General features: G+C 33.6%; 5 protein-coding genes across 7 annotated transcripts; 2 read left to right on the top strand and 3 right to left on the bottom strand.

The window, feature by feature from the left end:
• Nucleotides 1–12,703: 12,703 nt before the first annotated feature.
• On the bottom strand, nucleotides 12,704–16,852 carry LOC21390358 (DEAD-box ATP-dependent RNA helicase 18). Of its 2 annotated transcripts, XM_010089236.2 has the most exons (11): nucleotides 16,453–16,852; nucleotides 16,119–16,355; nucleotides 15,654–15,914; nucleotides 15,476–15,555; nucleotides 15,249–15,354; nucleotides 15,035–15,148; nucleotides 14,790–14,888; nucleotides 14,548–14,637; nucleotides 14,045–14,151; nucleotides 13,810–13,953; nucleotides 12,704–13,387 (listed from the first exon to the last, which is right to left on the bottom strand). In XM_010089236.2, exons 1-11 carry the CDS (start codon nucleotides 16,723–16,725, stop codon nucleotides 13,117–13,119), a joined length of 1,782 nt encoding a protein of 593 aa, XP_010087538.1. In that variant the 5' UTR covers nucleotides 16,726–16,852; the 3' UTR covers nucleotides 12,704–13,116. The 2 variants fall into 2 exon arrangements, 1 of the variants encoding a protein (XP_010087538.1); XR_002902230.1 differs by lacking the exons at nucleotides 12,704–13,387; nucleotides 13,810–13,953 and having other exon boundaries at nucleotides 14,138–14,151; nucleotides 14,422–14,637.
• A 995-nt stretch (nucleotides 16,853–17,847) lies between these two features.
• On the top strand, nucleotides 17,848–27,339 carry LOC21390359. 2 transcript variants are annotated; one of them, XM_024165745.1, is made up of 11 exons: nucleotides 17,848–18,171; nucleotides 18,957–18,999; nucleotides 19,350–19,403; nucleotides 19,684–19,747; nucleotides 20,068–20,124; nucleotides 20,287–20,393; nucleotides 20,483–20,521; nucleotides 21,110–21,198; nucleotides 21,289–21,367; nucleotides 26,742–26,789; nucleotides 26,898–27,339. In XM_024165745.1, the coding sequence occupies exons 1-11, from the start codon at nucleotides 17,975–17,977 to the stop codon at nucleotides 26,976–26,978; spliced, it is 858 nt and encodes a 285-aa protein (XP_024021513.1). In that variant the 5' UTR covers nucleotides 17,848–17,974; the 3' UTR covers nucleotides 26,979–27,339. The 2 variants fall into 2 exon arrangements, with proteins under 2 accessions (XP_024021513.1, XP_024021517.1); XM_024165749.1 differs by having other exon boundaries at nucleotides 18,129–18,171; nucleotides 18,957–19,013.
• Nucleotides 27,340–29,749: 2,410 nt separating this feature from the next.
• Nucleotides 29,750–34,544, top strand: LOC21390360 (protein trichome birefringence-like 33). Its single transcript, XM_010089238.2, has 6 exons — nucleotides 29,750–30,085; nucleotides 30,197–30,437; nucleotides 32,587–32,758; nucleotides 32,880–33,079; nucleotides 33,190–33,348; nucleotides 33,906–34,544. The coding sequence occupies exons 1-6, from the start codon at nucleotides 29,902–29,904 to the stop codon at nucleotides 34,243–34,245; spliced, it is 1,296 nt and encodes a 431-aa protein (XP_010087540.1). The 5' UTR covers nucleotides 29,750–29,901; the 3' UTR covers nucleotides 34,246–34,544.
• Nucleotides 34,545–38,940: 4,396 nt separating this feature from the next.
• LOC21390361 (abscisic acid receptor PYL4) lies at nucleotides 38,941–40,164 on the bottom strand. Its single transcript, XM_010089239.2, has one exon. It carries the CDS (start codon nucleotides 39,909–39,911, stop codon nucleotides 39,264–39,266), a length of 648 nt encoding a protein of 215 aa, XP_010087541.1. The 5' UTR covers nucleotides 39,912–40,164; the 3' UTR covers nucleotides 38,941–39,263.
• Nucleotides 40,165–51,988: 11,824 nt separating this feature from the next.
• Nucleotides 51,989–57,769, bottom strand: LOC21390362 (SNF2 domain-containing protein CLASSY 1). The gene is made up of 5 exons (XM_010089240.2): nucleotides 57,669–57,769; nucleotides 57,298–57,548; nucleotides 55,326–56,735; nucleotides 54,964–55,107; nucleotides 51,989–54,655 (listed from the first exon to the last, which is right to left on the bottom strand). The coding sequence occupies exons 1-5, from the start codon at nucleotides 57,718–57,720 to the stop codon at nucleotides 52,721–52,723; spliced, it is 3,792 nt and encodes a 1,263-aa protein (XP_010087542.1). The 5' UTR covers nucleotides 57,721–57,769; the 3' UTR covers nucleotides 51,989–52,720.
• Nucleotides 57,770–62,353: the final 4,584 nt, after the last annotated feature.

A 62,353-nucleotide genomic window follows, 5' to 3' on the forward strand; every position in this document is an offset into this window, starting at 1 on the left:
ACTGAGAAATGTAATGGCTTTGACAGCAAATTTGTATTAAAAGTGAACAAAAAAAACTTTGAAATAGGAGTCCTACTTGGGTTAAGCTTACAGTTTTGTGTAGGATTACTGCCATAATGCTGACTTTTTTACTAGACAAGAAGTTCAGTATATATGGGATTTGTATATTACGTTTAAGAGCTAAAAGTTTATGGTTCTAAAGCTTAAATTCATTTGCTTTATTTTCTCTTCTTCTACAAATATCGAAGTACAATGTATCCTTTTCGTCTTTCTTCATTTATACTTACTGTGAAAGTAGCTTAAAATGAACACAAAAACAACCAAGCAAATCAACAAACCAAAACAAACTAGAGGTCCATTGTACTCTCTTGCATATGAAGTTCCAGTAGGCATATTGGCTAGTAATCGGAGGCTCGAAAAACTTCCCAAGTGACACCATGTTTTTATGAGTTCAGGAGACGACCCTTATAAGCTCATCAAGAATTCTATCAAGTATGGTTTTACTCTCTACACTTTTTTCCAGTAACTAATAACTTTCATCTCAATAATTCTTTTAGACAAAATACCGAGAATTTGTAGAGTATTTACTACATATTGACTATGGATGTTAAATCACACAATATCACAATACATATGAAATTAATCAAATGATTTGGTTCTATGCTTACCGAATTTGAGCCCACGGAGGAGGAAATTTGATCCCCGTAGAGATTCCCAAAACGTGAGGAAGGGTTAGAGTGTTTGAGGTACAGGCGACGACAATGGCAAGGGAAGGATGTTTGACGTTGCAAATGGAGAGCAGTACGCCGTGAGCTCTTGCTTCTACATCAGATAATGATGTTTGCCCACCGAGGTCGCCGAACTGATGGGTTTTCTACAAATTTCCCCATTTTGAAGGGGAAACAAAAAGGATGCAGATCAAGGTGCAATATTTGGGGGCTAGGGTTTCTAAATTGCAAGCTTGGGGGAAAATAGATCTGCAATGAATTTTGGACAGGGGAGGAAGGGTTATAACGTTGAAGTAGCAGACGGTGGTATGGTCAAAAGAGATCTGAAACCTGGAATTCTCGAGTAGAGGAGAAACACGTGAACGGTATGGTGTGGAAGGAAGACCTCAAAGAGAGAAAGTTTCGGCATGCATAAGTCTCAGTGACGAATCTCACTATGTGCTCAAGGGAGGGTCAGGAATCCACACTGTAGAAGTTCATAAGAGTTATTCGAGTAGGGGGGAGACCATTAACTCGAGAATGGGTGGGACACTCGAGTTCATTTTCGAGTTTGGTCTCGAGTAAGCATACGTCGAACATTAACTTGCGCCAAGTTTCTTCACTCGAGTGGGCTTTCTCGAGTAAATACATGCAACCGAATAAGGCCTTACTAAACAAACACAATTTGCAGACATTTTTCATTTTCATGCATCAAAAGACGTGCATACACGTTTTCAAAAACAAGCAAAAATCAATTCTAAACGCATCCTTAGGTTGCCCAACTTTTTATTTGGACTCAGAAAAAGGAGCATATTTACGTAAATGCCATCATTGAAAGTTTGTTTTAGGCATTTTTAGCTATTGAAATTCATGGATTAGGATAGATTTGTAGTCCAATTCAAAACTATCAAGAAAAAATCTTAATATATGTTCAATTCAAAACTTTTTCTAATCTAATCTAAAACCTATTAGATTTTGCAGATTAAAAGATTAAAACTTTAAATAAAACACAAAATAAAGTCTTCATCACTTATCAATATTATTTTTAAAATTCAAAATTTACACCTATACTCTAAATAAACATAGCATAATATAAAACAGTTCAATGTTCTCAATCCAATATTAAATATATATACAGATTTTTTATTCAAAAAATATAAAATCAATTTGTTACCCCGTGTTATTCAATAATATTAACCTTAAAGTTTTACAAAACATCTTATAAGTATTTCAAAGTTATTTTTTGAGTTAGGGTGACTTGAGTTCATATTTTGATTTGAGTTAAGATATATTTGAGTTGGTAATCTAATTTGACTTGTGTTTAGATATGCACATTTAAGTTATGGTTTAAATTGAGAATCTATTTGAGTTTGCGTTTGGGTGAGTCAAAACTTGAGTTTATATTTGAATAGTATTTTAATAAAAACTCAATGCTGATGAAAATTTTTAATATGGTATATGAATTGAGTTTTATTCGTCTCTAACTCAAATTTTAATCTCAAACTCAAACTCAAATTTTGTAAAAAAAAAAAAACAAAACTTGAAGTTGTAACTTAATTCAATTTTTTTTTTTTTTTTTTAGTTTAAGCACAAAAAACACAATGTCCCGACTACCCTTTTTATTAATCAATCAAAATTCAAAACTAATAATTTTAAAATTATTTTCTAAAATACATTGATTAATTTCAACCGTTGATCAAAGTCTATTCAATATTAGTCAATATCAGCCATTGATCGTGTTCTTTCTAGACTTCAAGAAAGCCGCCGCCTCCTTCACCATTTGAGCCCCATGAGCTCGCCGCCGTTTCTCAGAGGTCGCCGCCCCCTTCTCCACCTTAGGTACACCTAATGCCTCTTCACAGATAAACTAAGGAAACGATTTTCTTGTAAATTTTTTGTGCAAAGAAGAGTAGGGTGTATGCATGTGGATGATTATTACTTATGTTCACCATGGAATGGAAAGGTTTTCGCTGCAAAAAGACAAAAATCTCGTTCACCAGTTTCAATTCCTCTTGCACTCTCTTTGGTGTGCTTCTCTGGCTTTTGACTATTTTCTTTCTGTGTAGTGTGGTATGAGTATTGAGTACATGACCATTTCATTTTGGGATGGGGATTCAGGCGGGGCGGCTACGACGTTGGGCTAGGGATCTGGGCCGGCCGTGACAGAGCCGAGCCCGAGGTGGTCAAAGGCCTGGGGCGAAGCCGGGTGCGCAGGGAGAGTCAAGATAGATCCTTGATTTCAAATATTTTGGGCTGATTTCATTTTAATCCGATTTCGTTGTTTTTTATGGATAAAATTGTAAAATTTATTCTTAATAATGAATTTTTATTTTTATTTTTAATAAATATTGTTTATTAGTGTTATTATTTAATTAAAAAAATTATAAATAAAGAATAAAGAATAAAAATATTGATTCATGTTATATTATAAATAAAGAATAAAAATATTGATTATATTTTTAAAAGATATTTATTAAAATTATCTCAGAAAGGTTGATTTGATATCAATTGTGGTATTAAGAACATATCTGATTTGTTTGTGTTTATTTTTGTTTTTAGGGGCTTTTTTAAAAATAAAATAAACGTTTTAACATATTTTTAGAAATTTTTAAAATTGATATTTTTAATTAATTAAATAAAAAAGTAGAAATAATATGTTACGCTCTAAAAACAGATTTTAATGTACTCATAAGATTTTTTTTTAAACTTGAAGGTGCCTATCTAATTTATCTAACAATACATAAAAGAGTTAAAAACTCTTATAATAGTACTTTTCCTACATCGCACTTCTCCTCTTTTTTTTCTTTTCTTTTTTCACATCTTTATTTTTTTATCTTTTTTATTTTCATCTTTTAAACTTTTTGCTTTTTATTTTTTTTGTTTTGTGATTCTTTTTTATAGTTCAATTTTATGTGAAATATTTAAAAATAATTTTTGCTCACTTTACTCGTATGAAAGTAATTCCTTTTGTATATGTTTTTATTTAATTTTATTTTTATCAATAGTTAAAATAATTTTCTTCAAATACGTCCTTACTTAATTAATTTTCGTGTAATTCTTGTTATATCAAAAGTTATTTTTACACATATTATTTTGTCTATAGTGCTCCCAAAAAGCACTTTCTAAATTGTCATGTGCTAACCCTTCCCACCCTCTCCCCCTCTCCTCATTTTTTTCAATTTTACTTTTACTTTTTTTATTATTTTTCTATGTTTTCAATATTGTGGTGTTTTATTATTATTTTAAAATATTTTTTTTCTCTTACTCGAATTAATAGACATAAGGCCCGTTCACTTCGCTGATTCGAGTTTGTAATTCGAGTTGAGATGTGATTTTATGTAAGAGTTTTTTACTGTAGTAAAAAAGTTAGATGTGACTGTTTCTGAGAACTTTTTACTGTAGCAAAACTCGAATCGGTGAAGTGAATAGAGCCTTAACTTCTAAGGAGACACTTGTTTTGGCTCGGTATCACATTTACAAGGTTATTTCTGACGTGCAAAGCCGACTCAACTAGTACATACTTAAAAGAGGCAAGGACTTGACTTCTAAGGAGGCCGTGTGTTGGCCTCTATAAAAGCCACATATTGGCCTCTTCTTTTTTATTTTTTTAAATTTTTTTGACTTTCTCTCTTTTTTTCATTTTTTCATTTTTTTTTTTGCCTTTTTTTTTTCATTTTTTTCTCTATACATCTAATCTAACAATACATAAAAGAGCCAAAACTTTCTTCTACTTACTTCTTTTTTTGTGATTTTTTTTATATTTTAATTTTTTGTGTTTTTTTTTTAATATATTGTTTCTCACTTTACTTCTATAAAAGTAACTTTTTTTTGCATGTGTTCCTATTTATTTTTAGTTGTTTAGAATAATTTTTTTTTAAATATGTCCTTAATTTTTTTTGTCAGTTACTATCTTTACATATATTTCTTTTAAAATAAACATTAAAAAACCTTAAATAGTTGTATAAATGAATTTCTCATTATTCAGTAAACAATAAATTCTTCAGATGACTCAAACACAGCAATACGTGCAGAGCACTTTACAAAACTAATATTATTAAAAAGACAGGGTACCAAGAGTATATTTCGATATAATACAAGGTAAAAAAAATGATTTTATCCAAAAACAATTAAAAAAAAATTAAACCTTGACTTTAAGCATTATACGTATATAATTATATATTTTGGATTCAGAAATTTTACAGGTTTAGAAATGTGCAATCTGCAAATCAATTTAAAACATTTAGATTGAGATTTTTTCAATTCAGGACCAATTCAAAACCCCTATCAATACAATCTAATTTGCCGGATTGAATTGAATTGCCGGATTGAAGTTTTTTCATTTCATGACGTATTCAAAACCCCATATTAATACAATCTAATTTGTTGGATTGAAAACTTTTATTTTGAGATTTTGTTAATTCAGGACAATTCAAAACCCCTGTTAATACAATTTACTTTACCAGATTGAATTGGATTGGGCAGAATAATCAACTTTACGGGTATCGTGAACACCCCTAGTTTGTTTTAATATCTAGTTTTCTCTCCTTTTTTATTTATTTAAAATTCTGATGTGTTAATCAAAATTACTCTTTTACTCTTTCTATTTAATCAAATTTTTAGAGAAAATTCAAAGAGTAACTCCTGAATTTTAGCTAAATCATACACTTATCCTTGAGTTTTTTATAATCCAAAAAGTGTTATGCATTTTTCATATTATCACAAAATTATCTCTTACGATTTCCAAAAAAGTAAAAATAACTCCTTAACTAATCAAAGTTTTTAAAATATAAAAAATAACCTCAATAATTAGTATTTAAATATTATTGGAGTCATTAATTATGTAAAATTTCTAAAACATAAATTTCAAAACTAAAAAAATTAAAAAAATAAAAGAGCTAACGTGTTTAGATGATCGCCCAAGCGGGATTTAATGTAGGACTAATTAGACAAGTCTATCAACCGTGTATCAATAGTGGGGACAAGGAATCCAGGCCAGTTTATCCGTTTAGTTTTGGATTATTTTTCAAAAAAATATAATATATTTTATTGAAAATATTACCTTTTCACTAAATTTAGCTTTTTTGTTATTAATATTTAAGATAATGTTTTAATATTGATCATGAAGAGTATTTATGTCATTTTTAAAACATTTGACCACAAATGAGTTATATTTTTACTTCTTTTGAAACATTTGGGGTGTAATTTTAAGATAGATTAAAAACAAGAGGCATACTTTTTGAATAAAAGTTGGAGGCAAATGTAACATTTTCCTAAAACTGAGGATTCTTTCTAGATTTTTTCAAATTTTTAATGGCAGTTGGGTAAAAAAAGAATTTATATTTTTACATTTCTCAGTTCCTCTTTTCTCACGACGAATAGTCGGTCACAACCGCTCTCTACCACCGTCCTGCCCAGCATCGCCCAGCACCGCAGTGCTCAGTCCTGCCGATCTACGAGACACCAGTACCCCTACAAAGTGGCCGAGTTTCACGTTCAAATGAGCTGTTTTTTCTTTTTTTTTTCATGGAATTCATTGAAGTGTGAGGAGCTTTTCTAGTTTGTTTTTTCTTTGTTGAGTATTTTTTGTTGGCTTTGGCATATGATATCACTCATAATTCTTGGTGTATTTATGTTTCTGTTTTTACTTTTACTTTTCTTTTTATTTGGTTAATTCTTATCCTTCTATCTAGTTTTAGTCTTTGTGGTAGTTTCTAGATGAGCTTCAACCTAGGAAACCCCGTGAAATCATTTAACTAACTCATCAGAATGTTTATAAATAAGACTGTTAACACGTATTTTTTCTTATTGTGAACTGAATATATGCAGCTAAATTTCCCAAAACGAATGTTTTATGTATTTTCATGATAAGTGAATAATTCTTTTTACTTTTCATTGAATTTCTCCATAGTTTATTTGTTTGATTCTTGAAGTTTTAGAGTTTTTAGTATTTTGTATTTTGTATTTTGTAGGTACTTGTAATCAAGAGAATAGAGATATTTTTTTATCAATGATTTAAACATATTTTGGAGACTCTCTGGATTCAACATGGACGCTAAAATGAAGAAAATACGAAGAAAACAGTGTTGAGAAGAAGAAAAAACGAAAAAAAGAAATAAAAATAAATATGATGGCTGCTAGGCGCGTGCCAACGCACCACGAGAGGCGCAGTTGCGCTTGGCAGATTGCAGCAGGCCATACAGGCTGAATGAGGCGCGCAACCACGCAAAGAAGGAGGGAGCCTGCGCAGGCAGGCGTGCAATCAGGCTTGTTGGCCGAGATGAAGGCGCCCCCGCGCCATCAGAGGGGCGCCCCGACCATGCTTTGCGCCCACGCTGTGTAAACACGTCCCCGCGCGTGTCCATGCAAGTTGATCCAATTTTGACGCTAATTTTCGACTTGTTGACCAAGAAAAGTGCCATTTGACTCTGAATCGTTTAAATGATTTGATATAATTTTTTCAAGTTCTCAGTAGAAATCATTTGTCCTTCCAAATTAATTGTTTATGATTATTTTCTTATTTTATTTGGGTGCACAACCATTTAAGATTTGAAAATTATCCATTGCTAGTTAGGAATTCTCAATCCGTAATTGTCTTGATTTTCTAATATTAAGTAACGAATTGTGATCAATAATTGCAGGTGGTTTTTATTCGATTGCATGAAGAGCATAACCTAAGTTGAATATTCTGAGTTTGTGTGTTTATTATCTAGATCAACCTATCTTCTTGTCTTAATGCTTCCTTTGGATTGAATCTAGAGAGTTTGTTATAGGTTATTTGAGGGAAAGCGATTAAATGAAGAGTTTGTTTTGCTTAACGATAAACTAATGAAAGATTTAGTAGAGTTTATTGTTATATAAGGTTGGTGGTTTTGATAGAAAATTAAAAGTTATATTACTCGTTCATCGATTTCATTGTCTAGTGGTGAAGATTGATCCTTTAACCGGCTTTTTATTATTGATTGTTCCCTTATTTATTTTCAAGAATTGTTTCTTTTAAATTCTCTCTTTAATTTTTTGTTAAATTAGTTAATCATCCAAACTCTCCCCTTTTATTTATTTTGCTGCTTCGCAAAATTTTTAACCTGCGGGAATAACCCTTACTCACTGCTAAATACAAATCATATAAATAAAGTTTTAAATTTGATAGATCTATCAAATTTAAAACCCTTTGAAACACATCTTTACATTTACTATTTTTTCTCTAATTTAGTATTTAAACATGGAAATGCCTTATTATGGTAACCTTGAAGTTTGAACCATGTATTAGTGGTGAGTAAAGGTCTTTCATGGTTAAGATCGCTTTAAGTAAATCACAACATCTCTCATATGTTGGTTAAGATGGCTGATCTGGCACAAAATTAAACAATAAAAAATAAATTTTAAGTTAAAAACCATTACTATTAACCAAACTTTCCCCAATACTAAATAAAATTTTTTTAAGAAAGAAAAGAAATTAAAATGCCCAGCCATCAAGACCCACCGGTTTTTCTCCTCCAATGCACACCATCGAGAGAGAACCAGCTTCTCTCTTCTGCTCCTGTGCTAAAAGGATGATTTTGTAAACAAAAGAAACCCGAAGTCCTAAATCTCCTTAAAAACACCAAGGCCAAGAATGCGAAAACAAAGAATCAATGAGGGAAACTTGGGTCTCCATTGGATCAATGCCAACTGTGGATATTTAATTGAAAAAAAAAAAAAAAAAAAAACCCAGAAATAAAGAGCCAACAAAGCGTAAATCAGAAATAAAAATAAAATAAAGATAGAAAAAAAAAAAGAATAAAGATTTAATATGATTCAGTAATTTACTTACATTTACAGATTAAGAATACACTCACTCTTTCATTATAAATTTTACATTGAGTACATGCATCATTATATAGAGTCTAATTGACAACCATATGCTTAATTGACTATTCAATCACCCCTAATTGACCGTCATTGATTGCTAACTCTAAAATCAATAAAATCTCTACTGATGGAAAGGATCACAAAGATAATTGCGAGAATAACAAAAACATAACAAATCTCAACACTCTCTCTTTATGCTATGTTTGGTAGGAAAGAAAGAAAATAGGATAAAAAAAAAATGTGGAAGTGATAGAAAATAATAATGATAGAAAGAAAATTGATTTTCTTTTATGTTGTTTGGTATGAGAAGATGGAAAGAATATGAGTTTACTTTAACTTGTTTGGTATTAGAAGTTAAATTGAGAGGAAAGAAAAAATCTTACTCGTAAATTATTTTTATACCCTTAAATTTTTTGCTTGGATGTTAATGGAGAAAATGGTAGTTTAGTAACTTTACTCACTTTAATGAGTTGTCCTTATTTTTCATCTCATTTTCTGCCCACTTGTAGAAAGAAAAAAATAGTGGGACCTACATGTATTATTTTCTACTATATTTTCTTTTCCTTTCTCTTTTCTCTCCTACCAAACAACCTATATTTTTATTTTCTCTCTCAAAATTCCCCCACCTTTTTCCTTCCTTCTACTTTTCTTCCCTACCAAACATACTGTTAAATTGGTACATACTAACTTAGAAAAATGAAAGTGTTGGCAGCGGATCTTCGATAGCACTTCAACAAGATCAAAGGGATTATGCCGTTCTCTCAATGACGCTCTTAAAAAAAGAATAAGGATCAATTAAATCAAGGATGAGATCAAGAAATTAATGAATCAATGAGATCGATGGGATCAAATATCAAGGATCAAAGATAACAAAAGGATCAACAGATCAAATGGATCAACATGTCAGACTCAAGTTCACATGAGCCTCACAGCATAGTTTTAAAAAATGGATTTTGCTTCAGTTAAGACTCTTCAACGGAGGCTTCATTGAGGCAAAAAAATTCTTCTTTTTTATTTTTTTTTCAATCAACTAATTTTTTTTTTCTCTTTTTTTCTTATTCCTTTTTTCACCTTCCACCCAACCTCACGTTCTCTCTCATACTTCTTTCCCTTTCTTTTTTTTTTTTTTTTTTTCACTTTCACTTACTCTCTATCTCTTACAGATACAGATGATCTGCTTCTTGGCAAACCATTTCCAACTTTTTTTTTTCAAATTCCCCTTATTTTCTTTTTTTTTTCCTACCACTTCTCGTCTCCTTGCTAGCATGATATATATGTACATTATATATATATATATATATATATATATAGCTTTCATTTGCTTTTGAGCATAAATCAGAAAAATTGAAGACCCAAGGAGAATCACTTCGTATTTTCAGAATGGCTAGACCTCTTCTTCTTCTTGGTAATCCAGAAGAGGCGGCACAAATCAGTTTCAGCGACTCGCCAACATAATAGAGCTGCCAAGCGGGAACAATGGATTTTGATGCAAACCAGCGGCAGATGAGGTAGTGATTTTTAGAAATAGGAAGTTTAAAAAGACGTGTGTTTGATATGATTCAATTTGCAGGACGGTCTTCTTTCATCGGCGGAATTAGGGGTGTAAATCAGCCGAGTAAGGTAGGGTTGAACCGAAAAATTGAGTCTATCCGATCAGTGTGGGTTGAGAAAATTTTAGACCGCAACACTCTCTTAAGTCTAGAAACTCGCAACCTTTCGGGTGACCTCGGGTAGGGTCAGGTTACTTGGGTTGGTGATCTCAAGGACCACATGATCACTTTTTAGTCAATTAATCTGTGCTTGTTACAGAAGAAATCATTATCAAACAGAACATGTCTTTCCTTCAAGAGGGGGTCTAAATGCAAGGTGAACAATTAAAACACTCACTTTAAAATCAAACACTTCCAATATAAATAAAGAATGCCCTAATTCAACAACTATGGCATACAAATATCTTTTACACAAACCGTGAATCCAAAACATAAATAAGTTAACAGTTTAAATGCATAAAGTCCATAAACTTATGAAAGTAAGAATTTGAAGTGTTGGACATTGTTTTACCTACTTTGAACATGTTCGGCCGGATAAGGTTACCTCGGGTTCATGTAACCCCACCCTGCGCAGTGCGGATTATGCATAATTATAACCAAAAATTAAATAAAAAATTAAAAACCCGTGATTTTCGAGTAGGGTCAGCTCGGCTCAACCGGGTTCGTCGGGTTCAGGGTAATTTCTTACAGCCCTAGGCGGAATGATGAATATTTCAGAAATGATTTTTAAAATAGAGCATGGTTGGCTCTGAATGCCATCTTGTAAATCAGAAATAAAAATGAAATAAAGATAAAAAAGAAAGAAGAATAAAGATTTAACGTCATTTGACAATTTGTCTACGTCTAGAGATTATGTCCCGTTCATTTCGCTGATTCGAGTTTAGAATTTGAGTTTTACTACAGTAAAAAGCTCTCACAAACAATCACATCTAACTTTTTTACTACAGTAAAAAGTTCTCACATAAAATTATATCTCAACTCGAATTAAAAACTTGAATTATCGAAATGAACGGATTTAAGAATACGTTCACTCTTTCTGATAAATTTTACAATGAGTACATACATCATTATATAGAGTCTGATCGACAACTAATTGACAATCCAATCACTCCTTATTAACAGCCCTTGATTCACAACTATAAAATCAACAAAATCTCTAAAGATAAAAAGGATCACAAATATAACAAACACAGCTCTCTGTGATAATTGTAAGAATAACAAAAACATAACAAACCTCAACACAAACAACAAAGCAAAGCAATCTTAACTAAAACATGCCGACGAAGCAAACTTAGAGAAATATATCTCAAAATCTGAAGAGCAATTTCAATGAAAAAGACCAATTATTTGTTCAAGATGGTGATCAACGAATTTTTCAAAATCACAGCTCTTTGTTCAATTTTCTCTTAAGGAGTTGAGTTTGGATTCACACGAAAATTGGAGGTCGGCAACGATGGAGGTCAGAACACTCCCCTCCTAAAGGCGCCGCCCCTTCAACTCGCCGGCGTCGAGGTTCGATCGGCTTCAATGAGAATTGGGTAAAGAAAGGGTTCGTCTCTTCAGACCTTTTTGTTTCTTTTGTGATGGGGTTTTTCATTTCATGTTAGTAATAACAAGTTTTTATTATTAATGTATCTACCCGTTCATTTCACCGATTTGAGTTTAAAATTTGAGTTTTATTACAGTAAAAGGCTCTTAAAAATAATCATATTTAACTTTTTTACTACAGTGAAAAACTCTCACGTAAAGTCACATTTGAACTCGAATTAAAAACTTAAATCAACGAACTAAACGGGCCATAATAATTTTTTTTGGAAAATAGTAAAAAATATGCCAATATGAAAAGCTTAAGAAAGTATATAGGCCAATTTTTAGTTATAGAAATTAATAGGCCATAACTTGTTAAGTTATGGTTCATAACCAGATAAGTTATGGACAAACTTGTTAAGTTATGATTCATAACCAGACAAGTTATGGACAATAACTTGTCAAGTTATGGTTCATAATCATACAAGTTATGGACGAAAACAGTAATTTGACATATTTATTAACTTATGTAAACTATTGACCTATTAATTTTAATTCATCTCAAGTCTTGGCTTATTTCTCTCTTTCTCCCTTACTTTTTTAACTTAAAGTAGGTTTTTTAGATTTTAAATTTATGCCACGTCAGCTTAAAACAAAACGGAGAGTAATAGAAAGAGTATTCTTACTAACGTTATAAAATTCAAAAGAGTAGATCACTTTTTAAAGTTTAAGGGATAAAGTGAATAAGAACTATAGTTTAAGGGGTAAAAATAAAATTTATCCTCATCGTAAGGATAAGCTGAATGATTAATGTTGAATAAAATTTTTCTCCAACAATTACTGTAGAAGATTTCAAGCCCAGAAAAAGTACAAAGCTTAGCTGTAAGATTATCCTGAATGATGTAGAAATACTGTGCAAATCGTGCTGGATGACATCGGGAGCACAGATTTAAATTACTTTTTTCTTTCATTTCCACAAAAAAAAAAAAAAAAAAAAAAAAACCCCAACAGCAAATGATGGGAACGGGAAAAAGTGAACGGGAAAAGACCAACACAATTTACCAATGGCTGTACTCATGTATTACTAATATTAGAATACATTCTTTGTTGTTAATACAACTCTATTTTGCTTCTTTTCTTGCAGTCCATTCAGCATTAATCTAACCGGGACATAAATTATGAAACTAAACAAAAAAAAAAATTCAAAATGAAATAAAAAAAAAAAGGTTTCAGAGCCAATGCACTATCAATCACAACCAAAATTTCCAAAATTTGTCGGGGCAATATCAAACGATCTTTACAAGTCACCTGCAAAGTTGCCCCAATAAAATCTGCGGGTTCATTTCTCGCTGCGAGTCTTCAAAAACTCTGCACTTTTATCAAAATCACTCCCTTGCCGTAGGTTAAGATTAGCTTCAATGTTGTAACTTTGAAATTCTCAGAACTTCATCTCAACTATAAATCACCTGTCTGTATCATGAACTTCATAGTAAGTCTTCAGTTCCTGTTAATTTTGCATATTCATTTTCATCAATAGCCCCCTTTTTCAGCTTCTTCAGTAGACGGTATTCCCGTGCCAACTCTTCTTCTTCTTCAATTGACTGAGCAGCACGTCTCTGTTTAGCTGTTTTCTTTCGCATCAAAGTAGGTGCAGCATTTGAACTTCTGCCAGCCTTTTCAGGTTTTGGCTGTTGCTGTTGCGCTTCTTTCTTCGCTTGCAAATTTTTCCTTCTTTGCTTCTCACGAGATTTATCCCTAAATAACCAATTAAGTTTACTTTTTCTTAGCACAGTTTTACACTGGAAGATGAGAAATTGTTTTTATGTCGGTCATGCCAAAGGCAATTAAAAGGTCAAAACTTTGTAACTACAAGTGTGAATATGTGTGTGTGTAATTCGAAGAAAAAAAAAATACTGAGCCTTTGATGAAATACAAAACAAAACGTTCAACAAATCAAATGAATCTAATGAAGCTAGTTCAGAGAAAATATTGCTTGAAAAAGAATTCCTTGTTAGGTAAAAACATTAAAGAATCATTTGAATACCAAAATAAGAAATTTGCACCTTACCTAGAAAACTGGTTTTATCCTTATCACTAGCTCTAGAGAGGTGCAGCACCTTATAACTTATTCAACAGGTGCAAATAAACTATTGAGTAAAGGGTGTTAAGAATCTTACTTATATTTGATCTCCTCCACATTGATATCTTCAACAGGGGCGAACCCTTCCGTGGGAAGTGAATGGTGTTTCACCTCAGGCATCGCTGGAAGCTTCAACAATCCAAATCCCATGCACAACTTCCCAATTTCAAGATCTTTCCACCTGTTTCAAAAAATTAAAATAGCTTGAGAGAGAAGAGAGAGAGAGAGAGAGAGAGAGAGAGAGAGAGCACTGAAAAGAAGCAGTCACACACCTGAAAATGTAAGAGCAATGATGCTCTTTATACCCACGGACATAAGAAACAAATGCTCTAAGCCCTTTTTCCATGACATCACGATCCTTTTTTGCTTCAGATCGTATCTAAACAAAAGATGGACCAAAAATATCAAGTTAGAAGTGCCCAATTTTGATGGTATCAAATATTTCAAAATCAAGTACTAGTAGGTCGTTGGTATCAAATATTTCAAAGTCAAGTGCTAGAGAGCAAGAGGAAGGGAGGAGGGAAGGAAGGAACAAAAGATAGAACAAAAATATAAGTGCCGTATTTTGTTGGTATCAATATTTCAAAATCAAGTGAGAGGGAGGGAGGGAGGGATGATGATGAAAAATTTTAGAAGACGTTTCAATTACATTTGTTATTACTAAGGATGATGATGAGATGATGTAGTCTTAGAAGACTCTGTTTCAGTTACAATTTTTTTTATTACTAATGATGATGATGAATATGATGATTGCCACATAATGAATCCTGCTAACCAGCGGAACAACATCAGAAGCATCTTCAGATAATTCCCTTTCTTGAACATGAACCCTTTTCACACGAAGATATTCCACATAACCTTCCTCCTGGAATGATACAACATAATGACCACCATTATCATCCATATTGAACAGCAACATGTGGACAACGTGATAGTACTAATTATACATACAGCCACTAAATAGTTTTGTAACAAAAGGAATCACTTATCAAATGGTTACAGAAATAAGAAATACACCTTTGGCATCAAGAAAATAATTGAATCTCCTTCTCTACCCATACGAGCAGTTCTTCCAACTCTATGTATAAAGACATTTGGATCTTGAGGAGGATCATACTGCAAAAGCAAACAGTTGACAGTTAATGAAACTGGTAGTGAAATGAAAAGACTCAATAACTTGCACGTCAGACAGTACAAATGTGTCAACTTTAAACGTTACATAGACTGCATAGCTTACACCATTCCTGTACTTAAGAAGTTACCTGAATAACAAAATCAACGCCTGGAATATCAAGTCCACGTGCCGCAACATCAGTGCACAGAAGAACGCCACTTGCAAGCGATCTAAACTTGTCCAATGCTTTATCCCTTGCAGTCTATAGAACGCAAAAAGTTTAAATAGAGTTCACAATCATTACAAGTTGATGAAATGATGAATTTATTCCCTTGGCCAACGTATGTTGCACTTTAAATCACCTGTTTCATCTTCCCCCATAGAGGGATTAAATTCAAACACTTTAAAGAAGCAAGACGTGGAAGAACAAGTCCCCAGTACTGAACACAAGCACAAGTCATCAAGTATCTACAAAAGAAAAAGAAAAGGGAAAAAAAAAAAAAAACATTTATTAAATCACAGTAATTCATTGTCAATCACAAGGACAACACACTAATCAATCTTTTGTCGGAATATGCAAGCAACTCACACTATAATCTTTTTAGACTTGTTCTTAATAAGGAGATCCACAAGCTGTGATGATTTTTTGTCTGCTTCACACTCCAAATACTGCAATTAAAAAAACTGTGTTATTTCTACTATTCTGATTCTTCGTCTCCTCAAGCGAAGATTTAAAAAAAAAAAAGGAAAAACAGGATCCAGCATACATTGAGGTGAAGGCCCGAAGGTGTATTCCAAGAGGAAGCTTGTTCTGCCAATGCTGAACCATTTACAGACTTTGTTTCAGCCCGTACTTCGACTCTCACGGGATTTCTCAGTCCGGCCTTGGCCAGCTCTTCCACTGCCTGAGTTTGAGTTGCTGAGAAGAGACCAGTTCTCCGAAGCTTTGGCAACCGAGCTATAATCGAAGTCATCTGCCTTTGGAATCCCAAATCCAAAAGCCTATCGGCCTCATCTAGAATCAGAACCTATAAACAACCATCACACACTATCACTCGTACACATTCACATAATTTTGATGCATACCAACATTAATTTCGGTTTAGAAACCGGAAATTTAGTGCACTTGATTTTCAACTATCTTTTCCTACAAGGTTCCAGCCAACATTGATCAAAGGGCATGGATTGAACTTGAACTTAAAATTATCTTTCTCAAAGAAACGAATACAGACCTCAAAGTTCCTGAAGTCCAAGCTTTCAATTCGTTCCATAATATCGAATAGCCTCCCGGGAGTTCCGACCAACAAGTTAGCTCCTTCCTTCTCGATTTTCTTTATGTCCTCTTTCACGTCGGTTCCGCCGACTAAAAGCACCGACTTGAAATTCGGTAGCGTCGAAATGAATGGCTGAGCAACGGTGAATATTTGCGTGGATAGCTCCCTCGTCGGAGAGATGATTACTCCCATAACCTGCATAGGCAATGAATAGGTTTCGTTTCTTTTAGGAAAAAATTTCTCGGCATCCAAACGGGGAATTAAGAAGGGAACGAGGAGAACTTTGGCACACCTGGTGAGGTTTCGGAGGAGGCGAAACACGGCGGAGAATCTCGACGAGTGGGACAACGAAGGCTAGGGTTTTGCCGGAGCCGGTGGCGGCGTCGACGGCTACGTCTTTAAAGCTGCAAAGCAAGGGGATTGTGGCGGCTTGAACCGGCGTGCAGAACTCGAAGCCGGCTTGGGAGAGGGCTTCAAGAACCGCCGGAGAAAGCGGCGGCTTGAGATCGGAGAAGCGGGTGTCGGTTAACGCCCGGTTGGGGTTGTGCTGAGGATCATCGGCCATGGCGTCGCGGCAACAGTGCACGGTGTCGTTTGTGGTTTTGGCGGTTCACTTTCGGGACAATTGAGCCCTCGTTGAGCTCAAGGTAAGGTAAGGTCGGGAATTCTTTCTTTATTTTTTTTTCCCCTGAGAAAATAAGGTGAATTGCAGTTTTTTAACTATACTTTTTTAATAAGCATCGAAATTTTATTTTTTAAATAAATGGTCCCAACTTTTTTTATTTCAACAAAATGTAATTATTGATTAAAATTAATTAATTATTAATTAAATAATAAAAATTATTGAGTTAATCAATGATTAATTATTATATTAATTAATGATTGACTATTAAATTAATAAGAGAAACAACTATTTTGATGAATTTTACAAAATTTTACTTATTTAAAAAAAATCCTTAAAAATGGGGCCATTTTTCCCAATATCTTTTTTTTAACAACTCCTGTGTAGTTTCATGTGAAACGACTGTGGATTACTTATTGAAAGTTTGTCGTTTTAAAACATGTCATATGGGCGTAAACGCCACAATCCTTTTGATTTTGTGTCGTTTCAATACGAGATGCAAGTCGTTTGCAGTCTTCCAAGTTCTTTGTTTTTCTATTTTTTATTTTTATTTTACTTTTCTTCTGTGTATTTTATTGAAATATTGTGCTCCCCTTTATATGTTACAAGGTATAATCTCGTAGTTATCTTTCATTCTCGTGTTTTGTATTTTTCTTGTTTTTATGGAGATGTCGGTTATCAAAATTTTCTGCTGTTTATATGCTAGCATGTTCCTTGCCGATAATCTCCACAACTTGTCACTTTGTTGCTTGGGAAATTGATGTCGTTTGGTGGAGTAAACGACACGCCGTTCGATTAATCATCTAACAGTCACTATCACCGAGATTTTAATTTAGTATTAGATTAAGATTATTTATTCTTAAATATTTGCTTCAGCCCACAATCCACAATAGTTAACCAAAACAAACAAAAAAACAAAAAAAAAAACAAAAGGAAAAATACAATATTGAATATTCTACTATCAAGTAAGATACACCCGCCTAATTTGCACGAGTAGTCATAAAATATAACTAATAGCTATTGTTAATTTCTTATAACCATACCCCCACCTTACCATACCGCGGAAATTACTCCCTCAGCGTCTGGGAACTTCACCAATGACCTGAAACCACTTTCTCTGCAAAACCAAATCACAGAAACAACCATAACCCGTAATGGAAGTTTAATTGAAAGAAGCAAAAGGCGGAAAATAATGGTGACGAGACGAGATTTGCTGAAATGGCATCTTCTCATTCTTCTTCTCCTCCTAACGATTTCTTATCGAGTTTTGTGCTTGAGCTCTGCCTCGGCCATATGCGATTTCAGCATCACCGACCGTAACAAGCTCTACAACTTCAACTTGGCTTCTCCCTTGCGAAATTTCCCTCATGGCGTCCTCAGCGAAGATGGGTATTTTCTCTTTTTTTTTTATATTTTTTTCGGACTTATTTTATATGGCCGTTTTTTTCATTTTGGTGATTGATTACTGTTTGATACCAGGGATCTGGGCTAAGGGGGATCTTAATCGTATTTAGGGATTACGATTTGATGCATGTAATAAGGGTACACGTTATTTTTATTTATTGTTTTTTAGTGCTTGTATTTGGTGTCCATTGTTATTAACGCTTTCCCTTATTAGTATTTTCTTCGCTGTTATAATTATTGTAATGATTTGTGTTACATGTAGGGATTTGACATCCACTTGTTTGTTAGGGATTAAACGTCCTAATCCTTTACTAACAAGAGCAATAAAATAAAAGAATTGTAATCTAATGCACATAACAAAAATTAATAATAAAAAAGTGCAGACGCTAAAGTTATAGTGATTTACCTCAATGTAAGAGCTACGTGCACTTTTTCATAGAAGATAGGGTAACCGAAATGCGTCTGCGAAAACCGTAAGATCGATCCGTGTGCTAACTTTGTGTCAGGGAGATAATTTGACTCCACACCCAACACTGTTTTGGAGAAATGTTGGGTTTAGTCTTCTTTTTTTTTTCTTTTTTTTTTTTCCTGCTGTAGTTAACTTATGGAAATGTATGCTTTAACGGGTTGCTAATATATGATGTTCAGCTTTTTTAGTTGATGAGTAATTCTTTTATGGTGACGTTTTTATGCATTTTTGTAGATTTTAATCATGTCAGGTTCTAATCAATTTACCTTTTTCTTTTGTTTTCTGCATTATCCTATTACAGGTTTTATAAGGTGGAAGAAAACGAGACTGTGCTATGGTTTCAGGTTGGCCCCATCAGGTCACATTTCTTTGTTTTCCTAGTTATTGTTACTATCACTATAAATTTAATTATGTTGAGATCAGTTGCTTGTTGTGATTGCAAACAATGAGGAGACCATTTTTCTTTTGTATTTTGGGCTTTTGCAAGTTTATAGGGAATTTATATAGACCATGTGGAACCAAGACAAAAGTTCTCTAGACACTAGACTGGTTCGCGATAGGAACCGTTGCATGAAAGGGAATTCTTTTCCTCTTGTGGAAGATAGCTTTGTACCAGATATTGTAGATTCTTTCACTTTATTTCTTAATTCCAATTCATTATACTGAGTTTTTCCTCATTGGTACCCATGCGCAGCTTTGCGATGTGATGGGTTTCAACCACGATCCACCTAAATGTGTTGACTGCCCGGTAATGATTCCCCAGTTTCATAAATTCATTTATTTTTCCCCTTTCTTTTCTTAGACAGAGCAGAGTACACTTTTCATTCTTTATAATTCATAAATCCAAGTGTTATACCAGTTTAATAGGGAATTTCTTTTAAAAACCTGCCCTCAGGGTTAGGCTAGTTCAAATTCTACCCATTGTTATGAAATAGAGAAATTCATGTTATGCCATCCCTAAATTTACCAAAAAGATCCTGCTTATTTCTTTTCTTTTTCTTCCCCCCCGCTTCTACTCAATGTTGTAGGACTGTGGAGGCCCCTCACACTGTGGTATGAATTGTAGTGCACTTGTGGCTAACAACATAGGAGGTAATATTCTCTGAGGCTTCTTTCACGTTTTTAATTAATACAGTTGATTTTTAGTTTCTGCAAATTACTTAGTTTTAAAAGGATTTATACTAGGATATCTGCTTCCGGTAAATCCATTCCCTCATAATTTTTTAGTTAGCTAAGACTAAAGTTCTAGCTCCTAAAGAGTTGCTTTTGGTAGTGCTCATGTGCATGATGTCTGCATATTTTGCCTTCTAGCAAAGAAGTCCTCATCAGGAAATGATTGGAGGTTAAAGTATATTGGAGATGGGAAAAAATTGTTTTTTATTGCTCTAACGCGAAACATACTTTGTATACAGGTTATCCAGTATGCACTACTATTGGGCGTGCTAAAAGCATAAGTATTAACATTATTGGTGAGTTGCTACTTGATTCTTTTGTATTATCTTCCATATTGCATGTAGAAATATTATGTTTTCAAAAAGAATTTATTTATATGGCATTTGGTACAACATGAAAGCAAATTCATACTGCTATTTTAGATTTTATAAGGTTTCTCTCTTATCAAACTTCGGCAGATAAGGAAAATCCTCCCATGGGTGTCATTGTTAAGATGTCAAATAGTGGCCAAGCGCACAACTGTTCACTTACAGTCTCTGTAATCTGTGATGCAAATGGAGTTCAGGTAGCATCTTTTCTATATTAACTTTAGGATTCTTAAGTTCTCGCACTTTCCATACTGTATTTATGGCTGTACTTCTTTTTCTTTTTCAGGGACCTTATTCACTGAACCGGACTGGGACATGTGCTTATGTAAGTGCTTTCATTTTTATTACTTTTTTAATTTCATTAATGTAGAATTTTAAGGCTCCTGCAACTGATTATGATGGTAATGATATCTTGACTAGCTTCTCCTGAGAATAAATTTTAACTTTACCGAATTCTGGAAACTATTTTTCGTTTTTAATAAAATCAATGCCTCCAGCTTGAGTGGCAAATGCTCGTGTGTATTCCAGGTTTAACCAAAAATAATAATAATAATAATAATAATACAAAGAAAGAGAGAGAGAGCGAAAGAAAGAAAGAAAGAAGCTAATCATGAAGCAAGGATTAAAAACTTGTATGCTGGGTAGATTTCTGACACTTCCTACCTGGCTTTTAGTGTGGATAGCCAAAAAAGAAAATAATAATAAAAAATTATTATATCAATCTTGAATTTATTTAACTCAGGTGGTTGGTACTTGAGGAAATCAGACGAGCTTGCAATTGCTTTATGTGCCATAATATATTTTGCAACATGAATTTGATGGAGGTTTTGAAATGCCTGGGACGTAGGTATAGATGTTAATTTTACATGCCTGTTCACACTGTTTTAATTTCATAATTTGATATTTCTGGCAGGCTACAGAGCTAAAACATCCTTCTGGCTGTGCCGAGGTTGCAAATATAAATGCAAAAGGGTGGGGCTGGTTTAGTACCTTAATCTTAATGTAAGGTTTTAATTTGTGAACACTTACTATTGCGTACTACTAAAATCTGAGTGAGTCATCTTCATGTACTGATAGTTGTCATGGTTACAGCATCGTATGCCTTTTTGGAGCATATCTTCTGGCTGGTGCAGTTTATCGATATTTCTTCCTTGGAATTCGTGGTATAGAGGTATGTTTGTCTCTTCCAAGTTGAGCTTCTTCTTTGTATCCATCTCTATGTCTATTCAAAGTTCGGTTTTCTTTATTTGCCCAACTGTTTTCCATGGAACGTTATAAAATGGGATTGAATTTTCTCGACCCCTCAGCCTTTATAAACGTTAAGATCTACCAGTAATGTAAGGTTGAAGTAGGGAGAATTAGATTGTTTGAGATAAGAGTTAGTGATATCAAGTCCTATTTAAACAACTAGCAAGGAACACTTGACACAATTAAGTATATTTTACTCTGAACGACAAAAATCCAAGCAAAAATTTAAAGGAAGAAAAAGTATTAAAAGAAAAATGCTTTCATAAATTACAGGAAACTGTTGTATAACAAGCATCTCGACATAATTGAGGTTGTATTTTAAGGTAGCCTCTGGCATTGTGCTGACCCATATTGTTCTGGTCCTCTAAGTTCCATGTTTCCATGGCATGCCAGCACGAAACTGATGTTAATTGAGGTTTTCTGGCTGAGCCGTTGGGTTGAGAAAGAGTCTCTCGTATGTACATGTAAACATTTGTTTTATCACATGCACTTGCTTGTCTATCAAATTCTGTCATCCATGAAATTTTTACTGGAGCTTACCAGGAAAAATTAGATGGCTCATTCATTCTTCCAGCATACAACAACAACAACATCAAGCCTTAATCCCACTTAATTGGGGTCGGCTATATGGATTTCACTTTTTCACGCAACTCTGTTCGAAATTAGACTTTTCTGAAGGTCTAGATCTAGAATGTCTTTTCTAACTATTTCAATCCATGTAATTCTTGGTCTACCCCTCCCTCTCCTAGTATTAGGTATAAGAATGTCCTCCCAAGCACAAACTAGTGCTTCTAGCGGTCTACATTGGACATGCCCGTACCACCTCAAGCGGCCTTCGCGCACCTTTTCTTCTATTGATGCTACACCTACTTTACTACGGATAACTCCATTCCTTATGCGACCCATTCTTGTATGGCCACTCATCTATCTTAAAATACGCATTTCTGCCACACGCATCTTAGATATATTTTATCTCTTAATGGCCCAACATTCACTACCATATAACATAGTTGGGCGGATTGCAGTCCTATAGAACTTTCCTTTCAACTTAATAGGCATCTTGCCATCACATAAAACTCCCGTAGCATTCTTCCACTTAACCCACCCTGCCTTAATCCTATGTTGAATATCCTCTTCTATATCTCCTTCATACTGCACTATAGACCCAAGGTACCTAAACTTCGTAGAAGCCCCAATCTCCACACCATCTAACGAAGCTCTATCACTCTGATTACTTGAGTTACTAAACCTACAATACATGTATTCAATTTTCGTCATATTTAACTTAAATCTATTTGTCTCGAGAGTCTATCTCCACAGTTCTAATTTACGGTTAACTCCTTCCCTCTGTTCATCAACTAAAACTATATCGTCCGCAAAAAGCATACACCAAGGAACTCTATCTTGGATTTCTCTTGTCAGCTCATCCATCACAATGGTGAAAAGATAAGAACTAAGAGCATACCCTTGATGAAGGCTGATCCGAATGGGGAACTCTGCCGTGTAGCCTCCAGCAGTTCTCACACTCGTGACCACCCCATTATACATGTCCTTAATTACCTTGATATACCTCACATGCACTCCTCTCTTTTCTAGCACCCACCATAAAATTTCCCTCAGCACCCTATTATATACATTTTCTAAATCTATAAAGACCATATGTAGGTCCATCTTGGCTTCTTTGTACCTTTCCATCAGCATCCTAAGAAGAAAAATGGCTTCTGTGGTTGATCTGCCTGGTATGAAGCCAAATTGGTTACCTGAGATGGTAGTTGTGGCCCTTAATCTCCTTTCAATAACTCTCTCCCAAAGTTTCACAGTGGCTTATTAACTTGATGCCCCTATAATTGTTACAATTCAGCACATCTCATTTATTCTTGAAGATGGGGACAAGAATACTTTTCTTTCATGCTTCAGGCATATGCTTCTTGTAGATTTTCAGAGAAGGAAATTGCCCTCTTTTTCTCTCTTATTAATCTCATTGAATCGGTACAAAATATATATATATATACTACAACTATAAATTCTAGGTTAAAGAGAATCGGGAAAATATCCCACTAAACTAGGAGATAAGAGATAGAGGAAAACTGAATTTAAAGATAGGAAATCAAATCCTAATCCTAATATCAATCCGAACTATATTGAGGATAATTCCTAATTTGAATTTTGAATTTCAACACTCCCCCTCAAGCTGATTTGTATATGTTGAACAAACACAGCTTGTGATTCAGTTTCTCAAAACTTGTCCTTGGTAGGGCCTTAGTGAGGATGTCTGCCACTTGAGATTGAGTAGGGATGTAAGCCGGCTGCACAATGGACTTTTCTATTTTCTCTGCAATGAAATGTCGATCAATCTCGATATGCTTCGTTCTGTCATGATGTACTGGATTCTTTGCAATCCGTATAGCTGCTTGGTTATCACAAAGTAATCTGATAGGCTTCTCATTTAGTACCCCCGTCTCACCAAGTAGTCTACGTATCCACATACCTTCACAAATACCCAGTGCTAGTGCTCTAAATTCGGCTTCTGCACTGCTCCTTGATACGACAGGCTGTTTCTTGCTCCTCCAAGTTACTAGATTTCCCCAAACATAGCAACAGTAGCCGGTGGTTGATCTTCTATCACTGACATCTCCTGCCCAATCTGCATCTGTGAAGACTTGAATATCTCTATTCTCTGATTTCTTATATAGTATCCCTTGTCCTGGAGTCATCTTGAGGTATCTTAGAATTCTGTACACTGCTTCCATGTGCTCCTCCATAGGATTATGCATGAATTGGCTTACCACACTTACTGGAAAAGCAATATCAGGTCTCGTGTGTGACAGATAGATGAGTCGTCCTACAAGTCTCTGATATCTCCCCCTGTCAACAGGTGTAGTGTCGTTCCCAGTCCCTAGCTTCTTTGCCGAGTCCATTGGTGTGGTTGTGAACTTTACAAACAGTGTGTGATCTGCTTGACACTGAGTGTATCCATATCTAATTACTGACTTTGCAAACCTGTCAAACCAAGCTCGAGGAGACTGCTTGAGTCCATATAGTGACTTCTTGAGCTTGCATACCTTGTTGTTGCTGACGGTAGTTTCCAGTCCTGGAGGTATCTGCATGTAAACTTCTTCTTCCAAGTCACCATTCAAAAATGCATTCTTAACATCTAGTTGGTGCATCGGCCAATCTAGATTCGCAGCAAGTGAGAGAAGGACTCTGATGGTGTTCAACTTGGCCACTGGCGCAAACGTCTCTTGATAGTCTATCCCATAGGATTGAGTAAATCCCTTTGCAACTAGTCGGGCTTTTAGTCTTTCAATGCTTCCATCCGCATTATGTTTGACTGTGAATATCCACTTGCATCCGACTGGTTTCTTTTCACACGGAAGATCAGAGCGGGAGGTCCTGAGTTCAAACCTCCGTAATTGCACTATTTATCCCCATTTAAAAATTGTCATGTGTTGGGTCTTTAATATATCTCGGGCTTAAATATTCACGTGTTGGGCTTTCCAATTAATTTACCTACACGATTGCCCATTGTCCAGCCCACACGTGAGGGGGACTGTTAAAGTATAAAACTATTGTTAGCCCACCTCCTAACAGCTTAAGCTTTTGGGATGGATTGGTAAACTAACACTTCTTCTTTAGCATCTCATTAAAAAGCTTAGTGAGCCACACAATTCATATATCTCCTAACGCCATCCAAACTTCTATTGAATATTATCTGGTCCACATGCCTTCTCCTTTTTCATTTTTCGTAGTGCAGTTTTAACTTCTGAGACTCTGATTCCTCTTGTATGCATCACATTAGGTTCTCCTTGTGACCTAAGATCGTCAAACTCTATCACATGATCATCATTATAAAGTTTCTTAAAGTAATTCCACATTTTCCTAATGTCTTTATCTTTTGTCAGAACCTGATCCGTATCATCCTTAACACACCTCACTTGATTTAGGTCCCGACACTTTCTTTCTCTTATACAACTAGTTTATATATATCATTTTCTCATTTTCTAGTCCCAAGTTTCCTATATACCTCATCTAAGTAAGTAGATCGAGCCTTACCAATTGCTCGCTTAGCTTCTTTCTTCGCTTCTTTGTACGTATGAAAAGTTTCAACATCCTTACGCTTTGGTAAATCTATGTAAATCCCTGTTGGTCCTAATAGCCTTTTGAACTTCTTCACTCCACCACTAGGTTTCTTTCCCTGGGGGGCCTTTACCTCTAGATTCCCCTAGTACCTCCTTTGCCACTTTTCTAATGTAGCTGGCCATGGCATCCCACATAGTATTTACATCACCTATATATGACCAAGTAGCCTCCTCGAACAACTTCTCTTTAAAGGCTAATTGCTTTATTCCCTTCAAATGCCACCAACGAGTTCGTGAGAGGTGGTTTATCTTAGTCCTTCTATAGCAAAGCTTAATGCTCACATCTAAGATCACTAACATATGTTGGGTGGCTAGTACTTTTTCAGGAATTATTTTACAATCCTTACATAGAGAACGTTCTCTATACCTTGTGAAAAAATAATCTATCTGGCTCAAGTTCTTTCTATTCTTAAAAGTGATCAAGTGAGAATTTTTTTTCTTCAAAAATGTGTTTGTTATGATAAAATCATGTCCCAACGCAAATTCCAAAAATAGATTTTCCTTCTTCGTTTCGAGCTCCAAAACCAAAACCATCGTGGATCCTTTCGAATTTTTCCCTATCCTTACCAACATGCCCATTGAAATCTCATCCAATGAAAATGCTATCCTCATTGCCTATACGACACACTAAGTCGTCCATGTCTTCCCAGAACTTGACTTTAGTTTCTGCATCCAGTCCTAGTTGTGGAGCGTAAGCACTAATTACATAGATGAACTTATTTCCTAGTACCAATTTGAGTATAATAATTCTATCCCCTATTCGCTTAATCTCAACTACGTCATCCTCCACAATTTTGTCCACTAGAATACCAACTCCATTGCGATTCCTTTCCCAACCTGTATACCTTAACTTGTGTCCTAAATTTTCAATCTCCTGCGCTTTCTCTCATGTCCACTTCATTTCCTGTAAGCATAAAATGTTAATTCTTCTTCTTACCATAACATCTACTAACTCTATAGATCTACCAGTTAAAGAACCTACATTTCAACTACCTAAACGAATTTTCCTATACTGGGCATACTTGAACATAATTAGAGTCTTACTCTTACTGTTATGTTTTATGCACGTTTTTAACAAGTTATTATATTTAGAAAGAAATGTAAAACTGATTTAGTTATGCACCCTTGAATTTTGACGTGTGTCTCTCTCTTTTCAAGGTTATTCCAAACCTGGAATCCTGGACCAGCTTACCTCAGAGAACACAGGTATTTTCATGCCTTTTCCAGTAGTCGTTCCTTACTCAGGTCTTTTTACCCCTCAAAAGCCCGGTAATGATTATTAACTCGAAATTTCCTCTTTGCTTCTTACTGCAGAGTTTTTTTGCATCGCTTGTGAGAAGATTCAGAGGACCTTCACAAGGTTATCGAAGCTCGTATTCTTCTGTCAACTTCTGAGTGCAAATATTTTAATATTTGGTGAGTTCATTTTGGTATAATTTCTTCTCTACCGTGAGCATTTTCGACACCAAGTGCAAGTTGTTGAGTATCTTCAAAGCAGCCCTCTAGTTTGAAGCCTGTTGTTTCACCAAAAAAATGGACTTTTGCAGAACTAGGACTTAGATCACGCTCCATAATATCGCTCCTCTCCACCCCGTCAAATTCAATCAATTATTTTATTCCCGCCATTGATATTCAGTAGCTTGGTAATCCCCGTAGTCCTTGCTCTAGCAATTGCTAGCATTGTTCTTTTTCTCTAATATTTGAATTTTCACTGGCTCTCGTTCAAACAATTTTGGAGACATTGATTTCTTATACAATTTTGAACATGAAGTCGATTAAAGAAAACGGGAGTTTTTTCAGATTAATCATGGTTAACATTCTTTTTTTTTTTTTTTAAACATGTTCTGTTACTGGACCGAATCTCAATGAAACTTTTCTATCAAAACTAGTTCATAAGTTTTTAAGTTTGCTTAAAAAGACAAAACATGGTGATTGTAGATTTTCAAACTAGACTTGCTCTAAATAGTAACATAACATAAATTAGTGCTTCATAAAAACTGGAATTTTTAGTCTTATCTTATTTGTTCCTAAAGAACTCAGGTATAATCTTAGAGGATTGATGCTTGAGTGAAATCCAATAATTAGATTGGTTGTATTAGGTTGATGATTTTTGATGAAAGCGACTAAAACCTACTAAAAATACCTCAATTATACTAGTCAACGCAAAAAGTCAGTGTCTTGGACAAATTTGTGTTTAAAGCAAGAAGTAAATTACCTGATGAGGAAAATGGTTGTAACGCCTTTTTTTTTTTTTTTTTTTGGACGAGACAATTGAAACTGTTATGAGACATATGACTTTGCTTTGATGCAACATTGCAAAGCTTCCTAGAGAGCACCTCAAGCAGCCAAAGGGTTGCAACAAAAATAGTCACAATACAAGACTATGGTTATGTAGAGGAAGTTGTCAAATGTTTCATTTGGGTCGTTTTGTTTTTGTGAAGTTTGAGGTTTTAGATTCTGGGCTTATGTTGGCGAACCGCATTTGAAAGGGAACATTTTTGCCTGGACGAGATTGCTTGAATAATTGAATCCAGATGTTTTATGGGGTTTGTCTTGGGTTATTAACACTATTTTTGCATGTATTATGAGTATTGTATCACTTAGATCCCTGAACTTTTTATTTTGACAAATTAATTCCTGACTTTTTATTTTTTTAGCAAATTTAGTCCATGACATTAAAATTGACAAATGGCACTTAAAATTTCTTAATCGCATCTCAGTCGCACAGTAGCTGAAATTTTTATATAAATAGCTATATCAAATGCAAAACATTCTATTTTTATTTTAATAGCTACGAAGAAGAAAATATTTTGCATTTAATATAATTATTTTTGCGAAAATTTCAATTATATGGGATTTGGACGTGATTAAAAGGGATAGGAGAAGCAAATTAACAATGTTGCACGCCAAAGAAAATGGCAGATTGAGGCATGATGTTGTGGTGAGACAATCTGTTACAAAACAATCAAGTAATTAATGCTAATCGGTAGTTAAATAAATTGCTTACACTAATCGGAACCTTCTAATCTGTAGTTAAATAAGTTGCAATTAATTAAAATCGATTTAGTTGATACATCACTATTATTCGTTTCTGGTTGTCTTGGAGTGGCAGCCTACAGCTCATTAGCTCAATCAATCGTCCAATATTTTTGAGGGTAAGAAATAAGAAAATGAAGCAGGTGAGAGCCAACTACTCTGAAGCTGAAATCTCACCAGTTATCCTATTACTCTTTACCAAAGCTTCTTCATAAATTATTGCATCACTGCCCCTATGAAATTTTTAATTTGGAGTAGGAAACCATAAGATAGTATTAATATTGAAAGAAAAGATGTGATGATTACTAAGCAAAAGGCAATGGATTTTTTCAATATTGCATTGAGAAACTTGGCTTAGAAGCCAAGCGAAATTATAACCTCCATTTCCAAGTACACCATCATGTACCGCCCATTATCAGCAGTCTCCTACACTTGCTTCTCACGCCTTTCCTATGATATGCCTTTTTGTAAAGACCAAACCACGAAAGTGGACTCCCATATCTACAAGTAGCAAAAAGAAGGGCTGGATATTGTTGCAACTTCCTTTACTTCTGTCAAATTATGATCTCTAACAAGTAAACTCATATTGAAAAATATATTATTAGTAAAGCATACTTGTTAATTACTAAATCACATTAGAATCATATTAAATTAGAAAGTTATAATAATTTAATAGAATAAAACTGTCATGTCCTATAAATAGGGGTTCTTTTTTTCATTCGCTAATGACAGAAAGAATTAGATTTCACAATGCAAGTTGCTAATGCTAATTTTTTTTTTTAAATATATATATATATAAGTAATAATAAGTTGGAGAATTTGTTGATAAGGAAATAGAAATCATGAATAGCCTTAGACGAAATCAACTAGTACTTCACGATTATGTGTTAATTGCACTAATTAAAACCAATATATATATATATATATATATATAACAGAAAGAGGGGGGAAATAAAAAAAAAAAAAGGAAGGAAAGTGACATGTTGATTCTATTTAATTCATTTTCTACTTAATTATCCCAACCAACTAATAGCGCACATTGAGTAACATAATTACCAACGCTTCTAAACCATAACTACAAAAACACACGTCTTCCATAGTTATTACATTCATTTCAAATTCCCCAAAAAAGTCCATTCCAGAGACTTTTGTATACAACATAGACATCATTTTTCACAAGCTGATCTCAATCAAATTAATCAAGAAACCAAAGAAAAAACGAAACACGCCAAAACAAATAGCGATTCTTTAGTCATTGCAAACTGCAAACAAGAAGACGACAATGAAGCCTCCCCTGCCTTCCTCTTCCTCTTCGTCCTCCGTCCTCAGAAAGCCGCCACGTCAGCTCTCTCCCTACCTCTTCTCCTTGCTCGTCTTCATCGTCTTCGTCGCGATCCTCTACGGCGAGGACGTAATGTGCATCTTCAGCCAACAGCTCCAACTCGCTCCCGACTCGGCCCCACCCGGTGAGTCCACTCAACTCGTTAACAAACTCAACTCAAACAAAACGTTCTCCTTTATTCGAAAAAAAAAAAAAAAAAAAAAAACGAATTCTGAGAAACCGTGGTTTGCTGAAGCGGGTTTGGCTCTGGGTAGAGAGAGGAGGATTGCTAAGGAGAAGCTGCCGTTCGCCGTCGGGAAAACCGAGGAGAGTTGCGACGTGTTTAGCGGGAAATGGGTATGGGACGAGTCGAGATCGCTTTACGAAGAATCGGAGTGTCCTTATATACAGCCACAGCTCACCTGCCTCGAACACGGTCGACCGGAGACAAAGTACCAGAACTGGAGATGGCAACCCAACGGCTGCGATCTTCCCAGGTACGCCATTTCCTTTATTTTTTTTATCAAATTCACCGTCTCGATTATAATTAACAAAATTAGAACAAAAAAATTCAAGAGTTTTATCATACAAATGCACTTCTCGATTGTTCTGATTCAAGAAATGAAATGGTGGATCAAGTTTCAGATTAATTATACACTTCCTCTCGGAATTCGATTTTCTTTTTCTTTTTAAATAGTTGGGATTTCGTTTTTCTCGCTTTACGGAATAGTCTTTTGATTCTTTGGAAACTCACCGACAAAGCGAAGAATTTATAATTAGTACGGTTTTTCTATTTGTCTCATCTGAAAAAAAAAAAAAAAAAAACAGTTTCTCTCGTCTCCTTTTTTTCCCCTACCTTTTTGTTTTTTTGTTTCTTCTTTTACTCTCATCGGAGCCGTTGGCCGGCAAATAACGGCCAAAGATGGTACACGTGTCGTGTTATGGTGGATCTTGGGTGTGGAGATGATCAACAGCTTGAGTGTGTGGATTAGAAGTCAGACCTGTTCGTGACTGGTAATGAGGGGTTTTGAGTGGGGCCCAACTTTTTTTTTGTACCAATCCACGTGTCAGTTTGCGGTGATGAGTTTTCTGATGATTGGTCCCTCTCGCGGTGGGACTAGTTGCGTCCGTGTACGTCGCCGCCATTTATTTCGCGCGTGATCACATGCAAAGTTTTTGTCTTTGTTTTTTATTTTTTTATTTTTGGGTATCGTGAGTACATGCGAAGTTCTCTCTGTTGTTGTTTTGGCTATAAAACGTGGAGAGAATGTTATTGGATGGCTTCAAATAATTTCGTAACTTTTAGTTATTATTATTATTGGTAAGCATTACCGCTAAGGTGACCCCTTGGGGGTCACATATTGTACCCTTAATTCTAGTTTTAGCAGAATCAATTGTTGGTCTATTTTCTCACGAAAAAAGAAGGAATTTTTGCTTTGATTTACTGCATTTTTGGTTATTGGGCTAGCGGAACGTGTAATCCTGGCTAAAACTTGTGTGAATTAGAGGAATACTCTAGTTCATAAATAAAAATGGTACACATGAAAAGAAACTAGATTTCATAATAGTACTGAGCCTAATTTACACCTAAAAGTTTGAGTGAATTAGAGAGATATCATATTATCATTCTTAGATAGTTGGGAATTTAAATACATGAAAAATTTAAGCCTAATTTGTATTAAAGTAATTTACAAAATCTTTGCATTTTACACCTAAAAGTTGGGGCTGTTCAAAGAAGGCCTGAGATAAGATCGTGGGCTTTAATTAGCCCCAAGCACGTTTCAGGGCTTTTTGCTCTGTTTCTCAAATCTTTTTTTTTTTTCAGAAATAGTAGAAAATAGGTCATGAAAACTTAAGAAAGTATATAGATTAATTTTTAGTTAGAGAAATTAATAGGTCATAACTTGTTAAGTTATGGTTCATAATCAGATAAGTTATGGACAAACTTATCAAGTTATGGTTCATAGCCAGACAAATTATGGACAAAAACCGTGAATTATGGACAATAACTTGTCAAGTTATGATTCATAACCAAACAAGTTATGAACAAAAACAATAATTTGGCCTATTTATTAACTTATGTAAACTATTAGCCTATTAATTTTAATTCATCTCAAGTCTTGACCTATTTTCCTCCTTCTCCCATATTTTTGGGCAAAACTTGAGATGCACATGAGAAGCTTAAACCTTGCCAATTTTTAAAAATACCTCTTGAAATGGAGTCTGTTTTTATTTTTACTCCTTAACATTAACTTATATATTTATACTTTTTAAAGTAGAACTAATCAAGAGAGAGACTTTGTTAAATGGGGTATTTTTAGTACGTCAGATACTTATGGAGGTATAATATCTGTAAATTTTCTCTTAAATCTTAGACGCGGCGAATTATGACATGGTGTGCACACGCGTAGTCTTCTATTTATAATGTGATACAATTTTATTTTCCCTATTAATTTGCTTTCATAAATGTCGTCCTTTCTAGATCTAGTGCAGTTAATCATTAGGAAGACCAAAACATGCCATGTTACATTGGATTCTAATTTAATTGTAGTTAATAACTAATAAGACCAAAACATTGAAACGCTATCTTGGATTATTTAACCGTGTATTTCATAATAAAACATTGTTGATACTCCAATCATGAAGGTTCAATGCCACACTGATGCTCGAGACCCTGCGAGGGAAGCGGATGATGTACGTAGGAGATTCTCTGAATCGGGGTCAATACGTCTCCATGATTTGTCTTCTTCACTCACTCATTCCTGAAGATGAAAAATCCATGGAAACCTTTGGTTCATTGACCGTTTTCACTGCCAAGGTGCCTAATTTAATTTCTTTAATTGAAATAAGTTTTTTTTTTTTTTTGAAGTGTCCATATTTTGCATATTTGTTTTCCTAACCTTTTTTTTTTTTTTTTTTTTCTTATCTTCCATGTGTAGAAATACAATGCCACGATTGAGTTCTATTGGGCACCATTTCTTCTTGAATCAAATTCAGACGATGCAATTATCCATAGAGTATCTGATAGGATTGTCAGAAAGGGGTCCATCAATAAGCATGGCAAACATTGGAAGGGCGTCGACATAATCGTGTTTAACACTTACTTGTGGTGGATGACCGGATTGAAGATGAAGATCTTGTAAATTTCCTGCTCCCGAGGATTTAAATTATTAAGTAATATCTTATTACAGCTAGCTCTAGCTTAAGAAATGTGAGTATTATTAATAGCTGCTTCTTATGTATTTTCAGGCTTGGATCTTTCGATGATGAAGTGAAGGATATCATGGAGCTATCCACAGAGGACGCTTATCGTATGGCGATGAAGAGCATGTTGCGATGGGTGCGGATCAATATGGACCCTAAAAAGACAAGGGTCTTCTTCACTAGCATGTCACCTACTCATGCAAAGTAAGATTTTGATTCTAGCTAGCCTGCACAATTTGCTCATGGGTAATACTAAATAAATTATAAGGAAGAAATTTGAATGATCAGGAAGATCGAACAAGAAAAAACAGCATTTGTATTCAATTCGGTTAAAGTGGACAATAAAGATAGCAGACAAACAAATTGAAAAGAAAACTTTAGCTGGCAAATAGGAAGAGATCGAAGTCATAATGGTTGGTCCAAATTTGGGCATTGGCGGGTTTCTGACCTTATTAGTAACTAAGAAGAGAGAGTAGCTAGTATTATTTTTCAAAAGGAGAAAATTTTTACTCCTACTCATGCTTTAGGGACATCCGATAAAATTGGAACGATATAGAGAGTATTAGCATAGCCTCTCTTGTCATTATAAAATTTTAAATATCTCTTTAGTATTCCCTAATTTGTCATTTGTCAACAAAATTGGATACTCCTGAGAGTTTAGTTACTAGTACTATTGCTACTTAGCATACAATTCTCAATTCCCAAGTTGCAGAAATTAATTTGTTTCTTCGGAACTAAAACTTGGAAGTATATTTTGGCAGGAGCATAGATTGGGGTGGTGTACCAGGCCGCAACTGCTTCAATGAAACAACCATGATAGAAGATCCAACTTACTGGGGTTCAGATAGTAGGAAAAGCATAATGCAGGTGATTGGAGAAGTCTTTAGTAACTCAAAAGTGCCCATCACATTCCTCAACATCACCCAACTCTCAAGTTATCGCAAAGATGCGCACACGTCGATCTACAAGAAGCAATGGAACCCATTGACCCCCGAGCAGTTAGCAAATCCCGTTAGCTATGCTGATTGTGTGCATTGGTGTTTGCCTGGCCTTCAAGATACTTGGAATGAGCTGCTTTTTGCCAAACTCTTTTACCCTTGAAGAATGTAGTCATGATCAGTGGTAAACAATTGTTTCCTTTGTCAGATATCGCCGCGCGATCCGATCGAGCGCACGTGATTGTGAGCGGGATTTAGGATAAATTTTTCCATTCAATTGTAGCAATATTGATGTATGGGGAGTTTTTGGTTTTTGGGAGAGGGGCAAGGGAAGGTGAACGAATGACAACAGGGGTCATGATCATTGTAAAATCTCGCACATGAAAGGAAAAATACAAGAAAATTGATTGATTTTTTTGTTTTTGAAATTGGTGCAACTTTAAAGTGAAGAATTTCATTGGACTCGAAAAAAAAAAAAAAAAAAAAAAAGGGCCCTTGCAATCTTGCCACGGTTTCACTGTTGTTGCCTTTTAAATCAATTTTGTCTTTTTATGGACAATTGGTAGATATATATTACATACACCAAACATAAGGATTGAAATGACAAGTACCGAAACCATCACCCCTTAATATTCCACCCTTAAGCGCCCTTCAAATTAGGGATGGAGATGTAATTCTCAACGCATCGCGCGCAATTCGCAATTATTTAATGAGATGTTACAGATCGAAAGAGTCTTAAATCATTGAGACATAGCTAGCACTGCTAAAAGAGTGTATAGAATAACACAAGTACAGAGCAATTCAAGTACGCAAATTATAAAAGATGAAAGGAGGCAACATATACTCCATGTTAGATTCCCATTATTCATTGATATAAGACAAAGCAGCCTGTAGCACATATAATGAGCAAAAGTGCAGTTTCTATGATAAAATACGAGGGGAGAAATCAATGCAATAATGGCGTTTCAATTTTTCTCGGCCTAGCTAGCTAGCTAAGATATAGAGTAGGTGAAGACCTACATATAAGATCACGACCAAATTCAAACCATTTCATATAATCATTCAATTAGTATTGTTGTTTGGGGAAGATGATTCAGGAGATTACCAAATACGAGACTCGTATGTTGGTCTTTTATTGTCGTTTAAGATCGAGTGTTATTATTCGTTGTCGTTTATTTGTTTATTTTTCATCGTCATTGGTTTGTTCTGAATTTGATCAGTGTAGATTGTGTAGTTACTCTTTGGCTGGGATATAAAAAGACAAATTAGTCTTCATTTTAAGAGGACGTCCTTTGATATCTGAGAACCCAGATAAAGTTGAAGTGCGTCTCTCCTCTTTGCCTGCATGGCACTTTCTGCAGTCCATCTCGTAATTTGAACAGTTGTGCACTTTTATTTTCCCCTCTGAAAGATATAGTTGCTAATAAAAATTTTAATCAATAATAAATCCTCAAGGTAACTGATCAAGATTGGCTGGCTCAAAGATTAGGTCCGTTTGGTTCATTTAAATTCATTTAAATTTTTATGGGAGAAACAAAAAAGGTTTGAATCAAAATTATAAAACAAATAAAGACTATTCGTTTAATTTACTGATTCGAGTTAAGATGTAATTTTATGTGAGAGTTTCTTACTGTAACAAAAAAATTAGATGTGACTGTTTCTGAAAACTTTTTACTGTAACAAAAAAATTAGATGTGACTATTTCTGAGAACTTTTTACTGTAACAAAACTTAAATTTTAAATTCGAATAAGTGAAACATAAACAAAAATAGGTTAGTACGACATGCATGGGATTACGTACGGGTGGGGGTAAAAAAAAAAATTGAATTTTAAATTCGAATAAGTGAAACAGAAACAAAAATAGATTAGTACGACATGCATGGGATTACGTACGGGTGGGGGTAAAAAAAAAAAAAAAAAAGTCCTAGCTAGAGTATTCACTGCCTCAAAACAGAAACAAAAACGCATTTCTTCTGTTAATTAAGACCTGATCAATCTACAGCCTCAGAAAATCATTCTGTTTACACTGATCTCATCTGATGCTTTACGACCAATATTAAGCTAGCTGTTTACCATTCTGTTCGCACTGATCTTGTATATGATAATCACAGTTTCGAAGATCCGATGACGTGGAAACACAGTATAACTGCTTTTTCTTGTATTAAAGCTACACACACACACACACACGGACATATGCCGGATTAGCAAAAGGCGACAGCAAAAATTGAAAAAGCGTTAACTTTTTTTTTTTTTTTTTTTATCAGTTACTTCTTCGAAATGACAAGAATATATAATATGTATGGATCTTTAACTAGGAAACACGCAAATTCACTGTTGGAGCCTACTCGGCAGTCCGTGGAATACGTTTATAACGTCATTTTTATGCGGTTCTATAATCAATTGCTATCTACGTTATTTGTTATATCTGATTTGGCGTATATGCGGTACTTTTTGTGATCTGCTCTAACTTTACAAGTTTGCTGACACGTAGATGATGGTGTTCTTTTAAGCAGTTTCTCCATGGAGTTATCCAATGTTAAGTTTTCTTCAAGTTGCTTTATATTTAGGAGGGTCTACAAGATCACTAAAAGCCATATTTAACATGCGTTTATTTCGCTTCTTTTTTCTTTTGGTTATCTAGAAAAAGCACAATAATCTAAAGAAAAAACTGCGTACTTTAATTTACATATAAATAGCTGCTATCTAACTTAATTATTTGCATCACATGATAGACAAGTGGTGATCTGAAAAACAACTTGCATGCTTTGACTGGCGATCGAGCCATAATTTTGTCTATTTTCAAATTTAGTTTGCTAGGTTTGAATCTGCCTGACAGGTTTAACGTCACTGTAGCTTGTAGTTTTTCTTGTTCTGTGAGTCGGCATTTTACCACATATATCCAAATTGAAGCTAATATTAATCATATATATATTTATCTACCTAAATTCTAGAATTGCTACTTCCACTTTTCTTTTTTTGAGGATATATATATACACATACGTATAGTAATTATTATACCTCTAAGTATGTGCGTTTAATATTAATGCACTTACATATGTGAATTTATATATGTACTAATTATTAATGATTATGTAATAATTTTGGTCAATTAATTGGGAGTCGGTGACATAATGAATGATGATTAACTTTGGAGATCATAATTCATATATAAGCGCATGAATCTTGCGGTGATTGAATATATATACATATACATATATATATATACGTATGTATGTATGTAGGTCAAGTCAAATCAGTCATGGGCCAAAACACGACGGAATGGCTGGCTTTGATTTCATTCTCTTGTGAAACAAGGGGGACAATTAAAAGCCTGCTTGTCAACTTGCACACCAACTTGCAATGCCAATCCCTACTAACACACAATATCATTTGTAATCGTACAGAAAGAAAGAAAGAGAGAGGGAGAGAGAGAATATAAAGGCAGGCAAAAAATATTAAAAGCAACTTGCCTTTGTTTCCACAACAAGTTGAGTTATTAAAGCCAACTTGCTTGGCAGCTGTTGGATTCCCCCCCAATTGCCCCAAAAACACTATTTTATTGCCGTGTTCAAACTCTCTATAGCTAGCTAGTCTCTCCTCTTGCACGCGAAATTACGGCAAAATTCCAAGGCTACGCTTTTTCAATTCAAGATATTTGAATTCTTCTTCCTTTTCCTTTTCTTTTCCTCCTTTTTCCTTTTTATTTATTTTTCTTCCTTTATTGTACGGCGTATCCATAGTTGAATATATATTACTATTGAGATCATCATCAATTTGTATTAGCAATAAAATGATCAATTCTTTGATTCGCTAAAACAACATATATAATACATATACATATATATTGGCCCTACAAAATACTTGGGGGCAATATATACACGCAATAAATAATTATGATCATGGTATAGTTATTAGCGATTGCTTCAAAATATTAATATTGAACGTCATGCTTTTTCTTTCCTTTTTTTTTCTTTTTTTTTTTTACATTTGGGAAGCATGCATATATAGCAAATTAAGCATCAAGATAACCTATATCAATAGGTTGCAGCTAAAATTAATGTCGGTTTTGTGTGGAACACTTGACTCATCGGTGTTAAGTGCATTACAACAAATTGAGATTCTTCGTACATACTTTACAGGCCATCATCGCATTGGCATTTTATAAACGACAGAAATTACTAAAATGTTGCATTTTAATATATATAGCCCCAATTAAGAATGATTTCTTAGCATTGTATAAATGTCAGAGAGTGTACATCGGGATATATATCATGACAAGCCCCAATTACGAATGGTTTATACTTTATGGTGAAATGCAAATAGAAAAGAAAAGAAGAAGAAGACGAAGATCTTATAGCTGGTTATATCAAAATTCAATACATATTACGTATTAATTTGGGTTATGCATATTAATCCATAATATCTGACTACAAGAAATGATCACATAATTGTATCGATATATATATATATATATATATTTCCTGTCCATTAGTTATATTATTTGCCTCGCAGATATATGATGATCATCTGTACTACTACTATAATGCTATTGTCTGGCTGGCCAGTTATCTTCTTATATGTCCTCTCATGCAAAACTGGCTACGGTTGACTAAAACGCCTAGAAATAACCTATACCATATATATACACATACCGTACCAGAGATCAAATAGAAGTAGAAAAACGAGAAGATAGAGATGAAACATCAAATAATCTATAAAGAATTCATTAATGATTGATCAACTAAAACCATTTTTAATTTACACAAGAAGAAAAGTACATATATACACAAACAGAAAGGAACAAAGAACGGGCATATAAAATTAACCATAATTTGAATTAACTATGATGGTATAATGCTTAAAGGAACATTAATCTTTCATAAGGGTTTTCGATGGTAAAGTAGAACCAGTACTAAAACATATACACAGAATCATACTATATCACCTTCAACCATTGCAAACCCCGACGACGACGATCATCAAAAGAAAAGCCCCCCTATTGATCAGATCACCTAACAAAAATCTACAAATTTCCAATCATGACATCATAATCCGACGGTGTACAGCGACCAAAACAACCCAGATCATATATTGGAAACCAAAAAAGAAAGAAAGAACCGTAATATTATATATAATACGAACAAATCATAATCACAATCTCATCTCGTTTCTCGTATCATCTCATGAGAGCTTCTTGTTGTTGTTGTTATTTCTCGCCATATTCTCGGCAATCTGAGCCAGCGACTGGAGATTGCACCGTACGATGGTGTCGACGAAAACGCAGGTCTCTTCCTTAGTGTTACCGGGTGGTACGTCAACGACGTACGACTCAACGACAACTGTCCCGTTCCCGTTGCCGCCGCTGGAGTGGAGCGTGGTGACGGATCGGTAGTTGTTGAGGCGGTGGTCGCCGCCGACGACGCTGAAGCTGATGACGTGGCGCTCGTCGTCGAGGATCTCGAGGCGCTCGGTGCTGCACGCCGCCGGGAGCCCCGACACAACGTGGACCTCGCGGAGCGTGCCGACGTCACCGTCGCCGTCGATGACGTGGCAGCTCTTGAGGAAGTGCTTGTACGCCTGAGGGTTGTCGAAACGCCGGACGACGGACCAAACGGTGGCCACCGGCGCGTCGACGGCCTGGACCACGGAGGAGCAGCACTGGTTGGCGGCGACAGCGTGGGCGTGGTGGCCGGCTACTGAGTCCGGCACCGGAGGGAACGCCGGCGCAGCGGCGCGTAGGGATTGCTTGTGGCAGCCGATGGAAGCCGAGCCAGGAAAGTCGGTGGGGTTGTTTGGGTTGATTCTGTGGAGTTGTAGTGATGAAGGCATTTTTTTTTTCTTTTTGTTTTCTTTGTTTTTGTGTCTTCAGAGAATTGGAGTTTGACAAGGTTTTACGGTTGGGTTCATGGGAGAGTGATGTTTGAGTAAAATATATATTATAGGAAGAGAGAGAGAGCGAGAGAAGAAGGAGGAGGGTTGGTTTCGTCGGTTTTGGTTATTTTATATGGTTCCCACTTGGATTAGTTTTTGTTTCGGTCTTTCCTCGGAGAGAGAGAGAGAAGGAGAGGTTTTTTTAGACTTTTTTGAGAGAGAGAGAGAATGGGGTAATGATGTTTATCACAGAGCTTACGCCGGACTAGCAAGTGGATCGTCAACTTGCAAACTCCTTTGGACTTAGTTTAGTTTTATTATCCCATTCTTTAATTCAAACTACAAGTTTGCCACTTTCTTAATCTAATATTCCTTCTACTATCCTTTGTTTTTTTTTTTTTTTTTTATATTTAAATCGTCATGGAATAAAAAATGCCGATTCTGTTTTCCGTTTTGCCAATTTTTTAAATTTGCTATTATAGAAGCTGGCTAATTAAAATATTTGTATATCCACACACTTTCCAAGGAACAAATTGTATATGTGGTCTTCAGTTCTACAAATATATGTCTTTCAACAATGGCGGTCCTTGTTAATTAATTTTAATTTAATTGCATTTAAGCAGAAGAAATTAGTTTCTCAACCCGTAACAAAACATTTATGTACATAATGCAACTTCAATCATGTATATTAAACAGAATAACCTTTTTAGTAATTAGATTAGTTTTCTCAAATAGATTGTTGATTAAGTCTTCATTTGGCATTGTACACTGCAAAGTATACTTTTTTATTAATATAATAAAGTTAATTTTTCGTTTCATGATGGCATAAATATATTAATAGTAATAGATAATTGCCTTTCACCATCTGACCCCAGTTTCAGTCGCATATTATATGCAAATGGAAATTATACACATTAATTAACAATAACCATAACGGAAAATGAGAAATTACTTTCTGTTGGGTATCTGGAGTTATATATACTCATCCCATATAAAGAGTGATCGGCTGCATATATATATATATAAGGAGTATATACACGTATTTTTTATGGTTCAACCTTTTTATCTATGCTTGCATAAAAAATAAAAATAAATAAATAAATAAAACACTCTTTTTATTTATGCTCCATATTTTCACAACAATGTTACCTAGCATAGTCCCTCTAAGGCCTACAACCAAATGCGTTTGGGACAGAGAGAGCTGTCAGTCGCTTTTAGCACTTGGCTTTCCTGGAGCAATCACTTTATATGATTTTTATTTTCGTTCAGGGAAAATTATTATGACTTTTGAGATATCGGTACCGCTATAGATATTTTTCTTTAGAATATTTATAAGATGTTTATTTTTTATTTTGGTCTTTTAAATCATGATTTATAATTTTTAATAATATTTTTTTTTATAAAAAATATACATAAAATAATAATATTTTTAAATTATGATTCTAACTCTACGAAGCAAATGTCCACTTAATTTTCATTACTTTCCAAAAGAAATAAGAAAATCAAATAACTCAAATTATGTGTGTGACCATCTACATGAAGTTCAGGGGGAGAAGATCATGAGTATCTTTGCCGGGATCCCTTATATATTGCTGTGTATATATATATATATATATATATCCTAATCGTATATCAATGTCCAATATGTTTAATTTTTTGTTCAATATATTTAATAGAGATATGCATTTTTACAATTAGGTGCATTGAATTTTGACTTTTGGTAATGTTTCTGAATTACCTCCAGCGGTTCCTTAAAAAGAACACACAACAAGGAAAACTAAAAAAAAAATAATAATAATAATAATAATACTTTCTCTAGTAGTTTTTACAAAAAGAGATTACCGGCAGTTTCTTATTTTTTAGTCATTAAATTTGTATTATAATTTGTTTGTTTTATATATTTTTTAAATTTGATGTGTTTTTTATCAGATATAACGATCAAAAATTGAGATTACCGGTATGACGGACTACCGAATAAACTCAAAAAATAAGAAGTTTTTAAAAGCTACAAAGCTGGGAAATAGAGCATTCACACTTGGTAAACCTTCTAATATGTCACTAAATTTATAGGATATGGATATATATATATAACTAACGCATGAATCATAATTTTGAACCAAGCTTGTCAGGATCTAGATTTCGGAAATTAATCAGTTATATACTTTCATATATATACATATATATATATATGTGTGTGTGTGTCATGTATGTGTGAATGTCAACTCATTGAATTAATAATAAAAGATGGCACTGTGAAAATATATTGGCTATCTCTGAGAAAGATTTTGCATTTTTATGGAGAACTCCGTAAGCTAGAACGCACTATTCTTATCGTGATTCAATGCCTAATTGGAGGATTTTTTTTTTATTTTGTATCCCGATCCCTAGAAGGATATACCAATAGTTCTTGTATTTGCATATTCATATATACCAGTTTCTTAGTGGTACTCCACGTCTTTGTTAAATATTCTTGGTGGATGCTTTAAAAATCTTATATATTGCTCTAACAAATTGCAAGTTTTTACAATATATACCCTTCCTCTTGCAATCTTATCCTCCTTTTTTATTTATTTTTCTCTTTTTTATCGTGTATGAACGTATTGCTCGAAATGCTTTCGCTTTTGTCAAGTTTAGATTTTTTTGCCTTGGTTGATATAGTTGAATTCGGAAGTTTGTTCAAGACTTAATACTTAATTATAGCAGAGAAGTTATACCAGGTCAAAAGTGGAGAACTAATGAAATTTTACCGAAATAAATTATAACCTAGACTTGATAACTAATAGGGGTTTATAAAAGTGGATAAGTTGAATTTTTGCACCAAAAATAATCCACCAATTAATTCAATAAAGCAATTAACATGACAGAAAAAGAAAAAGAATACTCACCTCAAATAGATGATCAAAATATAATTAACGTGTGGTTCAGATTATGTATACATGAATATATACACGTACAAATATAATCTTTTGCGTGTGTGTGTGTGTAAACCTATATTTGCCAAGATTCAGGAATTGCATATATATTAATTCATCGGGATCATTTAGGGATGATTTGTGAGAATTGAGAAAGTTGTATATATCCTTAATGTAGAAAACAAAACGAAAAGGCACAAGAAAAAAAAAAGGATATGATTGACGAACAAAATGTTATTTTTCTTAATTTGTTTAATTCTAACCGATTATCCCAAAAATTTGACCTAAAAATTATAAAGTAATATGTGTGTGTGTGTTTGAATTTGTTTCTTTTATTTTTTGATAATTGTAGCATATATAGGCTTAGTTTTGTAGTATTGTAGATTTTAGAAAAATTATTTTTAGCTGTGCTGAAAGAAGAACCAGCTGTTACAAAAAATAGCTGAGTGTTTGGTAAATTATAATTATAGTAGTTGTGCTAGTTTCAAAATCAAGGTAATAGCGTTTAGTAAATTATGAGGTTGAATTGCCGTGAATAGTTAAAAATTACGACTATATTATAATATACTATAATATAATATTATAATTACAATATAATATATATTTATTATTATATTTAATATTATACAAAAAACTATTATTATATAATATATTATATAATTATAATATAGAATATAATAATATTATTAAAATAATAACTAAAATTATTAAAATAACGATTATATTATATTATACAATATAAAGTATATTTATTATTATATTTAATATAATACAATAAAACTATTATTAAATAACATATTATATATTATATAACTATGATATAGAATATAATAATATTATTAAAAAGGTTAATATAATTACAATATTATAAAACATATTATAATAATACAAACAAAAATATTAATATTTCAGTTATAATATAATTAAAAATTACAACTATATTATAATATAATATATAATCATTATTATATTATATTAAACAAATATATTATAATTAAAAAATTATATAATCATAACTTGTGTAATACACAATAATAGATAATAATATTAGAATTATTAAACTATATTAATTATTATATTATTATTAATATAATAAATATAATTATATTAATACAATTTAATAATATAATTATGATATTATTTGTTACAATATTACTATTATATTATATTATATTACGAGTCTGAATTTTAGATTGGAAAGATTGTAAATTTTAAATTTCATTAGGGATATTATGGGTATTATACAAGTTTCATTAATTGTACTATGTTGATTCTCATACAATCTAAAAGCTAAAATTATCTTTAAGCTGCTTTTAATTTTAGCTGTAGATTCTTAAAAAATTCTTCAAAAAATACTTTTGAGGAGATTTACCAAACATTAAAATACTTATGTTACAAGCATAAGCTGATTTTCGGCTGGAAAAATAATACCAAGCTAAGCTATGGTTGACACGTGATGTGGAAGCGGCGATAAAAGTAAGTTGATATTTTGCACTAATTAGATCTTCCAGTAATTCACTCCTCAAATAGATAACCTAACCAAAAAGTGGTTTAGACGTTTATACAAAGAATTTCTAGGATTGAATCACGTATTTATCAAGTTGTGATTGATTTCTGAGAAATGAGAAAGTTATCCTCTAGTCTCAGTTGTGTAACTGATCATTACGAATAGAAAAAAAAAAAAAAAAAAAAAAAAAAAAAGAATGATTATTGGTTTTTTCAGCTAGTGAATTCTAACCAAGAGTACCAAAGAATCAGTTTATTCAACTTTTCAATTGAAAAAATGCCAAAAAGAATTTGTAACAAAAGACCGCAGGGACAAAGCACGAAATTTTTTTCAGAGGGCTTGAGTTAAACTAAAATTTTAAACTAAATTATGTAACAAAATATAATTTTAAGTAAAAATTAAGAGGATAAATGAAATAATTTTGAATATCTTGAATAAATTTTAGAATCAGAAAATTTTAGAGGGCAAAGTAATAAATTTTATATAGGGTATAAATGAAAAAATTTAAAACAATTAATATAAAACTTAGAAATAAAAAATTTTAAAGGGACTAGACAAGAAAATATGGGGTAAAATTGTAATTTACCTCGATCCCTCAGGTCTTAGCTAGCTTTAGGGACCCTAGGAACCCATATATACCTCGATCCGTACAATTAAATTAGCTTTAACGATTGACTCTCTATAGTTTTTAATAAGTACTTGTGAAGTTTCACAGATATTAAGGGTCGTTTACTTCGTTAATTTAAATTTGTAATTTAAATTAAAATGTGATTTTATGTGAGAATTTTTTATTGTAGTAAAAAAATTAGATGTGACTATTTCTAAAAGTTTTTTATTGTAATAAAACTCGAATTCTAAACTCGAATCAGCGAAATGAATGGGGCTTATTGTGTGAGAATTTTCCAATTACATTTGTCATCAACTAGCTAGGGACCTAGGGTTCTATATATCAACCAATTACATTTATCATCAACTTTACAATTAATCTTGTATCTCTCACAAAGTAGTTGAGGGGTTCACCGTTTACATTGTCCTTTTACAACTTTTAGCACGATTCGATGGCTCCATATTGAACTTTCTCTTTTGTCCTTTCCTTCTCTCTTTTTTTTCTTTCCAATTCCCACCAAACTTATTATCCCAACTTGATCATTTATTTATATTTTATTTTTATTTTTTTGCGTAAATATTAAAGAGCCATCTTTTCACGTGCTGGTCATACAAGAAGACCTATTTTCATTGGTTTAGCTTAGGTTAGGTCTCTCTCTTTGCAACTACCTAGCATATGGTGATATACACAACATGATCATGATACTTGACGTATCATGGTTTGCCCTATTTGTTTCTTTCTTTCTTACACGTTGGCCATTTGTTCCTTCCATCTAACACCAATAGCTTAAAAAAGTGGATATATTTGCTGAATTTAGAAAACAAAAACAAAAGGCTGTTTTTACCTTTCTCTCACGATTTATGTAAAGGAAAAGGACATTGGAGAGCGCCATATTATTAGGGCCCGTTTAGTTCGTCGATTCGAGTTTTTAATTCGAGTTGAGATGTGATTTTATGTGAGAGCTTTTTACTGTAGTAAAAAAGTTAGATGTGATTGTTTGTGAGAGCTTTTTACTGTAGTAAAACTCGAATTCTAAACTCGAATCAGCGAAATGAACGGGGCCTTAGTGTTTATCGAGAGAGAGAGAGAGAAGCACCATGTTGGTCTAGCTTGGTCCAAAACCCCACGTCAAATCAATAGATGCTATTACCTCCTGCGTGGATTATGGCAAGAAACTCGCTGTCCATAAACAAATAAACTGGACTACTTTAGTTCTGCACTCTGCTTTGCTTCTATATATATTTAATTAATACACATTTTATTCATAGACAATAATTTGGCAAAGAAATAATATGATATCTAAGTTCAACAAGTATCCAAATGAATTGTTACCTTAGAGACGTTGTAAATTAAGGAGCGGCTCATAATGAAACGATCGTCATCATGTAGCTTAACATATAATTTCATGGTTTTCTCATTTTTTAGTCTCATAATTGTAGGATAAATTTCATTCTGACTCTTGATTTTTAAAACATCCTAGGACGAGCTAGTACCTGATATATGAAATTGTCTCAAAATTAATCCTTCCGTCCATTCGACGGTTGAAATCTCACGAATAAATACAATAAAAGATCATGCGCAATTATTAGAAGTTACTTTTACATTTCTATGTGTTAGCGTACAATTATTAAGAAGGAAGTGGTTTCTTTTTTACGTCAAGATTACAAACGGATGGATAGAAGGATTAGTTTAGACAACTTTTGTAGTTTGAGAACTTGTTTTGAGACATTTTAAAAGTTATAGACTAATAGTTCGGAAATTAAAAATAAAAATAATCCTTCGAAAAATTATGAATGATATAGTCTTAAACTTTATATATATATATATATATATACACGTTATTTATATTATATACAGTAGTGGAAAAAAGACTTATTTCAATAAATTAAAAAATATATAACAATTAAGAGCACAAAAAGTTGGATAATTCTTCTGGCTATTTTAGTGATACTCTTGTAAAACAAAACCTTTTCTGTTTTTTATATATTGAGTAAAGATAGTACCTAAACTATTGTTGATCTTTGCCGAAGGCCGAGAGGTGAGAAAGGTATGATCGTGCGTAAACTTCAATCTAAAAGGATAATGACAAATCTTTCTTCTAATATTTGTTGCAAGTGTACAATTAAAAGAAGGCTATTTGCTAAATAAGAAAGATATACGTCTAGCTCATATATCTGTGCATTTCTTTCTCTTCAATATTAAATTACACTTGCACATATTTAATTAATTCTTGAAGCTTTTTCTGTCGATCTTCAAAGGTCGCTAATCATATTATTACGTGCCACATGATACTAAATTAATATTTTACGCTTTTTTTAACCAAAAAAAAAAACTCTGAAAATTATAATGAATTAAAATATAATAGTAGTGCTGAGAAATGTAAATATGTGTGTTGTCCTACATAGAAAGTGGATGAGAATGTGAGATGATTTATATACATGGAAGGACCGAAGACCTAATAAGTTAACCTTTTGGGTTAAGTTGTGCTCTTGAAATGCGTTAGGCCAATTTCACATGTGGTGTCTCACCAACAAGTGGTATCAGAGCCCATAGTTTGTATATGCCAAGCAATCACACTCGGTTCATGTTTCCGCAGTTGGTGTTGTTGCAGCTGTGGATGGTGGAGTATTTAGTGGACTCGCATAGTTTCGGCTCTCTTTCTCATGCTCAAGTTGGCTCACGTTTGGAGTGTGATGCTTAGATGTGCTGGCTATTAGAAACTTTAGTTTGAGGGAGAGCTCAGTGAACACATACATGAGGGGGAGATTATTGAGAAATGTGCATGTATGTATTGTCCCACTCCTAAAATGCATTAAGCCAGTTTCACATGCGATGTCTCCCCAACAAGTAGTATATATTTTCTCGATTACCAAATTGAAGAAAGAAACAAACGTGTTAAATCAGCAAGCATACTTGACCCAGCTTATGACCTTTCCTAGACGACCTATATTTTTTCCTTTTTGGAAAAAAATGAAAAAGGGTGGAATTGAACCATTTTCTTATAACTTTGTGTTTAGTCCATATATGCGTGGTGTTAGGTCTCACATTGATCTCAATTCTCATCTTCCTCTTTTTTTGACGTTTCTGACTGTTTATAAGTTTCTCTCATTTAATTTGAAAACAAAATTCCAGCTAATATTTGCACACTTACATCTAGTCATCTACTATATATTGTACATTTTATGCGCGAAACATACATATATATACACACACATATATATATATATGTACATGCATAATAATATGTATGTATGTGTATTTTTATATAATATTGGACGAAAATTGTCTGACATAATACGTCTTATAATTAGGACAAATTAAAGGTACACTGCATCTAGTAATAGCAAAAGAAATCGTCTATGCTGATGAAAACAGATAAAATTTAAGAGAACAAAACAAAAACAAATACAAAAATCGTGGTAGTTTCTGAAATAGCTAAAATAATCGTGCAATTTGCAAATATATAATGTCAATTCGAATCATGTGGCCAATTAACGATAAGATGGAGCCCAAATTTATATTTCAGTTTGGCAACTTGATCATGGTGGTTGGTTCGAAGAAGTTTCCATGAAGATATATCTTGAATTCCTACTTCCAAGTAATTTATCCATGCTTAAACCGACATCTTTTATTTTATGCGTGTTAGTTCATAATCTATATGGTCCAGGTTCGTCCTTAAAGAGTACTTTCCCTTTTTTTTTTGGGCTAGTTGTACTTTCCGCAACTTGATTATGATATTCCGGTTTTCAACTACAATCCACTGTTTCTCGCATAGTTGTATTAAATAATTAATAAAATTATAGCCCACAAGATATGCATAAAATTAATATACATGCACATATACAAACTTTTTTGCATGTATGTTCATTGTGTTCGTATCGATCCATATCCAAGAATATATAATGAGTCAATATTATTCAGCAAATATATATATATATATACACATATACATATATATGTTACATTTAATGTTATCATATTACATTTTTTACGTTTATATGTTGCGTTTAATTGACTGTTCTCTGAGAGATTATAAATAAAACCCTATATATAATTTGAGATCAATTTGTAATATGTATACATAATACTCACAATATACATACGTATACGTGTATATATGTGTACACCGGTTATATTATTATCATTATATAAATCTTATTATTATTATGATTATTATGAATCTCATTATGATTAATGATTATTATGACTACTACGAATATGATACAATCTCTTTTTTTTTTCTCTTTTAGAGCCGGATCAAAATGTTAGCTAATAAGCGTCTTATAGTAAGAGGAGTAGTTATGAACTCTTTAGACCATCCCCATATATATGAATACAGATCGCGATTTCATGGAGATTTTAAAAGCATATATATTAATATATTCTTCTAATTTAATTGGATAGCGACTTCTACTTTGAATATATATGATGACATTCACTTAACTTTCTGAGTGTTAATTGTTAAATTTTTAGCTAATGTGGTCATGGTGGCAGAGAAACAAACTCCAAAATTTACGGTATAAAGGAGGATGCGTGAATATATCAAATATGTTGAATAAGTTTCCAGTATTTGAAGCGGGTAATCTCACCGTGGTAACATGCCAATGGTATTATCTTCTTCTAAATCTCTAAAAGTTTGTACTTTAGGATAGGAGGCACAATTTATAATCCATATCAACTCATAAAGCAACTTCGTCAAGATGTTGTATCCTATTTTCATAATGCCATCTTCATTTAAAACTTAATAGCATTTCTTTATATCATGTCTTTAAAGAGTCCTTTCCTCTTTTTCGTTTTTTTTTTTTTTTTTTTTTTTAAGGCTAATTATACTTTTATCAACTTGACTGTGATATTCTGGTTTTCAACTACAATCCACTGTTTCTCGTATAGTTGCACTAAACTATTCATAAAATTATCGCCCACCGGATATGCATAAAAGTAATGTATGCACACATATAACATTTGTGCATGCATATGTTCATCGGGAAAAAAATTATATTATTTGAGTATTTATTGTGTGTGCGTATAAAGTAGTAATATCTTCTTCTCTTACTTTTTGTAGTTTTTTATTAGGATATGAGACAGTTTATTCTCCGTTGCAACTTATATAGAAACAACCTCATTAGGATGCTGTATTCTATTTTCATAATGCCATCAAACTTCCATTTTAACACATTCACAACCAGTTAGTAGGGCGATAAGCAAGATATATATTGGATTCCAGTTACGAGTCTTAATTTTAGAGTGAATTGAGTAATTCACTTTGTGAGGCTTAGAATTAAAGGGTACCACTTTATTCTTATAATCCCTTTCGATTAATAAAAAATAAACAAAAGAGAAAAATTTACAAAATCATACTTCCAAATAGAGCTGTCAGTATTATCCTGTTACAACTATTTAACTAGGCATAATCATTTTATCATGATGTGTCTGGCATAATTAATTATATGTTCATCTCATATCATGCCAATTCAAAAATCCTTACTAATTGGCTTGACACGATCCATTTGACCATGTTATGTTCCTTGTCATGTCAAGCCACCTTTTTAATATGTTTAAAGGGGAAAAGAGACAAATAACTCTTAGAGCATATAAGTCTGAATTTCTACTCATTACTTTTGATTAATATCATTTTTAGTCAAATAATTATAATAACCAAGAGGGTATTAATCAAGAGTAAAAATCCAAACTCATGCACTCGAGTAACGTCCACATATTAATGTCTTGTGATGTTGTGTTCCTCTGCAAATGGGTTGGCCTAACTCATTTAAGAGCTCTACGTCGAAATAAGATAAAATTATTGAATTTATTCTTAAAGTGCATAAGTATGAATTTTTATCCATTTCTCTTGATTAATACCCTTGTGACTAATATAGTTATTTGATTAAAAAAAATATTAATCCAAAATAATGAGTAAAAATCTAGACTCATACATTCTAAAGAGAATATTAATCCAGAACGTTATTTGTCTCCTTTACCTTTAAAACAAATATATGAAAACGTTGTACCCTCCATGGAATAATTGCCCTTCACAATTAAATGGACTTTGAAAGCTAAACACAACAAATCTTTGATGGAATAATCCAACGCATTTGTTTACGTTTTACGCACATATTTAAGGACACTGCAAATACAAGTATTTTATGAAGAAAAGAACCTTTTAGTTTTGAGAAGTTTGTGCTTCTTAAATTAATATATATATATAACGATTTTAAGGAGAAAAGTTTGAAAGCAGAGATGTTATACAGCGTTTAAGAAAAGGGAGAAATACAAAAATGCTACTAAAAAAAAAATACTGTCCTTATATTTATGCCACCAATGACAAAGCTTTTAACATTTATGCCATTTAATTCACCAAAAAATATCCTGATTTTTTATATTAACAAATATAGCAAAAGACTAGATTGACATAAATATAAAGCTGTTAAATGTTAGGGTGCGTTTAGAACTCAATCCAAAATAATTTTATTTTTTGTATAAAAATAGAAATAAAAACGTTTTCAATCTCAGACAAAAATCATTTTTAAAAATACGTTTGGTAGTTTTATCAAAAGATTGTTTTCAGTATAAAAAAAACCTATTAATGTCTCACTCTCTCTCTCTGCTCGAGAGAGGAGAAAATGAAAAACGACTAAAAGTCGTTTTTCATTTCTCTCCAATTTTACACTAAACTAAAAAATCATTTTCATTTTCGTTTTTTTTTTCTTTAATTGTGCCAAACGCCGTTTTAGAATCGTTTATTTTTTCTTTCTCAAAAAACGTGAAAAATAAAAAAAAGAACAATTCCAATCAAGGCATTAGTGTCATACTATATAATTTTCTCAAATATAAATTTATGCTCTCTCACTGAGAAGCATTCCTATAGATTTCACACGTCCGAAACAAAACATAGGAACCATTACTTACGCTACAGTTATATAACTCTTAATTCATCTGCTCAGCCAGCCATAGCTACGTATGAAATTGATCGATAAAATATAACACAAACCTGTTCCAAATCTCTCCAGGGCATTTTCCATTAACAGAAGTTGATCTTACTTAAATTTAGCACCTAGGGTAACTCAACGAAAAAAATAATAATAATAATAAGTACAACAACTTTTGTGTTTCCCATTGGTGATGTTTCAATCCTCTTACAACAAAATCATCCCTAGTTTCTTCATACAATAAACATTTACTATTGTAAGGTGTTTTCATAATCTGATGTAAATCAGACGGTTCATCAACATTTTACTTCGATAAGGTGTTCTCATGCCACCTTGCCAAAGAATAACTCACACCAATTGGTAAAGAAAAGTTCGCAATTTGAACCACAACTCAAACTTTTTTGTTACAGTGTTTTCTCTCATAAAAATTTGAACTTCTGTTCAAACTTATGAACCAAACAAGCAGATAATCTCGATGACTGTCATTGGTCCTAATTTTCATACAAGGTTCAGAACACTCCTCAATATTTAGAGAGAGCAACCAAGTTTGACATATATGAACTGTTGATAAAATAACTGCAGCTGATCATCATAATGGTCATACCAAAAAGGTCCAAAAGTCACGTATAACCCTTTTAAGAACATGAATAATCAGCTTGAAAATTAGCCAGAAAACGGTCCTCTTACCAAACGTTTCAGAAAGGGATGGAGATCAAGACTAAGGACATGCATATATAAGAGAGAGAATGAGAGTGAGAGTCGGAGAAATCCAAACGTAAGACACTTTGTAACACGACTTGTGTCATGTCATAAGGTTAGTCTTTACCTCTGATCACTGTTGAAGCTTTCTCATTTTTCATGATCATGTGGAAGGATTTAGTCCGGTCCTCCTCCACGATCTCTCGCAGAATGTCGTCCTCTATCTTTTCCGCTTGCCACCTAGAAGGGTCCTCCACAAAAGCCTCACTGAAAATCATGCTTGACACCCATTCCTTCCAAGTTGTTCTTCGGTACTTGTCTTCTTCAAGTGTGCCTGTTGCCAGGAGTTGGTACACATAAACCACTTTTTGCTGACCAGGCCTAAAAGCTCTTGCTATGGCCTGCTTGGTCTTGGAAGGGTTCCACTCTGAGTCCAACATGATAACCCGAGACGCGGCTGTTAGACTAATTCCTTCAGCACAAGCCGTGATTGAAGCAAGCAAAACCCTCGCGGCCCCTCCTGGTTCCTCGAATTTATCCATCACTCTTCCTCGTTCAAACAATTCAAGGTCCCCCGTGAGGGCTAAAACTTCTCTACCCCTTTGCCAACCAAAGACATGCTCAAACAGCTCTTGGAACAGTCTAACAGGCGCAATGTTGTGACAAAAGATCAATATCTTCTCCGTCTTGACAACACGATAAACAAGATTCAGAACAAATTTCACTTTGGAACCTCTTTTCAAGTCATACTTGTACTTGTCAAGTTCCATTAGCTCTTCATCGCTGAAGAATTTGTTAGCACATAGGGAAGTTTTGACCAACCAAGGATGAATTGACCCTAGAGTTATCAAAAGCTCTAGTTCCAGGGGATAACCATTGTATGTTGACATTATCTGATGCAGTTTTACCAAAATATCATGCTGCTTATCCGTCGAGTTCATCAACAAGGTGTAGATTTGTAGGCCAGGAAGTGAGTCAGAGCCCCCACTTTCATACACATCTATAAATCCATTGGTAATCTTTCTCAACATGTTAAGGCCCTTCATCCTCTCCTTTCCTACATTCGAATCGATCTTCCTCGCGATGGTATCTAAGAAGAACTTTCTCGCTCGTGCTTCCATCAGATTGCGTGCCTTCTCCGCCAGTTTCTTCTTTTTCCTCTTGTACTTGGGATCTAATGCCTTCAACACCTCATTGATAAACTTTGGTCTTGCCAAACAAAGGGTATTGAAATATTCACAGAAGTTGTTCTGAAACAATGTCCCAGAAAGCAATATTCTTAGCTCCGTCTCGACTTTCATCAAGACCTTCCTCAGCCTTGATTTGGTACTTCTGGGGTTATGCCCCTCATCTAGCACCAAGATCCCTGGACTTTCTCTCAAAACTTTAGCCATGAATTTCCTGTGTGCAAACTTGGAGTTTTCTCGCATCAATGCGAGAAACGAAGTGTATCCCATAACAAGAACACTCGGATGTGAATGCCACTTCTGTATTTTCTCTAGGCAATCCAATATATGCCTGACATCATCTGTCGGCATTGGGGCCCCTGGAAAGACCACGGATTTCTTCCTGAACACTCTGTAGGTTCTCCGACCGTGAATTAAATAAACCGGTACAGGAATTTTCCACTTGATAAATTCTTTGTACCAGGTATAGAGTGTTGTCTTTGGAGCAAGGACCAATGGTCTTGTTCCGGGGAATAGCTTGAGGTAACTGGAAAGGAATGCTATGATCAGAAAAGTTTTCCCAGCTCCAGGAGAGTGAGAAATAACACAACCACCTGTTTTCTTGGAACTTTTTTCCATTAGATCTGGTTCCAAAGATCCTGCAATATTTTGCCACAGAAACTCAAAAGCTTTTTTCTGATGAAGGTGCAGTTTCCTTCTTACTTCAGGAATTAAGGCCCAAACATTCTCTTGTCCTTCTGTTAGAGGATCATCTGGAGAGTCCGGGTTATTCTTAAAATCCAACTTAGCATCACCATCTGGACCATGATCCAAATCCTCTTCATTGAAGTTTTTATCATCTGAATTCCAGTTTGTTTGTTGCACCTAGAAAAATGAAAATGAAAAATTAAATAAAAACACAGCAGATATTAGTTGAAGAACAGCATAATGCAGAAGCAAATGATTCCCATTTATGGTTACAGATCAACCTAAATCAATATTTGTAAATGCAATGAAATCGAGAAAAAATCCTCATCTCATAAGTATTAAGCTCAAGAAACAGCATGAGAATGTCAAAAGTCTTCCTTGGTTCATCTAAAAGGAAGGTAAGACTTAAAAATAAAAACAAAATAAAATTAAAAAAAAAACAAAATGTTTCTATTTAGGAGTTTATGAAAGGTGAAAGGACTTACAAAGGGTGGTGAAACATCTTTTATCTCAGTCAAAACAAAGCCACATATAACGCACAAAACACCGAGCTCTTCATCCACTTTGTAGTCATGTAGGCAACCTCCATTCGACGCTTTTGCCTTTGCACTCGACACACCATTTGAACCCTAATTAAAATAGTTTTATCAGATTCAATTAAGCTTCCAAACAAAGGAACATAACTTGAAGACAACATAAATGATTCTGCATTGTTCACAAGAGTTTTTATTCTACTCTAAACTAGCAATCTTGAAACACAAACATATAACTGTAGAAAGAGAGAGAGTCCATGACTGATAATTTCATAAAAAAGGATCAGAGGAAATGGAAAAACTAACAATTCTACCTCATTTTCATCAAGCACATAAATTGATGCCAAGGCTAGTTCCATTTCTTTCCACAACATGTCAATCTCTGACATCTCTTCCTCTTCCTCTTCTAGTGGTACTTCAGTGTTACTTGGATACAAGTTGTCTGTTGTTTTTTTATTCTCTTTCCACTGCTCAGTGATAGGGGGCTCTTCCTTGCCAGTGCAATCAATGTTTTGGAGGTATTCGTTTATCAGTTCGGTGTATGCGCCTGCACTTAAGGACCGTTTCTGATAAATTCTTTCTCCACTTGAACTCTTAAATCGCACAAAATGTGACCTTTTCTTCGATACCGGCTTTTTCTTGAATGATCTTGTTTCCCATGTAGTGTCTATATCCAAATCTTCTGAATCGTAACTACTCTTTTTCTTTACTTTTGCGCTGCTGTTAATGTAAAAAAGCTCGGGAGAAATTTCATCAAGCTCTTTTTCATGATCTGGAGGATTCCTGGCTTGGAATTGGTAGTACTCAAAGGAAAGCGGATCGGTTTGTTCTGTAAAAGGCACAATAGCTAGCTCACATTGATCTTCTTTGCGCCTTTTCCCACTTGATTTCTCCTTCCTCTCTGTGATCTCGCTTTCTCTTTGATTCACACAGAAATCTATTTTGCGAGGACGACCTCTCTTTTTTCCTTGGACAGTATGCGGTTTGTCAGTATGCGGCTTGTCACAAATTGCCTTAACACCAAAAAGGCATGATAATGGCAAATTCATTTCATCATCTTCTCCTCTGTCTACCCTGTATGGCCTTGAACGGACATAGCCAATATCTATCTCTGACCCGCTATCACAGCCAAGAAAACGCTCAGGTTGTACGTTTCGACGTTTGGAACGACGCAAGCCTATAGAGTCGGAAAATGGTGATGGTCCAGCTTCATCTATGTCACATTTAGGAACTATCATGTTAGAGTCATCAGGGAGGAATTGAATGACAATAGGTAGCAAAACACCGTTGTCCACTCTAAAGTTCACAGCATGTAGATTACTATGAGAACTTGATGAAGTGTCTTCTTCAACACCTCGCAAAATTTGATATACAAGTTTATTTTGCACTGATCTTACATCGAATGAAACTCTCTTTAAAGAAGAGGTAACGAGTAACCATGAAAGATCATTTAAAATCTTCCCTAAAAGCAGTTTAGTTTTTTGCCTTGAAGGGCAGTCCTCAGAGGACTCCCATCTGTAGTGCTTATCTTCACAAGGGTTCAAACCGAGCTTTTGAAGGATGAAAATCTGATCAATTCCAATTGCGGTAATCTCTTTGCTTAGTGTTTCTCTCACTGCACCAAGAGAACCTTGGTTGGTATAGAAGTTAACATAAAACTGGCATGAGCATCCAGATTCATGAGGCTTCCTCTCAATGGAACTTATTCTACCATCAATCCAATCCTGTAACAGAAATAAATCATCAAAAACTTATCAATTGTTTTTGAAAATATTTCTGCTTGTCTTTTGAGGCACGGAAACGACAACGTTTTCTAAATCACGTTTGGTTAGCAAATGCTTTAAAAACGAGAACGTCTTTTGTGAGAATGGTTTTTGTTAAGAAAATGGAAAATGGTTGAAAGTTGTTTTCACATTTCCGATTTCGTTTTCTAAGGCTATAACTTAATACACGTATTAAAAGACATACAAAAACGAAGTTTTACTTTTTTCTTATACCAAAACAATCTCTCAAAAAACAAAAAATAACCAAACGCAATTTCAAAAACAGTTTCAACAGCATTTCCAAAAAATTATCATTTCCATATTCCTACACAAAACAATACCAATTTGAAAACAGTACCAAACGAACCCAAAATATCTCAGCATCAGTAATTTTGAACCAAACAAGCAACATAAACATTAAAAGAAAAGGTAAGCACATTACCTACTCAATTATGATAAGACAAAAAGTAATGCATTATGAATAGAACACAAAATAGGGTCAAAGAATTCCCTAAAAACTCACAGGTTCTTGTATTTCTTTATCCAAACTCTCTTCATTTTGGGAGGGTGAAAGAACACATATATCAATGCCAGGCCTCAAAAAGCATGTGCAATCAGATAATGTAGCTTCTCTTGATTTTATCCTAAGGTTCACAGAGGGACCTCTCTCCTGAATCACACGTGGATTGTCCACAAAATTCAAAGTCATAGTTCCATTCCTGATAAGTAAACTTTCTGCCCTTTTCCATGAGCTGCCAGAAATAGCCTCAAATGCTTATTTAAAAAAAAAAAAAAAGGTTAGCAGAGAAAACACTCTGATTGATATAATCAAAGTGAGAGAAATCTGTTAGTTGGTTTGAGAAAAAAAGAAAGAAAGAAAGAGGAAACGCTTACAATAACCACCAAATGCGTGCGTTGATTGATATAAATGCCTTTTTGTCACCATCTTTGATAAGCCAAAAGCTTAATCTCTCAAATGATTGCTAGACAGTGATGAAACACAATTTATATTCTGCACATTTGAAGCTTATATAAAGACTAAAGCACGATTCATCATTTGAGGTAATAAAGAAAAAATGATGGGAGGGAAAAAAATTAAAAAAAAAAAAATTGGTTAATAATATCCCACATCAGTACCATGGAAATTGTGAACTTCTTCCCAAAAATGATGGGAGGGAAAAAAATTTAAAAAAAAAAAATTTGGTTAATAATATCCCACATCAGTACCATGGAAATTGTGAACTTCTTCCAAATACAGAAATGTTGCTCTCTCTCTGTTCATTTTCTCCTTTGAGGTTTTATTTCTTTTTTTTTTCGCCGCACCTTTTCTCTAATTTCTCATTGCTTGGTCGCCACCTTTCATTCAAATGACATTGCACACCAAAAAAAAAAAATCACAAAGATGTTAATGCAAATTCAGTGATTCGCATTCACACATTTCTGTGCCAAAAGTGAAAGCTGTGACACTTAAAAAAATGACTCAAAAGTGTTTCTTCTCCTTTCCCTGCTCTCTTTCTCTCTCTATTTATTTTGATCCTGTAGGAAAAAAAAACAGCATCTTTTCCTTTTTCGTGACTGAAAAGATAGTGAGAAAATAAGAAGGAAATAAGACAATAAAGGGAAACGAATCAACAGTTTACCAAGTCCATTTAAGTCGAACAAAAATGGAAAAAACAAAACAAAACAAAACAAAAACAGAGAACTTGATTCCTGATTACTTCAATTATTTGTTAAAAAGGTATGTTTCAATGCAAATAGTATTAACGTTTACAAGAGAGAGAGAGAGAGACGGAGGGAGAATCTTGCTTTATAACGCATTACCAAACAGAAATTCCCACAATGAAAACCAAAAATAATCAATCAAAAAGGAAGAAAACCAACAATGTGCTAAATTCAAACAACAACCCAAGCCAAACCCAATTCAAAAAGCTTTTAATTTTCAAAGCAAACCAATCACTCTGTTGAGAACAACAGTCGCAGAATCTATCAACAAAACAGAAATGAGAAAAAGAAAAAATATGGTTTGAGAACTCACACCTTCAAAAGCAAAACCCAACTTCTGTAACTCAAAGATAATCGGATTCGACTGAGTTTCGATCGGAATTCAGATTCCCAGCAAACTTTTGGCCACAAATAAAGAAGCTCTTACTAGACTCTGCTGAAGCTAGAAAAAGTTGTACAAGTAGCCGCTGAAGTGTGTGAAAAGGTGAAAGAAAAGGCAAAAAGAAAAATAAAAAGAAGAGAGAGAGAGAAAACGACAGCTCAACGGAGAAATCTATAAACGGGTCTGACTATTCTGAGATGAAATCTTCGATTTTCGAGCTGCTTTTTTCGCAAATTGGCATGATGAGAGAGTAAAATTGACAATTAAATAAAATTGTTTTTTTTTTAATTATGCAAATTAAAAGAGGTCGTTGGGAAACCCGGGGTTTGTCGTCAGAACTGCATGTCGTAGAAAGAGGTGTGGGTTGGGAACGGCAATTTCGGGATATGGAATATTGAACAGACGGCTGTGATTGATTCATCCGAGTTGGAGTTGTTGGAAGGTGGGGACCACCACTCAGGTGAGAAATTTGATGCTCTGAAAACTTTCAAGCCAGAATAAGCACGTGTGAGCTCGTCATCTACTCGTCATTCCATTTAGTCAACTGTTTTTTTTGTCTCTCCGTTGACTACAGTGTTTTTGCCCGTAAGCCCATCATGTTTTGGACTACTTCACGGCCTTAAATGACAAAGCCCGGTCCAAAAGTATAAAAAAATAAACAAAAAAAAAGTAACGATATTTTGTGATACAAATATGAACATCATTAAGATAATATCACTAAAATAATTAAGATAATATCACTAAAATAATTATTATATGATTTTTTCCAATCTTAAAATATATTTTTTTTAAAAATCCTATATTTCAACCCCATCATAATAAATTTTCCATATAGTGTAATTTTTACTTTTCTTTTTTCTTTGAAAAATCTAGAGGAGATCCAAAAGTTGTATATTTTTTAAAAAAAAATATAAAATTAATTCCTTCAGTTGCTCCAATTTTATAAGTTAAGAAAATATAATATTAATGTAATGTAAATATCGTTGAGGTTTCACAACGTTCTAGTGAATTTGGGTGTGTACTTACATTACCGTTCTTAATTGTTGGCAGTTAAAATTCGTTAATAAAAAATTCTTAGAAACCCTTAGCTCACTGTGAAATTAATATATTAATTGTTGAGGAATGAACAGAATTAAATGCGCAAAATAAATGAATACCGAAAAATTTAGAGTGATTTATACTCTATTTAAGAGCAATTTTCATTATGGGTTAGTTAGAGTTTTTCACTATTTGGAGACAAAGGTATTGCATGCTCTATTTACTCCTAGTCTAGTGGATGAAACTTAAGGTTTTCCTAGGAGCTTAATCTCCTATTTATACCTCACTTGGACAATTACTCTTAATGAGATCATTATCTCTATTTTCTTAAGAATAATCTCACCTTGATTCGCGGGATTTATCTCCTAAAACATCCCTTTATTTATAAGATTTGGATTACAAACTTTACTCCTTTAACAAATTTCATTCCTTATCTCGTTTTTCTGCTCGCCTATTGCCTTAATCGTAATTAGCCTCGGGCTTGACGGTCATGTGGTCATCCATGCCTATAATTTTTTATTCTTATTTAAAAAAGAGACAAATACATTGTTTGTCATAGTTTTATAGAAACTTATTATTTATGTCATTTTAAATAATTAAGTATCATTATGATATTTTATTTTTTTATTAATTGAATGACAATCGTTTATTTTTAAATGAAGTGACATAAATAATACTTTTTACTATCTTGAATGGTATTTCTGATTTTTTTTTCCTTTAAACAAATAATGGTATTTAAATTTGAGAAAAACAAAACGCATGTGCTACTCACATTTTATGATTATAATTAAATGCATTCTTAGGAATCAAATTTCCTAAATATATGACATTAAGGTATCACTATTCCAATTCTAAAAAATTATTCAAAAATTTTTTAAACATTGAAACTAAATTGATATATTTGTTATCAATATCCCTGAAAGCCAAAAATTAATATTCTCGGCATCCAGACCAATGCAATTAAAATACATTTCAAAATTTTCATACTAAAATAGTAATGATCAAAACGACATAAACCAAACATCAAAAGCAGACTAAAAGGAATATAAGTTATATAACCCCTAAATAGGATTGGCAATTCGGATTGGGTTCATGTCATGTCATGCCACTTAGTTAACATTATATTTTTTATACGAATTCGACCCATTTAATAATCGTATCAGAAGATAAAACCTAAATACGACTCCTTAATTAAAGGGTTGATACGAACACGACACGGCTAACTCTTTTACTAAATAAGTTATTACCGTGTCGTGTTAACCTAAAACATATTTACAACTTATTTATTGAAATCCATTTTTTAAGCTTAAAAAAACAAAAGAAATTAAAAAAAAAAATCAACAACTTATTAAACTTGAAATAACAAAACAAAGTATTAAAACAATAAACAACAATCAAACACAAGAAAACAAGATCAATTTTTACATATGTTTATAAAACATATTATAAATAGGTCTATAATGTGTTGTATTTGTTTTAATATATTTATGACATGTTTAATAAATATGTTATTGCGGGTTAATTTCATGTTGGAAGACTCGTGTCGTGTTGACCTTTTATTTAATCGTGTTGGAGGGTTCAACCCATTTTAATCCAAACTCAATTAAGACAAACTCATACCCTCTAATTTCGTATTGATTTCAAGTCGTATTGTCATGTTGTGACTTAAATTGCCAACCCTACCTCTAAAAAATGGCAACTCAAGTCTTTACTTTAGCTACAAGGATAGTTTTACCGATCTAACAGTAATAAACTGTCTAGAATCAGCTTATTCTATTTATTACCTCACAAATGATAATATCCCTATCCCCTACAAATATGACACTATCACTATCTCAAGCTAAAATAATACATGTATATATACACATTAACATAAAAAGGCTGGAATGTAAAAATAACTTCAATCCTTAAAACAAAAGGCAAGATCTTTTTAGGAACACTTGTTACCAGAGTCTCGCATTAGCACATTATAGTATTGCAGAAAACGTGATTTGTCAGGAGTATTATCTGGAAAAATTTTCCTGCATTTTAATTTTTCTGGTGAGCACCTTTTTTTCAGCAATTTGAGCATTAGATGATTTCAGCAAAAAATAAAGATAAATAAATAAAAATAAAAATGAAAATAAAAAATTGAGCATTAGATGAAATACTTCTGCACTTACTAAAATATCATGAACTTGGTGCAGGAAAAAAACATCGAGGATAAAGATGGTGCCTAGTTTGGCATTTGCTTTCCCTTTTATCCGCCACAAATTGGGGATATCTATTGTACTCTAAAAAAATATTTACATACCTTTCCGCGTGCTTTAAGAATATAATGATTTTATTTTTTAAGAGGGACATAATAATGTTTTTCAAGTCTTCAAAAGTAAATGTCAAAATATTCGTAGCATATGAATAAGATAAGATGTGCAGCACATTGTTTAAGCCAAGTCCA

This window comes from Morus notabilis, unplaced genomic scaffold, assembly GCF_000414095.1.
Source record: "Morus notabilis unplaced genomic scaffold, ASM41409v2 Scaffold2113, whole genome shotgun sequence".
NCBI lineage: Eukaryota > Viridiplantae > Streptophyta > Magnoliopsida > Rosales > Moraceae > Morus > Morus notabilis.

Excerpts from the sequence above, each read along its gene's own strand:
- LOC21390360 (XM_010089238.2), top strand. The coding sequence starts at position 29,902 with ATGAAGCCTCCCCTGCCTTCCTCTTCCTCTTCGTCCTCCGTCCTCAGA. Across the intron at positions 32,759-32,879 it reads TGACCGTTTTCACTGCCAAG|AAATACAATGCCACGATTGA; the intron begins GTGCCTAATTTA and ends TTCCATGTGTAG. Across the intron at positions 33,080-33,189 it reads GGATTGAAGATGAAGATCTT|GCTTGGATCTTTCGATGATG; the intron begins GTAAATTTCCTG and ends ATGTATTTTCAG.
- LOC21390359 (XM_024165745.1), top strand. The coding sequence starts at position 17,975 with ATGGTGACGAGACGAGATTTGCTGAAATGGCATCTTCTCATTCTTCTT. Across the intron at positions 19,000-19,349 it reads AGACTGTGCTATGGTTTCAG|CTTTGCGATGTGATGGGTTT; the intron begins GTTGGCCCCATC and ends ACCCATGCGCAG. Across the intron at positions 21,199-21,288 it reads TTTAGTACCTTAATCTTAAT|CATCGTATGCCTTTTTGGAG; the intron begins GTAAGGTTTTAA and ends TCATGGTTACAG.
- LOC21390358 (XM_010089236.2), bottom strand. The coding sequence starts at position 16,725 with ATGGCCGATGATCCTCAGCACAACCCCAACCGGGCGTTAACCGACACC. Across the intron at positions 15,915-16,118 it reads TGGACTTCAGGAACTTTGAG|GTTCTGATTCTAGATGAGGC; the intron begins GTCTGTATTCGT and ends GGTTGTTTATAG. Across the intron at positions 13,954-14,044 it reads CATTGCTCTTACATTTTCAG|GTGGAAAGATCTTGAAATTG; the intron begins GTGTGTGACTGC and ends TTTTTGAAACAG.
- LOC21390362 (XM_010089240.2), bottom strand. The coding sequence starts at position 57,720 with ATGGTGACAAAAAGGCATTTATATCAATCAACGCACGCATTTGGTGGT. Across the intron at positions 57,549-57,668 it reads GCACGCATTTGGTGGTTATT|CATTTGAGGCTATTTCTGGC; the intron begins GTAAGCGTTTCC and ends TTTTTAAATAAG. Across the intron at positions 56,736-57,297 it reads ATAAAGAAATACAAGAACCT|GATTGGATTGATGGTAGAAT; the intron begins GTGAGTTTTTAG and ends TTTCTGTTACAG.
- LOC21390361 (XM_010089239.2), bottom strand. The coding sequence starts at position 39,911 with ATGCCTTCATCACTACAACTCCACAGAATCAACCCAAACAACCCCACC.